At 37.3% G+C, this 72089-nt stretch overlaps 2 protein-coding genes and 1 long non-coding RNA gene across 5 annotated transcripts in view; 1 reads left to right on the top strand and 2 right to left on the bottom strand.

Moving 5' to 3' along the window:
* Positions 1-33651, top strand: part of LOC107556545 (ribonucleoprotein PTB-binding 2-like) — a 78254-nt gene extending 44603 nt beyond the window's left edge. Inside the window, exons 4-16 of one of the 2 annotated variants that reach the window (XM_016239689.1) lie at positions 8305-8496; positions 17242-17362; positions 17919-18001; positions 18562-18660; positions 19133-19244; positions 19660-19973; positions 22745-22856; positions 23139-23287; positions 29464-29565; positions 29989-30111; positions 31403-31606; positions 33092-33254; positions 33482-33651. In XM_016239689.1, coding sequence (XP_016095175.1) covers positions 8305-8496; positions 17242-17362; positions 17919-18001; positions 18562-18660; positions 19133-19244; positions 19660-19973; positions 22745-22856; positions 23139-23287; positions 29464-29565; positions 29989-30111; positions 31403-31606; positions 33092-33229 — 1749 coding nt within the window. In that variant the 3' untranslated portion in view covers positions 33230-33254; positions 33482-33651. Of the gene's footprint in view, positions 1-8304; positions 8497-17241; positions 17363-17918; positions 18002-18561; positions 18661-19132; positions 19245-19659; positions 19974-22744; positions 22857-23138; positions 23288-29463; positions 29566-29988; positions 30112-31402; positions 31607-33091 lie in introns of both variants that reach the window. The other variant, XM_016239688.1, reaches the window with a different exon arrangement.
* On the bottom strand, positions 18166-24701 carry LOC107556547 (uncharacterized). Its single transcript, XR_001605290.1, has 3 exons — positions 24606-24701; positions 18992-18997; positions 18166-18178 (listed from the first exon to the last, which is right to left on the bottom strand). It is a non-coding gene; the product is annotated as an uncharacterized lncRNA (long non-coding RNA).
* Positions 33652-37362: 3711 nt separating the features above from the next.
* LOC107556544 (tyrosine-protein kinase JAK1) lies at positions 37363-70256 on the bottom strand. 2 transcript variants are annotated; one of them, XM_016239687.1, is made up of 24 exons: positions 70193-70256; positions 62841-63046; positions 61255-61378; positions 58637-58790; positions 58148-58311; positions 57474-57822; positions 57176-57352; positions 56570-56727; positions 55456-55570; positions 54235-54433; positions 50321-50430; positions 49397-49546; positions 49004-49091; positions 47931-48058; positions 46336-46471; positions 45128-45279; positions 44869-45019; positions 43946-44034; positions 43648-43840; positions 43424-43548; positions 42132-42304; positions 41841-41958; positions 40410-40520; positions 37363-38822 (listed from the first exon to the last, which is right to left on the bottom strand). In XM_016239687.1, the coding sequence occupies exons 2-24, from the start codon at positions 63037-63039 to the stop codon at positions 38721-38723; spliced, it is 3465 nt and encodes a 1154-aa protein (XP_016095173.1). In that variant the 5' UTR covers positions 63040-63046; positions 70193-70256; the 3' UTR covers positions 37363-38720. The 2 variants fall into 2 exon arrangements, with proteins under 2 accessions (XP_016095173.1, XP_016095172.1); XM_016239686.1 differs by lacking the exon at positions 70193-70256 and adding an exon at positions 69988-70182.
* Between the last annotated feature and the right edge of the window lie 1833 nt (positions 70257-72089).

Genomic DNA, 72089 nt, shown 5'->3' with positions numbered 1-72089 from the left:
CCTGCCTACATTTTCTTATTTTCTTCCAAAAAATATAAAAAATCTTGTTACTTGATCTTATACCAAGTTATGTAAGGCTGAATTTTTTTCGTTCTTCACCACTGCCTTGACATTATTCTTTCGTTCATACTGCCTAGCGCCCCCTTTTTTTCTCCGAATCCCACTGGGGTCTTTCTATCGCTCTCAAAGGTCAGCCATTTATAAGAGGAAATAGACCATGTCCGAGCCAGAGGGAACACACCATGCAGACATCCATATACAATATTTGCTTTTGATGGAGTACTTTATGGTTTACTTTATATTGTTTGTGTGTGTTTAAATGAAGGTGGTTGCTGTATTGATTTCTCTGGCCTGAGGTCAGTAATGGCTGGCGGTTGAACGTCTCAGTGGGTGTAGTCTCAGCCTCAGTCATCACGCCCATGGACCACGGTTAGCAAAATGGGAAACTCTTCGGGAATTTTGAAGTCTTCATGTGATTGGTTGAATTCTACAGGGTTTCTGAGAGACATGTGAGTCGCGACTCCGAACCCTCTCATAGAAGAACAAAGCCGTTGTGTTTACAACTGTGACAATGATTTCATGATCTAATGATATTATTGAATGATGAATTTATTAATTGTATGCCGGTCTGCTATTGTAGGAACATTGACTTAACATTTTCACATCCCTAAACATGATGCTGAGCAAAACAAAGTGTGATTGGCTGCTTTACATGACTATCAGATGGCTTCATGAGTGGTTCTTGGCCAGTGAAAGTTGTGATGAAGGTCTGGCTGTGCGAGACTATAGTAGGTGTGACTGCACCCATATATATATAGACACCTGACCACTCTCTCCTTAAAGTTTTTGTACATACAAGGCCTAACGCAGGAAACTCATGGAGTAACATTATTGTGTTAGATTTGTGTCAAGTGCCCTGCAGGATATAGACTCATGACAGAATCAGTTTGGGCCAAGAGAGAGCAGTTTACCATTTGCGCAGCTCAGCAGGTTTACTGAAAACATTTTATGCTCCAATTTGTCATACAGAAGCCTGTCATCATATACATACAAACAAATCTACTTCCTGTTTGATTTTGCTAGTCTGTGTGTGTGTGTGGTGTTTTTGGCTGCGATAAGAGCCCTGGGTGGTGACAGTTCCCTTTTTTTCTTTGCCTCTAAATATCTATTTTTCATATTTCATCTCTTTTCAAGGTTTATTTTTATTTTTTTTTAAACAAGAGATGTAACAAGCTCATCTGGGGCTGTTTGTGTGTGTGTGTGTGTGTGTGTGTGTTTGGGTGCAAATTTGAGAGTCGAATAGGTGGGCGTTTTAAAAGCAGGAACATGAAACAGAGGAAGCCCATAAAAAAGAAAAATCACAAATATAATCTTTTTAATATGAGATTTTTCCAAAACTTTGTCTTAGACAGAAATGTGACTAAATGGAAAGCAAACGGAGACCTTTTCTTATGTTTCCTGCTCCTTAGATTTTTCTAAATTTCAAGTTTTTTTTTTTAATGCTGTTCTTTTTATTCATCTATTATTATCTACTACTTACTCTAATTTATCTGTTCATCAAAGAAACCCTGACAAAAATATTATGCAGAATAGCTGTTTTCAGCATTGATAATAAGAAGAAATGTTTCTTGAGTACAAAATCAGCATATTAAAATGATTTCTGAAGGAACATAACACTGAATACTGGATTAATGACTGCTGAAAATTTAGCTTTGCAACCACAGGAAATTATTTTATTTTTAAATGTATTAAAATACATTTCAGAAACATAAAAAAAAAAATCAACTTTTGAATGGTAGTGTATCTCGTCTGGAGCTCTCAGCAGTGTCACAAACTATGCTCAGATATTTCAAGACATTAATGTTTGCAATCAAAATTCAGAGGTTTCAGTACTCAAGAGATGTGCAATGTACCTGTTATTGACTGATATTAGGGATTTTTTTTATGTATTGCACTGGCCAATAATAGATACTTAATCATTGGTTTAAAGGTAGCACTAGATTACAGAAAAAAAAACTATTTAAGGGCACTATTTATTGAAGCATACTGTAAAGATTGAGTTCACATATTTCAGCCGATAACAGATGAGAAAGCAATCAAATTCTTTCAAGAACAAATTATCTGCATTAGTGCACATTAATTGAATAGCTCTGTTCTTGTATGGCAGTGATTGTCTCATTTGCTTCTTTTATTGTATTCTTCTAAATTGATTTGGGCATCAAAAACAATAAAATGGTGGAATGGAGCCACCTGCTACTCAAGCAATTACACACCCATTCAACTCTAGGTGCCGCTTTAATAAGTTAATTTACATTTTCACCATTAACTTTGTGAATAAGTTCGGTATCAAAAACACCCACAGGATTTGTTCTTTCATATTTGACTATTTTAATCATATTCACACATGTTTCATCATTGATGTTTTCTGCTCTCGGCTCTATTAATTTTAAGGAATTTTAGATAAAATATCTGAGTTGACATTTAAATGAAACATAACTGAAAACTGCTGAGCTATAGGAGAGCAGTAAAATGTTCCTCTGGGAAGGTAGATTCTGGGAATGGTGTGCATTCACCGTTGTGTTCGAACGGACACACACACACACACACAAATGTTTGACACTCTTCCAAATGACGAATGCTTTTCCTTCTCTATATTTAGACTTTTACATACGCTGTCCTGACTGCATTATAACTGGCACAGATAAGCCCGGGTTCCTCCGAGACATACCGCACCACTTATTACTGCCAAGGACGTACGCCAGTGTGTGTGTCAGTATGAAGGAAATATCCAGGCCACACTAGTACACATTACAGATTCATGGTTTCCTCCATTCTCACCAGCATGTCTGTATTCATGTCTGTGCATATGTACATGTATAAGGTCCCGCTTTGAATCTGACTGTGTGTTTCCCTTTTTGCATCTATCATCCTTTATGTAAGTCCTTTCTGTCTGTCCTCTAATCAGCCTGTCTTCATCTCACATTCTCTCAACATCCTGTCTCTTCTTCGGCGCTTCTTATTTTCTATCTTCTTCGCTGTCACTAGGACATTATCTGTTCATTCATTCACTCACTCTCCAGAGCTCTCTCTCAGTCTCTCTTTCCTCTATCTGTGTTCCCTCAGGAGTCTCATTTCCAACAGAGTAACTGCCAATAGCTGATCAGTTTCTTCCACCCCCTCACTTTATAGAGTCCCTCGATTCAACCTTCATCCTTTCTTTCTTCATCTATCTCTTTCTTTCTCTCAGGCTGTGTGGAGGCTGTGCATCAGTATTTACTGCACTGTTTTTCAGGAGAACTTGTGAATTGTATGTGATGAAAAAGAAACGGGCACAACGTATATAATATATTGACATTAAACAAGTTAAAACAATGTTCAATTAATTTCTACTTGCTAAATGCACAGATTGAAAAAAATGAACAAATCACTTTATTAGTGCTATTCTGATATAATGAATCAGTCAAAGTTGGTAAATCAGTCTGGATCAAGCAGAGGAGTCATTGTTCTGATTCTTTGACTGAACTGACCGAGAAAGAGACTGAGCTGCACAAAATATATAATATAACAAGTTTACACAATGTTTAATTGTCTTAAGTTTTATACATCACATGGAAGCTGAATAAATAAGCTTTCCATTGATGTATGGTTTGTTAGGATAGGACAATATTTGGCTGAGATACAACTATTTGAAAATCTGGAATCTGAGGGTGCAAAACAATCAAAATATTGAGAAAATCGCCTTTAAAGTTGTTCAAATGAAGTTCTTAGCAATGCATATTACTAATCAAAAATTAAGTTTTGATATATTTACGGTAGGAAATTTACTAAATATTTTCATAGAACATGATCTTTACTTAATATCCTAATGATTTTTGGCATAAAAGAAAAATCTATCATTTTGACCCATACAATGTATTTTTGGCTATTGCTTCAAATATACCCCAGCGACTACACAGATAAAATAACAGCACAAAACATAAGCAAATCTCTTAATTAGTGCAGTTTTTGTAATTAATCAGTCTTTGAATCACTTAAAATCAAGCAAAGGAGCCATCTTTCTGAATCATGGATTGAATTGATTGAAAAAGAGACTGCGCTCAGTGCGCTGTGACACAAAATGTATAATATATCGACATTAAACAAGTCAACATTGAGTACGTTTACATGGACAACAATGATCCGATTTGAACACGATTAAGACAATACTGTGGTTAAGAATCTACCACGTAAACAGATTTTTGATTACCTTAATCTGGCTGAAGTCATATTCGAAATAAACAGAAATCGAATTAAGACATGTGGAGTATTCCTATTTTACTTGTATTACTGAAGTGCAGTATAGACATGTAAACACCTTAATCAAATTATTTCCAGTGGTCAACCATTTGACGGCAAATAAAAGAGCTTCAACACTGCTATCGTCTGTAGGCACGTACAAATAATTAACTGCAATTGAAGCTTTCATAAAATTAAAAATGAAACACCCAAAACTGTACATGGCATCATCACGAAGACGAACTATATGTTTATACGTGGAATTACGGAGGGGACGTCGGATAGCGTCACGTGGGACGTAATGACGTGTGCCATTAATCGAACTATGTGAACTATTAATCGAATATTCTAAAAGCAACTCATTTAAACACCATAACCATAATATTATCTTATTTAGAATAAGGTAAATAATTAGATTACTGATGTCCATGTAAACGTAGTCAATGTTCTATTGATTTATCCTCGCACAGATTATTCAAATTATTAATGGCACAAAATGTGCACAAATCACATGATTAGTTTGATTCTTTGTAATGAATCAAAGTGAATCAAAGTGAATCAGTCTGAATTAAGCACAGGAGTCATCATTCTAAATCATGGACTTAAATGATAATGAAAGAGATTGAACAGCACAAAATATATACAGTGGTGGCCAGAACACCTGACAGATCTGAAAATATTGACCTTTTTTGCCTCCAAAACATGATTTCATTTCATAATGTTCTTGAAACATGCAGATGGTTGCTATGAGCACAACAAATATCAGATGAAGTGAGTCATACTGTTTTTATGCACTTGTAACTTAAATATTTAGTATGTCCACCTTTTGCAGCAATTACAGCAGCACATCTCTCTAGCATAGTGCCAATATATTTCCTGAGAACCTCAACACTAATGTGATCCCATACCTTCCGCAACTCAAGCCAAAGGCTTTCCTTCGAATGTACAGTTCAAAGTTCTGGCAATAGTTTGTTTTATGGGTATTATAATGGCCAATTCAACAAAAACAACTGAAACATCTTAAATATGCCAAGGGTTCTAACTTCGAACAATTTTGGCCACCACTGTAATAGATTGACATTAAACAAGTTATTTTTATTTGTTCTCGCTAATTCACAAATAAAATAAATGAACAGTATAAAACAACAAAACATTTGATTAGTGTGATTCTTTGTAATGAAGTTTGTAAATCAGTCTGAATTGAGCAGTCCTGACTGTTCTGAATCATGGACTAAATCGATTGAATTTGAGGTTAGTGTTTAGAACATGATCCAGACTATCTAAGAGGCATGGAACAAACGTAGCTTTAAGCCAAACATGATGAAGGAGTGGATAGAGGAGGCAGTTCTTTCCACTGATGAGTTCCTGGCAGTTGGTGGAGATGTTTTGATGCGGCGCCGCTGGACTCCCTTGAGGCCAGTTCAACAAAATGACGCACATAGATGAAAGTCAACACCTCACAACACATCTGGAGAGTGTGTGTGTTTGTGTTTACTCAAGCTCACCTTGTAAATGTTCTTGGTTCCCTGTGTGGTTCCTCATAAGGACTGTGAGATTCAAAAGCACTGCCTGGTAATTGTGCTGGGAATTAGAGAGTCTTTAGCATATTTGCAAGTAGGCTTGTGTGCATGTGTTAGTTTTTTGATGGTGAATCATTTTACCATTAAATACGCTTGTTTGCGAGTTGATTTAACATGTGTCTTGGGTATAGTGGTCCCAAATATTTTGTTACCTAATAACGTTCATACATCTCTAAGTGTGGCTTAAGTGACCGTGGTACTTTTTGGGGGGCAGTGCATTCATATTTCTTTATCAAAAGTTAAACAAAGCCAGATTTCTCTTCACCCCAACCAGAGTCATGGAAAGAACTATATACAAGGAATTGACTTGCCTGCTGGAACACACAACATTCTCCCACAGACAGGGTCTAGTTTTAGATCTGGACACTGCTGGATTAATGAAAGCATGAAATGACGTCATATCTGTTCCTGACATGAAGCTACTGTAGTAAGGCACAACGTTTCTCACTGACTCAGCAAAGATGAAATGCTGTGATATGCTGCTTGGTTTACACAGTTATGAAAACACTTAGTGTTTTTTGCATAGTAATTACTGTTTTTCCTTAACCTGTAAATGGCTACTCTTTATCAGTAGTTTCTATTAAAAAAACTATGATCTTTGTATGCCAAAAAGTAATAACTTAAGTAAACACAATCTATATTTATGTCTTACCTCACTAATAGATTATTTACAACAGTCATTTTTGCAATACCATTGTTAGTGTTATTGTTGTATACCATCTTTGTCTGACCTATACTTTGGTGTCCTGGACTGGTCAGACAGCTTAAGAATATAAAGAGTGTGGATGAGCTAAAATTGTATTTATATAACAAATATACAGTCAAACCAAAACAAATGTACAGACACCTTCAACATTTCTCACATTTTATTTGCTATGGTTTAGAAAATGGTAATAAAATATGACAATAACTCAGAGTTAAACTGTGTCAGGACAAATTCATCTTGATAATGTCAGATAACTTTGATAGAAAGGTATGTAATGAATTAGGTTAAATAACCATCAGCTGTCAGCTATTAAATTTAAGTACACAATGATATAATATCAATTTATTGGTTTAAAATGTTCGCATTAGCAATAAAAAAAAAACACTTTAGCAAAACATGATCAGGTCCAAGTGTCTGAATCATTTTTGTCCCAAATGTTTATCAATTTTACTGGTAGTCCACTGTATGAAGAATTTTTGGGTATAATATGTCACAGTTTACTTTATTTTGCTATCCTCACTTACATAAATTAACTATAGTGTCCTGCACCCACTAGTAAAAAGATATCTAAAATTTAGTGCTGTCAAACGATTAATCGCATCCAAAATAAATGTTTTTGTTTACATAATATATATGTGTGTGTGTTTTGTGCTTATTTGTTATGTATATATATATATATGTACACACACATATAGTATATATTTTGGGGAAAAAATTACATGCATATACATTTATATATTTATATTATTATATATTTTATTATATATAAATATATTTATTATATAAACAAAGTATTTTTCTTAAATATATACATGCATGTGTTTGTATTTATATATACGTAATAAATATACACAGTACACACTCATATATTATGTAAACAAAAACTTTTATTTTGGATGCGATTAATCGTTTGACAGCACTACTAAAATTATATCTGGTATCTCAATAATTTTTGGTTTGACACTATACAGTGGAGTCCAAAAGTCTGAAACCATACTAAAACCAGATTTAAACCTGTAAATAAACAGAATTTTTTAGGATTTTCAAAAATGTAAACAAAGAAACAATACAGAAAGAAACAAAATGCATAAGAAATAGTATGCAGAATTTCTAAATCACTAATCAAATAAGTAAATATGAAATCCTTTGTACAGATACTACTACTACTAGTAATAATAATAACAACGTCAACAGTTAGTATTGTTTTATTATTATTATTATAAAATAATGAGCATTAAATAAAAACAAACAAACAGATGAAAAAAATCCTCAGATGTCTGGTCTCAGATGTTTGGACCCTACAGTATCAATAAGCAGAAATCGTCATGTTTGCCACAAGGACAAATACTCAATAATTAAACCTCAGTTTCTGTCCTAATATCAAAGTAGTGCTTAATATGCATTGGGGGGTTTATTTCTCATGTCAGAATGTCACAATCATTAACCACATCCTTTAGCTGCAGGCAACTCACAAATCAACTCCAGAAGACACAGATCAGTGGGTTCCTTAAGGCTCTGCTCAACCCAGCGGAGCTCATATCTACAGATACATTTTGCTTCCATTATTTAGGATGCATCCAGTTGAGAATTTTAATGAAAATGAATGAAATTGTTAATTTTTTTGGTTTCATAAAATAATCATGCCTCACAAGAACTGAGAGAAAATTGGATTGTAATGATGTACCACAATCACACGCCTTTGGCATGATTTGTTGATCTCCAAACACTGTGTGTGTGTTGCAGCTGGCTCAGGATGAGGGAAGTCCAGTGCGGGGTTTCGCTGTGGTGGAGTACGAGACGGCGGAGCAGGCTGAAGCCATGCTGCTGGAGATGGACAGACAGCTGATCCAGGGTCAGGAGATACGTCTGTCTCTCTGTCCCCCAGGAACCTCTGGACGCAGCACTCTCGCTGCCCTCATCGCTGCTCAGGGAGTGGTGAGTGACGTGCACGCTCACAAGGGACCAGTGACATTCTCTTTATCGCCACATAGCAAGCAACAAGAGTGTTTCTCACATATTCATCCAGAAGCATTAACGCACACACGTGCATGTGTGAAACAGCAGTGGTGACAGTTTAATTACAGTATTCATACAAACCCTGCTGTTTCAGACATCTCCAGATCTCCGCTGCATTTCCGAGGCCTGAAATAAATTGCAGGGCTATTTTCATCATGCTGGACAGATCCACATAAACCAGCAGCCTGTCCTGAAGACACTGTCAGTGGTGTTGAGCATTAGATATTCTCCAAAACACAGGTTTTGCTTCAGGACTCAGATTGTCTTAGTTTGAGTATTTGGTTTCTAAACGTATCTTTAATTATTTGGTTTTATGCTCTTGGCGTACAATAATTCTCTATAATACACATTGTGGTCGACACAAACCATGTTTATTCTTGCTGCAGGTGAATCTGTTTTTAATGCAGTCTGGTTCACATTTTCGTGTAATCCTTCAGTAAGATAAAGTTAAGCGTATTATTTAGCTTGCTGTCCATCCATGATGGAGAGCTTATGATTAAGACTCAACTTGAGCTCTAAATTCCCTCATTGGACTTCTTATTAAAGGTTTGAAATATATTAATATCTTTTGTAACATAATATTTAATATATACTTTACCATTCAAATGTTTGGGTTCAGTAAGTTTTTTCAATGTGTTTGAAAGAAGTCTTTTATGCATATCAATGCAGCATTTATTTGATAAGATAAAAGTAAAATTGTGAAATATTGTGGAATATTATTACAATGCTGTTTTCTATTTGAATATATAATAAAATGTAATTTATTCCTTTGATGGCAAAATCCATTCTTCAGTCTTCAGCCTCACATGATTCTTCAGAAATCATTCTAATATGTTAGCAGTGTTGAAAACATTTTTTTTTTTTTTTTGTGGAAACCATGAGACTTTTTCAGGATGACTAGAAAGTTCAAAAGAATAGCATTTATTTGAAATATCATTTAATATCAACAGTCTTTACTATCACCTTATGCATCCCTGCTAAATAAAATTATTAATTGTATTATTAAAATGTTATTATTAAAACTATATACAACATAAAATATGGTAATACTCATTTTGGTTGGTTGCATTTTATTATTTGCATTTAGCATGATTTTTTATGCTGTTTATGTGACAAGCTTATTCACAGAACTCACAGTTAGGCACCACTCAATATACAGCCTAGCCTTCACACACACACACACACACAGTCATGTTCTTTCATATCTCAAATAGTGGTTCTCATTGATTGAAACATTTTTCTTTTCTTTAATTGTATTCATTTCTTTTCAAATTCGAGACTTAATTCTGTAGACAGATGCAGTATATTGTTGCCAGAGCAGGATGTTACATCTGAACATTAATTGATTTCATTGTTCAACATTAAGCTTTTTGCTTGTGGAGGACAATAAAATATCTGACTGCCAGTTCTTAAAGGTCTTTTAAAGGTGGAATATGTTTATAGACCCTATGAAATTGTTTCATGGACATTTTCATTCTTGTGTTGGCATTTGTCCTATTGAAACAGGAAAATGGAGCAGGACATATCAAAGAGCTTATCTCTTTTTTTTTTTAATTGCCATCAATTCAAATGTACATGCTTATTGGTAATTTTGTAAATTTTTAGGAGAACAAGAGCATACTGTATATATTAAGACCTCAAAGCTGACAGACCTGAACTGAAAGCCACAAAAGTGCAATTTTGATTTCATGGTGTCTTTAATGCAGTGCTGTATGTCTCCACTGCTCTTGCTCTCTCTCTCTCTCTCTCTCTCTCTCTCTCTCTCTCTCTCTCTCTCTCTCTCTTTCTTCCCCTTTTTCCAACAAAATGTATCAAGCCAAATAGAGCAAATGCAAGCTGACATTTCTCAGGAAGTCCACCCCTCCGAGCCACTCTGTCTGTATCTGAGACACGCCTACCCACTCATCCTCAGACTGTGAGGGCACAAGCTTTCCCCTCAGTCTGACAGGCCGTTGCGCTTGCGTATGAGTGTAGTCATGTAATTTTAGCACTGCTTGGGGACTAGCAGGTGTCTGCACTTGTCTTCTTCACTGGTTAGAACTCATATCAGCTCATACACATAACGGCCAGATATGTGCCTACTGGTTCATTTAATCAGTCATTTTCAATGCTGTGCCTCAGATCTGTTCATTGTCACATGAACGTGAATACAAATAGAGTTTGTTTAGGGTTCTAATCATAGTTAGGGAACTTAAAAAAAAATCACCCCAATAAAATTGGAAAATTAAGTTCAGTTGCTGCCTTATGATGTGTAAGTAAAATCAAAGTGGTGCCAAGGTTACAATTTGTAACCTTGTAATGTAAATGAAATAATGTAATGAATTTATTTAAAAAAGAAAATGAAGTGAAAACTGACAAGGAAAGAAGATCTAATAGTAATGAGTCAAATTGATTTAAACAAAGATGTTATGTTATTAGGAAAACATTTTTTTAAACATATGTAGATTCAATAAATGTTATTTTAGTTGTTTGTTCTTGTTTATTACTTTTTACATTAAAGTTACATTAAAGTCAGCTTTTTGTCATGTTTAAACATTGTTAAATTGCTTTTAAAATAATAAAAAATATAATTTAAAATAATTTATTATTCATTTATATACTATGATTATTAATATATTATTAATATAATTTATAATTAATTTATTATATTATATATTTACTATATAAATATTAGTTATAAATTATTATTAATTCATAAAATATCATTTAAAACCCTAACTACAATTAAATGTTAAAATAGATTATTTATTTGACATTTTTCATGTCCCATTTTTTTTTTAGAAATTGTAGTATACCTGTACTTTTATTTTTAGTACTTGCTAATATTAATGCCTGTATTTTTATTGCATTTGTACTTTTTAAAATATTGGGTAGCGAAACAAAAAAAAAAAATCATATTACTTACCGAATTTGTTTAGTAAATAGATATTTCCTAGTCATTTTCATTCTTAATGAAAATGTATTACAAGCTTCTGTTACTTTCACTGTTCATTTTATCATTGTGTCCTATTTTTCATTTAAATGCAGAACGTTTAGAGCTTTTCTAGTGCTGCGGTACAGTAGTCACTTGACATTTTCCTGTAATGATGCTGCAAACCACTTATTATACAGAACATTTCACGTAACATTTCATGTTTTTACCTATATTCATGATTTAGTGTTAATCCAAATGACACGTATCTGTATCAGTGCATCCCTAATTATTTTATATTACTTCATATTATGTACCTCTAAAATATACTATGCTTTGAATTAGCAAAGAATTAGTGCTTTATCTCTTGTTTCAGATATATATACAGTCAGTTATTTGACAAAACTCCCCTGCTTCATTTAGATTGCAATAAACCACCAGATGTTTCAGTTCTTGTAGATTCAATCAATTGTCTCATGTGTCACGGGGTGAAGAATCACACGACAAGAAATCTCAATCAATACCCCGGAGGGTGGATTTATTGGGGTGAGGGGTGCTCGTGAGTCCAGCCCTCTGGAGCTCCGAGAGCACCCTCCGTAACCGGTCCAGGTGGTCTTCCCATGCCTCGGAGGGGATCACGATGTCGTCCAGATAGGCCGCGGCGTAGGCTTGATGGGGCCGCAACAGGATGTCCATCATCCGCTGGAACGTGGCGAGTGCCCCGTGGAGGCCAAAAGGAAGGGTCCGGTACTGCCAGTGGCCACTAGGGGTAGAGAAAGCAGTCTTAGGTTTGGCATTCTCAGAGAGGGGTACCTGCCAGTAGCTGTTGGTGAGGTCCAACGTCAAGATATACCGGGCCCTCCCCAGCCGGTCCAACAGTTCATCCACCCGAGGCATGGGGTATCCGTCGAACTTGGATACCTCATTGAGGCGATGGAAGTGGTTGCAGAAACGGAGGGTGCCGTCCGGTTTCGGGACCATCACGATGGTACTGGCCCATGGGCTGCGTGATGGTTCTATCACCCCCAACTTCAGCATCTGTTGAATTTCCTCCTCAATAGCTCGCTGACGAGCCTCGAGGACGCGGTAGGGCCGTTACCTGACGACGACCCCTGGCGGCGTTCGGATGTCGTGCTGCAGGACGTTGGTCCGCCCGGGAAGAGAGGAGAGCACATCAGAGAACTGACCGACCAGGTGCTGGGCAGCGGAGAGGTGGGGGTTGACGTCAACAACCACGGGATCAGAGATGGCGAGGGCCGCGAGCTGGTCTCTAGTCCCCATCCACTTCTTCAGGAGGTTAATGTGGTAGAGCTGCTCGGCTCTCCTCCTTCCTGGCTGACGCACCCGGTACGTCACCAGCCCAATCTTCTCCAGCACCGTATAGGGACCCTGCCAGGTGGCCAGGAATTTGCAGGCCGCATTGGGGACTAGAACCATGACTCGGTCTCCGGACTGGAACTCCCGTGGCTGGGCTGCCCAGTTATAGGGGCGTTGTTGGGCCTGCTGCGCCTTTGTCAGGTGTTCCCGGACTAATGGCATGACCCGGTCGATCCTTTCCCTCATCTGTTTTACATGCTCGATGACAGAGCGATGGGTTGCCGGCTGCTGCTCCCAGGCTTCCTTCGCCACATCCAGGAGGCAGCGGGGTTGCCAGCCAAAAAGAAGCTCGAAGGGGGTGAAGCCAGTTGAGGCCTGCGGGACTTCACGGATCCCGAAAAGGACATAGGGGAGCATCAGGTCCCAGTCGCGTTTAGCCTCTGAGACCCCCCGTCTCAACATCTGCTTGAGTGTTTGATTGAAGCGTTCGACCAGTGGGTCGGTCTGGGGATGGTAGACTGTGGTCCTCAACTGCTTCACCCGCAGCAGCCGGCAGAGGTCAGCCATTAGCCGGGACATGAAAGGGGTACCCTGATCGGTCAGGATCTCCGCTGGGATGCCAACTCGGCTGGAGAGCAGGAAGAGTTCCTGGGCAATGGCTTTGGCTGTGACTTTTCGGAGGGGCACTGCCTCAGGGTACCGGGTGGCATAGTCGACGATCACCAGGATGTGTTCATGTCCACGGGCAGACTTAGGCAACGGCCCCACAAGGTCCATCCCGATGCGCTCGAAGGGCACCTCGATGATGGGCAGCGGTATCAGCGGACTGGGGGGAGGCATCCTGGGTGATGTCACTTGGCAGGTCGGGCAGGCTTGGCAGAACTGCTTCACTTCGGCCTCCAAGCCCGGCCAGTGGAAGCGGTCGCGGATCCGCTAGATGGTGTTCCTGGCTCCGAGATGCCCTGCCAAGGGATGGGAGTGAGCCAACTCCAGTACGGTCTCCGTTTTGCTGCGTGGCACCACCAACAACAATTTTTCCTCCCCCCTTCGCTGCGCGACACAGTACAGCAGGCCGTTTTGCACGATGAAGTGCGGGAGAGGGTGGGGACCAGGCTGAACCTCCTTGCCTTCGATGACCCGGACCTGGGTCCATCCATGCTTCAGCCGGTCATCCTCCCGCTGTTCCTTCCCAAATGAGCCCCCTCCCGTCACCTGTTGGAACACATCATAGAAGACGTTAGGATTTTGGGAGGGGGACTCACCTCCCCTCCCGCTATCCGAGGCCGGAAGCACGGGCCGCTGACGAGGTCCTGTCGTGGGCCTCCTTCTTCGGCGGCCCCCTCCTGGGCTGGCAGGCTGCGTAGCCGTGGCCAGCGGGCGGTCAAACCCTGGCCAGTCTCTCCCGATCAGCACGGGGACTGGAAGATCCTTCATGACCCCGACTTCCACCGGCCAGGTGCCGGGAACGGCCGAAATGGTCACCCTGTCGTGTGTCCCCGTGGACACAGGTTATGGGGAGGAAGGCTTTACACTCCGTTCGGGGGGCGAGAATATGCGACTGGACCAGAGTGACCGCACTGCCCGAGTCCAGGAGGGCCTGGAACGGCTTTCCATTCACTTTCACTTCCACCTTTGGCGCCTCCACCGGCAGGTCGCGGTGCACAATGCAGCCTGCCAGCCAGGTCCGTGTGGGGACTTCCGTTGGCATGGGCTCATCCCGCTGGGAGGGAGCTGCTGGCCTGCGTACTGGTCGCAGGGTGCCCTCCGGCGCGTGCCGCTCCTGGACCACCCTCCGGGGAAATGGCGGCACTCGCTCCCCAGCATCCCGGTGTTGGGCCGAATCCGCCAGCTCGACAGCCTCCACCAGCTCGGACGTGGTGGTTGGGTTCCTCATCCCAACGGCCTGTCGGTGAGATCGAGGAAGGGCTCGGAGAAGATGGTCTATCCAGGGAAGAGCAAAGTATGCACGCTGCGCTTCACCCATCAGCAGGGGAGCCAGCACCCGTGCCCAGTCATCCTGATGCCACCCTTCCAAGGTGGCCGTCGCTTCGAACATTTGTAAGAAGACTTCTACGTCATCGTGAGAGGTCAGCTTGGGTAGCAGCTTCGCAGCTTGCACTCGGAGGTCCGGCAGCGGAACGTGTTGAGTGGGCCGCGAGTTCCTGCTCAGTCTCTCCTTGACGGGTGGCGAGGTGCTCAACGATTTGTTGCTGGTGGATGCTAACCTCGGTGAGCCGCTGGAGGATTTCGTCCATGGTGGGGGAGGAGCGCTCGCCTGTGACAGAAACCGGAGACAAAAACAAGGAAAAAAGGTGAGGTGAAGAAGATTGCTTGTCGGTGATTCTTCACTGATTTGCCAGCATTCTCCACCAGTGTCACGGGGTGAAAAATCACACGACAAGAAATCTCAATCAATACCCCGGAGGGTGGATTTATTGGGGTGAGGGGTGCTCGTGAGAAAGGTCCAGGTAGAGGCTCCGGTGCCGTGAGTGCTCTCTTCCGTCTTCCCAGTGTAGAGGGTCCGTGCAGTGCTCCTGTGGGGCTGGTCGGTCACACGCTGCTTTCTGTGGGGAGAATGAGAGGGTGAGTTAGTGCTCAGTCTCATGGAGGAATCACCTAGATGGCAGGGCTTGCGTGGTTTATGTAGCCGCCGCCTGATGAGGTGCAGGTATGACCGATCAGCCTGTGATGATGATGGCCAGGTGCTCCTCGCTTGTTTCCAGGGCGACGCTGATGAAGCTTCGGGACGCTCGTCACACATGCTATAGAGTTTCTCAGCTGTAGTTTATGGCTCTTTGGAAGCACACATCAGGAGCAGAGCTCTCTGCTAATCCATCTCTGAAGCTCTGGGCAGGGGGCATGATGGGACACGGCCCTGCTTTTGTCATTCTCATGAATAGACAGGCTCTTCAGTCCCTCTCCCCAAATACTCCACCCATCTTCTGCTTAACTCAGGGCCATCACCACTACCTCCACGTTCTCCCGATTCTTAAATTAATACGTCTATGTCCCCTCATACCTGAATATGTGGTTACACCCTTGGCTTCACCCATTCCAGTATGAAAGCAGCACAATGTGTGAATGTGCACAAGTGGAGATGTCTGTGTGGGTGGGGGAGTAGTAGTCAGCAGATGGAGTTGGAGTGTGGCTGGGATGGATCCACACCTCTAGCAGTCATCAGAGATCTAATCAGGGGTTCCGCATGTCTGCAAGCATTTCTCCCTTGCCAACAAATACACACACTCACACATGCTCACTCACCGCTGGGACATAAACATCCCAGATAAACATTTGACAAGACATCAAGGAAGCTCTGCAAAAAAAAAGCTTAACCCTATAAAGCCTACTGTATCATATCCGATATGCAAATTTCTAAGGCCTCTAAATTATAATTTTTGCTTAAAAAACTCTTGTACACAATCTATTAGAAGATAATAGATTATCTTCTATTATAATCTATTACCCCCCCCCCCCCCCCTTGGATATTAAAACAAAACATTTAAATATCACCTTACTGAGACTATTATTGGCAGATCTTACTGATTTACATTATAAAAATAATTTAATATTTTTTAAAAACTTTTTGGCCATATGAATATTAGCAACTGCACCAAATTGCATATTTATGCTTAGTGCATTAGAATTTTCTGAATATTTTTATGTCAGGCTTTACAGGGTTAATCTGTTTTGTCTTGTTTTTAGAAGTTAATTTGATTTTATAGTTAAATTGTAAACATCCTAAACAATTATTTAGTAAACATCATTTACTTGATGTGCAATATATAGATATGGAAGATAGAAGTTTAATAACTTTTTTAACCAGATTAAACTTCTAAATGTTTTCATAAATCTAACTAACTTGCTGTAAGGTTTAAGCTTTGTGTAGAAAAGGTATTTGCCAATGGGGTAAGTCTTACTTTCTTCTATGGAGCATGAAAAAAGAAACAGTGAATATGGACTGAAGCTTTCAAGCTTCAAAGATGAGGCAAAAGCTACAGAAATGTATCATGAAAAATATATTATACTACATTCCAAGAGATATGGGATAGATGTAAAGATTTACCAAAGATATGAATGAAAACTTGAGTCTGTTAACAGGATATTACTTTGAATTGGTATATAATACAAAAAAGTTGTATGGAATGCTTTTTTATGATCGTTTTTTTTTTTTTTAGCTTGATCACACCAGTTGCCATTCACTTTCATTATATTGAAAAGCTTGCCTGGATAAAAAAAAAAAAAGATATTTCTTAATGTATGCAGTTTTGATTCCCAAGTAAATTATTTACATTTATATTTTATTTATGTTTAGAAAAAAAATACTGATTAAAAAACATTCTGTGTTCATTATAACATTTGTTTGGATATGGGTTTATTTTTGTATAATAAATGAATGAATTAATATTTTTATCTTTGTCGTGTGTGTGCTCCTTTAGATGTTGAGCAATAAGAAAGGTTTACTGCCTGAACCCAATCTGGCCCAGTTCCTCAACAGTATGACCAATCCTGCTGCTCTCCAGGTCCTTATGAGACCCTACCCTACCGCCAAACGAGGAGGTAACACTCTCTCTCTCTCTGTGCCTGTCTTAAATATCTCTTTACTCATTAGGCAAATAATTTGAATATTCATGAGTAACACGTTTAAGTACTTTTCCAGACAGAACCAAAAATGTGTCCCGCGAGGATTGTAGATTCTGAGATGAAATGTCTTTCATACTTCTGCATATGTGTGTGTGTGTTCACTGTGTAACGGTGATCACCAGCACTGTAGATTCTGAGCAGATTTTTCTCTTGATGAAAGCCTAATCATATATTAAAATGAACTTTTCATTGGGTGGGAGAATAAATGAGCTGAGGAAGAAGTGGAGGCCGGAGCTTAAAGAGAACACACAATTACAACACTAAATATAGCTCATGATTAAGTGTTAAACTTCTCTACCTATTCCGGAGCAACATGCCGTTAGTGCTGAAGCAGGAATTTTGGAATGATGAAAATCATGGGCCACCAATATCGACCACATCATTTCTGTTGTCCATCTTTCTTATTTTCCTTTTCACAATATTTACTTTTATGTTTGCCTCTCATTTTCTTTAACTAATGGTTTCCCTTCAGGAAAGTTTGGTCGACCTCACAATCTCCCCTTCTTGCGTCCACCATTGACTGCAGCGCTGCTACAGTTAGGAAAAGCGCAGCAGGTACTCATTTTCTCTTTCTGTCACTCACAAGCCTGACTTAAAGGGATAATTCAACCAAAAATTTTAATTCTGTAACCATTTACTCACCCTCAAGTTGTATACATTTCTGTGGGATGTTGAACACAAAAGAAGTTGACCAAACAGTTGACGGTAACCATTGATTTCCATAGTATGGAACTGTCAGACATCAACTGTTTGTTTGCCAACATTCTTCAAAATATCTTCTTTTGTGTTCAGCAGACGAAAGAAACTCATACAGGTTTGGAACAAGTACAGAATGAGTAAATGATGGCAGAATTTTCATTTTCGGGTGAATGGGTGAACTATCCCTTTAAGGGAGCTTAATTTCTAAAAGTTCACAAAGCCAAATGTGCTCATAGTTAAAGAAACACCCTTGAGAAATAAAGTAGATGCTGCATTCATTAATGGATAAAAAAGGTTATAGTACAGCAACAATGAACACTTTAGAAGGAAATATGTTTTAGAATAGGCTGCTGCCTCACAGATTAATAGAAAAGAATAATGAAGCATGTTTAACAATCTCTCTTTCTCTCATGCAGAGTGCCATCCTAGGAAATGGTCTTGTTCTTCAGAATCTTCTTCACATGCAGATGGCCCAACAACAGCTCTTACAGATCAAAGACAAGCAGATCACTAATGTGAGGGTTTGTGTGTGTGTGTTCACACATCTCAAACGTACCAATAACGAAGAAATACATTACCACATTTCACTTACCTGCATGATATTCAACAACAGCCTGAAATTGTGCTCATAGTTCTTTTTTGTGAAAACAAATTCTATTGTAAAAAATGAGACAACTGCAGCTTTTGTTCAGAAAGCATCATTTATTTTATATAGCAGTATTAAAACCATACATCTAACTAGCATTTTTAATGCAAATTTTTCGGTTCTGGTTAAAGAAGAATAATGCCATCCACAGGAAAATTTAAGTGAAAAGACAAAGGAATTCATGCAATAATAATGCGGACATAAATCTTCTTTTATGCATGTGTATGTATTTTTGTAGCTATAATCTCATCTGTGTGTACTTCATCTTTCACTCGCCACATGACCCTATTATAGTCTGTCTGCTCTCTTTTCTCCTTCATCACTCTTTCATTTCCCTTCAGGTCCCAGGAATTTTGGGCGACCCTTCCCGGCTGCTCCTGCAAAAAGTTCTGGGTCTTCGAACTCCGGCACCAGTTCCTCTGGGGAAGGGGTTGCTGGGAGATTCTCCCACAGGTGAGAGCTTCTGGTTGAGCGGTCAAGCTCGAAAACCTCAGGCCTGGTCCAGAGGTCGCATTCGCTACCGCAGGGAAAAACATTTGCAATGCAAATCCTCAAACTGTTTGAAAGCCCCATTATAAGCAGTTTGAGGCAGCCGCTTCAATCAGTATTTCTTCCTTTGTGCTTTTATACAGACGTGTGTCTGTTTGTGTGTGCAAAGTCTGGTATTGGCATTCATCAAAGCACTGAAGACCTTTGAAGAGTATGCCTTTGTGCAGGGTCATTTCTATTTGAATATCAGTGCCATGCAGGTGTTACAGTGAGGTAGAAATTGAAATACTAAACTATGGTTTTCCAGAGTATACAATATATGCATTGAGAATGGAAGCTTTTTTACTGCAGTAGTTTAACAATGTTCTCTGGTTCGTAGAGTTGGGCCAAGACTCTTCTCTGGTCACATCCCAGGGTGGAAACTCTGGGGCTGGAATGGTGTCACATGTACCTGGACGTTCACACGCAAGTTCCATTGCAGAGCAGAATGGAGTAACTGCGACATGCCTGGCTCCAGAGAAACAGCCTGCACCTCCAGGAACCACAGGAGGCTCTGTAAGCTCCCAAACACAACTGCAAAACTTCCTCCCTGGAATTAACGCACCAAGTCTGGGACCTTTGCTGGGGAGTACAACGCACAAAGCTCCAGCCAACCACCACAGTTCAAGCATGCAGAATCATTCTTCCATTACAGTAAGCCTGGTTTTCTTTTTTTTGTTTATCTGATTTCTTACCTCGAGGCAAAAATGAGGAAATCTGAGACATTTCAGAGCTTAAGTTTTAAAGGAATAATTCACTCAGACTTGATTTTGCCATCATTTACTCACATTTGTCGTTCTAAACCCTTTGACTTTCTCTCTTCTAAAGAACACAAAAGAAAAAACCTTGTTGAATGTTTATGCTGCTCTTTTCCATACAGTGACAACATAAAGTGATCAGGGGCTGTCAAGCTCAGGCCGACTCTTAAAGGGATAGTTCACCCAAAAATGAAAATTCTGTCATTAATTACTCACCTTCATGACGTTCCATTCCCGTAAGACCTTTGTTTGTCTTCGGTGCACAAATTACGATATTTTTGATGAAATCCGAGAGCTTTCTGACCCTGCATAGACAGCAACGCAACTGAAACATTTTATGGCCCAGAAAGGTAGTAAGGACATTGTTAAAATAGTCCATGTGACAGTGGTTCAACTGTAATTTTATGAAGCTGCGAGTCTAAAGAACACAAAAGAAAAAACCTTGATGAATGTTTATGCTGCTCTTTTCCATACAGTGACAACATAAAGTGATCAGGGGCTGTCAAGCTCAGGCCGACTCTTAAAGGGATAGTTAACCCAAAAATGAAAATTCTGTCATTAATTACTCACCTTCATGACGTTCCATTCCCGTAAGACCTTTGTTTGTCTTCGGAACACAAATTACGATATTTTTGATGAAATCCGAGAGCTTTCTGACCCTGCATAGACAGCAACGCAACTGAAACATTTTATGGCCCAGAAAGGTAGTAAGGACATTGTTAAAATAGTCCATGTGACAGTGGTTCAACTGTAATTTTATGAAGCTGCGAGAATACTTTTTGGCCTTGAATGTGGTAGTTGCGTAGGGTCAGTGAGCTCTCGGATTTCATTAGAAATATCTTAATTCATGACGTTCCATTCCCGTAAGACCTTCGTTCGTCTTGGGAACACAAATTAAGATATTTTTGATGAAATCCGAGCGCTTTCTGACCCTGCATAGACAGCAACGCAACTGAAACATTTTATGGCCCAGAAAGGTAGTAAGGACATTGTTAAAATAGTCCATGTGACAGTGGTTCAACTGTAATTTTATGAAGCTGCGAGAATACTTTTTGGCCTTGAATGTGGTAGTTGCGTAGGGTCAGTGAGCTCTCGGATTTCATTAGAAATATCTTAATTTGTGTTCCGAAGATGAACGAAGATCTTACGGGTTTGGAACGATGAGTATTTATAATTCATATTTATTTGTTTTAGTTAAATATGTTCATTACCATTTGGAGGTTTGAGGTTAGTATTTTTTAAATACTTTTATTCAGCAAGTGGCTTTAAATTAATTTATAATTAATTGAATTTATATTTCAAAATAAATGTTGTCTGTTTAAACTTCCTATTCACCAAATAATCCTTAAATCTCCTTTAATGTATCATGATTTCCACCAAATATTAAGCAGCAAAACTGTTGTTAACATTGATAATAATAAGAAATATTAACTGAACACTAAATCAGCACATTAGAATGATTTTTTGTAAGGATCATGTGACACCGTTAAACAGTCTTAATTCAAAAACAGTATTAAATTGTAATAATATTTCACAATATTACTATTTTTACTGTTTTTTATCGAATAAACACAGCATTGGTGAGTATAAGAGACTTTCAAAAACATTCTTATTGACCTCAAACGTTTTAAAATATTGTATTTTTTATGTTTTTATAATGTAAACATTCTGAAATATACATACTATACAATATATACTTATTATTGTTATATAAAAATAACAGCAAGTACAGTACTCCTGGAACTCCATTTCCACTGTTCTGTGGAGGTGTCTTTATTCAGACACAAGCACTCAGACGCCTAGTAGAGTTCAGTACAGACTCTGACAGAGTTCTGAGCCCTAATGACAGACCACTAGTGCTGCAGGCTCTGATTACTTACTGCATTACCCTACACAGGCTAATGGAGAGCTCTGCCTTCTGTGTGACTGTATTGGAGATGAATGCCAGACTTTGTGCCAGTACTTTTCCATGGAATCCTTGCTCTTGGATTGCTGTTTATTTGTGAAATATGTGAAAGAAAAACCAAAGATGCTTTAAAAGAATGTCTGTGGAGAAAGAAAAAGATGTTGTTGTTTAGAAGAATGTCTGAGCTGCTCTTTTCTAAACCATGAAAATGGACAGTGACAGAGGTACCGTATAGTTTCTAAAGACTTGGAATGTAGCACATGTAGCTATAATGTATTTTTTCCCATTTTTTAATGCTTGACAATGTGAAACACCATCTATTTTTGATGTTTGGAAAAGCACAAAGCAGCCTGAACAAATATTAATCTTTTTCTTCAGTTACTTTTTTTTTTTTCAAATAGTGCTTTTGCACTTGTTATTAAATGTATTCTAGAAATAAACGGAACTTGAACTTGAACTTGAAACTTATTTTGTGCTCAATGAAAGAAGTAAAGTCATATGGATTGGAAATGATATGAGGATCCCACCCACTCTACATTATTTCATGCTAAATGGTCAGCTTCTCTAAAAATACATCACAATGCATAAGTTAAATATATTGAAAAAGATGTTTCATGATATCTTTATAGCTGTATGTTAAAGATACCTTGAAATGTTGTCTATATATGAGTAACTCTGTGATTAGAGATTAGCAGCTGCAATGCTGTAGTATATTGTGTATCTCACTCTGTCTCTCTCACTTTCTTTATCTCTGTCTATAGAGTCAGTCCAGTTGTCAGACGTCACTGTTGGGAGACCCCCCTAAAGAAGTGAAGTTGCCTTCCAACCCATATCTAAACCTGGCTAGTGTGCTTCCTGGAGTGGTACTACAAGGTACGTGCACAATCAGAACAGCACACACGGAAGATGACTCACTTCTGCCAGACCTTGGAATGTATCTGTTCTCTGTCAGCTCTCTGTTTTCAACGATAATGTTTACAGTGTACGGCTGTCTTGTCTCTCCTAGCTCAAGGCCACAGCCAGACTGGCTACAGCCCACACCAGCAGAGAAGATAAAGAGTGTGTGTGTGTGTGTGTGTGTGAGAGAGAGAGATGTTCTAAATGAGTGTCCCTGAGCAGGCCCTGATTTACATCATGTATGTATTTCTCCTGCAGCACCCTGCAACAGTAAACCTCAGACTGTGCAGGCGCACACTGGGACGTACAGCGCAGTCCTGCCACCTGCCACCCACCCACCCAGTCAATATAGTGCAGAGACCACTCCTGCAGAATACACTCACCAATACACTCAGCAATACACACAGGTAACTACAACACCTGAAAAAAAATTATATGTATGTACTGTGTGTATATATATATATATATATATATGTATATATGTATGTACTGTATATATATATATATATATATATACACACACACACACACATATGATCGAAATTTTGGAATTCACTTTTAATTGTTTTTGAAAAGAATATTTTATGCTCACAAAGGCTGCATGTATTTGATCAATAATTCAATAAAAACATTAGTATTGTTAAATATTTTTATAATATAAAATAACTATTTTCTGTTTGAAATGTAATTTATTCCTGAGAAGGCAAAGCTGAATTTTTAGCAGTCATTACTCTAGTCTTCTGTGTCACATGATCCTTCAGAAATCATTCTAATATGCTGATGTGCTGCTTAATATTTTTTTTATTATTATCAATGTTGAAAACGGTTGTTCTGCCTAATGTATTTGTGGAAACTGTGATGTACTACCATTCAAAATTTGTAATGTAAGAAAAAAGTTAAGTTACAATTATACATTTATAATGTTACAAAAAAATGCTTTTCTTTGGAACTTTCTATTCATCACTGCATCTTGAAGAAAATGAATAATGCATAGATAGATAGATAGATAGATAGATAGATAGATAGATAGATAGATAGATAGATAGATAGATAGTGTTTGAACTGTGGTCTTGGGATCTTGTATATCAGATGAATTCAGATGAAAGTACTTGACTATTGTGGAATTTAGACACTGACAGTCACAGACATAGGAAGAAATCCCAGTGTTCACTGCAGCGATCAATCAGTCTCGCTCTTAGCCCACTCTCTCAAGTCTTTTCTCCCCCCATTATATCCCCCACAATTCCTCTCTCTAACACAAGCTTCCACTGAGCCCTAGACTTGACAGTGAAAGCCAGAGAGAGAGTGAGAGGCATGAGAAAGAAAACAATTCCGCCATATGCTCAGCTGCACAATAGAGATAGATGGGTCTATACGGAATAAAGAAAATGAATGCTCAAAACAGAAAAAAAAGAGTTCCATCAGAATGGAGCTGTAGTGTCCTATAAAGCATTCATGATTACAGAGCTTTATGATTGGCCCAAAGCAGACTTCTTACATTAATACATTCTGCCCTCACACCAGTAATCCTATTCCTTGTTCACCCATGGCATGATACAGGTAAATTTGTAAAATTGTAAAAGTTGCAACTTCTCACACCAGAAAATTGTCAGAACTGATTTACCTGTATTTTTGAAAAGGTCCTCTTCACGCATGATCTCTTATGCACCAGTTACCAGGAAAGACTGTATGTGGTGAATGAAAGTCGCTCAGCTGGCCTAAAACTAGGGATGTGTGGGTCTAGTCGACTAGTAGACTAAACGGTACAGCTCCTACTAGTCGACACTGAAAACAATAGTCGATTACACGACAGAAAAAGAAAAAAAATATATAATTGTCATTCAAATTACCATCATTTTATGTTACCATCAAATTACCATTGTTACATTTAAAACATTTTAAATAACAAGTTAAAATAAAACATTTGAAAAAATAATACATTATTTTTAAAAGTGTATCTGGGCGTAAACTACATTTTTACCTCAGACCTCGCATGAGTTTTCTTCGTGTCAGTTGTGGCGAGCTGAAAAGTGACCACGCGAAAGACGAGTATGGTGTGGGATTATTTTGAATTAGAAGGAAACGGAAAAGTTTTGTGTAAACTGTGTAATGTCAAATTGGCTTACAATAACTCTACTGGAGCGATGTGTAATCATATTCAATACAGGCACATAGGTGTTAGCTTAGAGACTAGCCAAAGCCAGCTTATGTCAATCACTTCATTCACTACAGCCTGCCACCGCTGCGATCCCGTCCGCGCCATCTATTCCTCTTATGAAGACCCACGAAAAGTGACCACGCGAAAGACGAGTAAGGTGTGGGATTATTTTGAATTAGAAGGAAACGGAAAAGTTTTGTGTAAACTGTGTAATGTCAAATTGGCTTACAATAACTCTACTGGAGCGATGTGTAATCATATTCAATACAGGCACATAGGTGTTAGCTTAGAGACTAGCCAAAGCCAGCTTATGTCAATCACTTCATTCACTACAGCCTGCCACCGCTGCGATCCCGTCCGCGCCATCTATTCCTCTTATGAAGACCCACTTCGGTGGTGGTGCGGGATGTCCAGATGCTTTCCTAAATTCTGTTGGCTTGCTTTTCGTTATCTCTGCGTGCCTGCGACTTCAGTTCCTGCAGAGCGCGTTTTTTCAAGTGCAGGAATTGTTAATCGCCTCAGGTCTTTCTTTTTGTTCATTTTGTTTTTAGATGATATAGCCTACATGATGAAGTATGTTTTTAAAAGCCGTTTTAATGCTATTCCTTGATAAAATTTCCTATTGTTTTTGACTTGTGTTTTAATATGTTGGCTAACGTTATATGAAGATGAAGAATTCTGTCAGGCTATTGATTGATTTTCCATTGTTCTGCATTTCCCCAGCTGATTTTGATAAATAAGCATTGGCTGACATTGAGTGTGTGCTCTTCGACCGCCTAAAATTAAATGATGATAACACGAGGCAAGTGTACGGCATAATTGTGACCTATTTTTAGCGGAATTCATTGAGAGATTTGACATTGTGATTCATAGATGAAGTATTTCAAATGTAGGCTATTATATACACGCACGCACAAAGTTTTTTTTTTTCCTTACCATCTTTTGGGGGTTTCTTGCTTTTAGACTAGTCAACTTCTGTTTAAACGACAGTCAAAACATCCCTACCTTAAACCCCCTGAAGTATGTGATTTAAATGCTATCTGGGCATAGAAGTTTTGAGCCAATCACCCGAGCCATAAATGACATGTGACTAATTACTCAGGAAGATGACATCATGTCAATGCTGATTAGCCAATAACACCACATGGCACACAGTCACAAGTCCTTTACTAGTGACTATCCTGAACTGTGAACGGCGGCAAAATAGGTGCCCGACAAAAGCCCTACCCAAGACTTCTCCACAATAATATCCTGCCACTTTGCACTGTGCTGTCAAAAAAACGTCAAATGAAATAGAAATGGGGAAAATATAGATTTCAGCAGACACAGAGGAGAGGAAAATGTGCTCCAGGAGGGGATGAGAGGGAAGGAGAAGGAGTTGCAGTCCACCCACAGTCTCTCAGATTCCTACCAGTGTCTTTAGGGTGATCCCCTACTCATTCCCTGGCAGAGAGTTTGGAGGGGAAGGAAATTTAGCAGGATTAAATGGCTTAAATGTGGGTCTCCCTCTCATTACTGCCGGCGTTCCTATGACAATACGAGAAGGAGTGGGTGAGAGCTGGAGGGAGAGAAGGGGGAGCGAGAGATGCAGAGGGGGAAGGCAGGAGGGAAGAGGAAGATTGGCTGCGAGTTGTCTGTCCCATCTGGTCGCACACTCCCACACACTCCACCAGCTTTAGTGAAATGAGACAGTGAGCTTTCACGCTGTAGGTGTCCAGAGAGAAAGAGAGCAGGGAATGGTGAAAGGAGTAATGGGAAGGAGATGAGAAGGAAGAGATGTATTAAAGGAATGGTAGAAGAGAAAACTAGCGAAACGTATTAGGCCACAAGGTTAGACAGATGGAGAGAAAAAAAGAGGAAACAGCTGGAGATCTAGCCTTGCAGGCACCTGGATGCAAAGAGGTACAATGTATTCAGTGTAGAGTCACATAACGAGACTATCGGCATTAAGTCTAGTTCACTTCGATGCTTATTCTGACCAAGGTCCACTCTCTTAGAGAGGAATAAGTTGTTTGATAAATATGTAAAGCAGGGGTAATCGACCTTGGTCCTGAAAGGCTACGTTCGGTTACAAACCTGCTCCTACACACCTGTCTGATAAGTACTCAGTAATACATGATAAGTAATACATCTTGATTAGCTGGTTTAGGTGTGTTTGATTAGGGTTGGAGCTAAACTTTGCAGGATGGTTGCCCTCTTGAAGCAAGTTTGCTACCATTTATATAAGGGACCTACAGAAGCCATGGGACAATCATATACAACCCTGTTATTTAGTTCTAGGAAATTTAGTTCTGTTTTTAGTTTCTCCAACAAATTTCTAAATGTTTTTTGAAAGATACAATGCCATTAACCATGAATCACCAAACCTTCTTGCTCAGAAAAACTAAAATTTCCATTAAAATGGTATTGGTGCTTGTGCTTATCCTGGTTTGAACTTCTGTCAGAAACAGCCTGTGTTTTATCTAATTGGTGCTGACATTAGGGGCTTTCGCACCAGAGGAAAGTTTTCATAATTCGTAGAACTATTGGCAAAAGTACCCGCTTTTGGCGTGTTTGCACCACAGGAACTAGGAACAGTTTTAGTTCTAGGAACTCTGTTTGGGGGCACTAAATTAGCTCCTACTTTAGAGTAGGGTCTAAAACAGTTCTATAGGAACTACCAGTGACATAAGTGTATGCTTATTGGCCAAACACATACGAAACAGCGGCTACCCAGCATTTTTAAAAAGCCACGTAAAAATATTTACTCCACAAACATGGAAAACAGCAATAACGGCATTTATCTGTTGTGTTCTTTTCTTAGCCTTAATGATATGTAACACTTCAATTTGTCCTAGGAGATTTAGTCACATTTTCATACTCTTTTCAATCTTGTAAATTGTGAGATTACATTACAACAAACAAAACCGCTCCGATCACGGCATCCTCCATTCATCGGTTGTTGATGTTTGTAAATGCCACGAATAAAGACGTCGCTTTTGGCCGCTTCAGAGTTCTTGCTGCCAGTGCGAATGCAACCAGGAAAACAGGCCAAGGGTGAAAATGGTTCTGTAGGAACCACCATGCTGGCAAGTTCCTAGAACTATGCAGTGCGAAAGCCCCTATTATCCTGCACCCTGGGCTTTGACATTAGTGGTTCCTGGTTTAAGACCAGCTTAATTTTAGTTGTTGAAGGAAAAGAAGTGTCTTTTCAATGGTGGAAATGCACAGAACAGTTCCAGATTGGACACAAGGGGTATTGGAGCCGCCTGGTACCTTGTACACATTTTTTGCCAGATGGACTTGTGAGTACCCTGACCCCTGAAAAATCCAATAAATCCAGAAAGCTGTTGCCATTTTGTGTACAATATGCAGCAAATTGTTAGTGAATGGACTGGGTATGCCATCTGAGGCTGGGACTAGAGTCAGTGAGATCAGTAAATGCCCAGACACACCAAACCAACATCAAAGAACTAGCAGCAACAAAAGCCGATTGTGCTGTCGCACCTGCGCCTGGGCCAGAAAGTTGCGCTTGAACACACAGCAAAGACTACAGCCAACGGCCAACTAGCATGTAGATTCTGTGCCTGTGTGAGAGGAAATAACTCTCTATACCAGCCATAGCAGTAACTGGTTTCCTTTTTGTTATTCAAAAAGGAAACCAGAAGAAATAGGACTGGGGATGTACAATGAGAAGAGTTCTGTGTGTGCCCTTTTGGCTTTCTTTCATCACTTTCGTTTTTCTTCTCATGCACTCGTTCGCTAAGCTGAACAGCTAATCAGAGTCATCTCTCTCACCGATGGGTTCCACCGCAGATTCGACGAGCTCCCAAAAAGCTGCTGACGGGGTCTGACTAGTACCATCACAAAAACTAATCCAACATACACTCAACGATGACCCGACATTGACCAACCGTCAACTTGGTGTCACAACTTGGTGTCAAGCCAGAGAAAAGAGTTGCAAGGAGAGTCACTTAAGCCCCCGATATACTGACGGAGGAGCCCCAGAGCACACCTCCTATTATTTAATTGCCACGGAACAATGGTAGTTCAAAGGTGTTTATCTGCCAGAGTGAACCTTTTCAGACTTGACGAGCTGTTTTGAACTCCCAAAACGAACTCCAAACGAACTTCATTTTGGCCTGATTTGTTTGAAATTATGTCACACCAATTTGTTCTTTGATTTCACTTGAAGTATTTCGGGGTCTTAAAGTCAAAGTCAAGATCTTCATTAGGGCTGGACGATATGGCCAAAATTTATATCATGATATATATCTTAATTTCGGTCGATACGATATAATTCCGATATCGATATGAACACTATTAAAAAAGCCTCATAAAAACGGCCAAGAACGGCCACAACAGATGTCTGTTCATATAGATCCCTGTTAAAGCTGTGTCTGACTGTATTTTATTCTGTTTCATTGGTTCTGTTCTGTGCGACAGGAGGCCATGCAGCAGTGGTACCAACACTACCAAGCACAGACCTACAGCAACACTAGCCAAGAGACTGCTGCAGTTACTGAATGCACAAAAGAGCAACCTCAGGTAAGTACACACATACACATACACACGCATGCACAATATGGTAATGTGACCATTGCACATTACCATATTATAACCCTAAAAAATAAATACTAAATAATGCCTAAAATTGAATTCCGAAACCTTGTGAGTTTGTGAGTTGATTAGAAGCCAATAATGAATTAAATCATAAAAAAATGTAATGTTTTGTGTACTTGCATGTCATGTGACCTGACATGAACCATGAACATTCAAATTTGTTGTTAAATTATTTAAATATTAACATTTAGGGGGTACTTAAAGTAAATATTTTAGGTCGAAGGTTTTTTTTTTGCTGACAAAAAAAGTGGGAATCACTTAGTTAGGGGATAGAAAATGTCATGAAAAGCAATAGAAGTCAATGGAAAGTCCCCACCATGATGACAAATGTGTTTGTGTGTGTCACAGGTGGTGGTCACCTCCTCATACGGAGACTACAGTTCCTACATGCATGCTGTCAGTCAGTACTATTCTCAGACGCAGATGAGCCAGACAGCTGCTCAAGTCTACCAGCACCGAGATGTCAGCAAGGTACTGTACAAACACACACACACACACACCCGAACACATCATGCTTAATCATGCTCACCTTACAGTGTACATTAACTATCTCTGTCCATCTCAAAACTCCACTCTGAAAGGGGATTATACTGTGCAGAAATACACATATACTGCAGCAGAAATGCTAAACAGTTAACATACTGCCCACTACCCAAACATCACACACTCTCTGGAGGTAGTGAATACTCCAGTCGTCATACTTCTGACAGATGTCAGAGAAGTCAAATGCCTGGACTTCCACTGTGTCTAAGTATCTCGTGGCTGACACAGCATCTCGCTCTGACAGATCACTCTGTGACTTACCGCCGATCGTTTGTACTGTCACAGACCAAAATAGATCAGAAATTAGACTTTGATTTCTCTGTGGGCATATATAGTATGCAAATTGTATGCATTTAGCAACACAAACATCTATACTGATTGCATGTTTTCTTTGCATACTACGTCATGCATATTAAACCAAAATGTGTGTAAAATAAAATTAAAATAAGGCTGTGCAGAAATTTTTTATAAAAAAGCTAAGCTTTTACTCATGGTATTTTATTAAACTGTAATCCACTACTATTTAAAAAATTTGGGGTCTGTAAGATTTTTTTTGATTTTTTTTAAAGATGTCTCATATGCATTTATTTGATAAAAATGCAATAAAAACAGCAATATTGTAAAAATATTATTACAAATTAAAAAGAGTTTTCTATTTGAAAATAATGTTTTGAAATGTAATTTATTCCTGTGATGCAAAGGTGTGAAACAATGAAAAACTATCATGAATTTCAGAACGCCTTTACTTTAAAAGGCAGCAGCACTTGAGCTGCATGAACTCCATTGTTACAATTTTGCTTATTTGATTAATGGCCAAGTGCTGAATCCTAATTACGTTTTCATTTTAACTCCATTTTTTTATAATATGCATATATAATACTGCTGGCTGATTTATGTCCTGACTTTATGGCCTGTATACACACGTGTTGCGATAGAAGTTAGCTCATGTTTGTGTGTTGGTGGTATTTGTGTGGGGTGTTTGAGCTTATGTAAATGTGATGGCAGGTGGTGTTACAGGTCAGACACACATTCCTCACTCAGTCTCATGACACTCTCAGGACATGAGATCCTGCTGAAAACACTCCATCACTCCTCAGCACAGCAGCTGGGCCAGTGTGTGTGAGAGAGAGGAGAGATCTGTAATCTGAATAGTGTGTGTTGCATGTGGAGAGATACAGTGTAAGTGTAAGTATAAATGTTTGATGGCGTCTCTCTATAGGAGGTGGAGGTGGTGAAGACCCCCTTGAGTGGGCCTCTGCACACCTCTCTGAACGGCACTGCTCAGACCCTGCTGCCCACCTACAGTGCCCTACCCATCATGCCTGGCTTCATCACACCGACACACACGCACACACACACGCCCAGTCCTGCCGCACACACACCTGCCGCAGCCACGGCCACCGACTGGAACAACTACTATTATGTGAGTGTGTCTTTCTATATAAAGTGTGTGTATTATTGTGTGTGAGAGAAAGAGAAGGGAAACAAACCACATTGCATGTGAAATATTAGACACCTGAAAGATAACGTGTGTTTAAATTCCAGGAAAGAAAGTTCAAATTTCATTTGAGAAGGTTTAGGCATGATCACATTAGTGAAATTTTGTGGGCAAGGAAAGTCCATTGTCCATTATCTATAGTGTAGCGATGCAGAAAACATGCACGATGCTTACTATGACGTCACTTCCAAACTAAGCAGCTTATAAATGCTGCAAACAAGTTTGTTCAAAACTTAACCAGAATCTGATGAGAAATCCACATGAACCACGAATATTTTGCCATACAAAGTATCACACCCTTCTTGTAGAGGCAAACATGGGTTTTCATATATAACACCCTCACAAAGTGCCAATAGTTATTTATCATTGCTAACCATAAAGCATAAAAGTTTTTAAATGATAAATAAAAACATTGATAACCTATGAGTGCAAAATATCTAGTAATGGCCTTAAATATTAAATATCTTTGCAACACCACCATTATTATTTTGTATTGTTGTGTTTGGTGCCAAAGACAATTGTTAGGCAAGTTTAGCAAGGCCAATAAAAGAGTACACAATTAAATATCAAGCACCATTTCAGTCAAAAATGGTGCAAACATGATATTTTACATTCATAAAGGCAAAATTTATATAGATTTTTTTATAAACCCGGTTGAAAAAAATCTCAGTAACAGTACTAATATAAATATATTAGAAAAATAGAACAATATATGGAATGATATTTAGAATGATAGGTAGGTCAACTGAATACATATGGTGTGTGTGTGTGTGTGTGTACCTGTTTTTCTATTCTGGTGGGGACTTAAACCTGAATACACACAGACTCATGGGGACTCATGTCACGGTGGGGACCTAAATTGAGGTCCCCACGGGTAAACAAGGTAATAAATCACACAGAATGAAGTTTTTTGATAATCTAAAAATGCACAAAGTTTCCTGTGAGGGGTAGGTTTAGGTGCAGGGTTGGTGTAGGGCAATAGAATATACGGTCTGTACAGTATAAAAACCATTACGCCTGTGGAGAGTCCCCTCAAGGATAGCAGACCAGACGTGTGTGTGTGTTTCTGCTCTGCTTGATGGTGAAGAAACCAGTAGGATTCTGGCACAAACTTTATTCTTCAGTTGGAAGTAGAAGAGTGACACATTGAGAGACAAAACAGCTCTAACTACGCTTCACTGATTCAACAATGGGCACTTTATCATAGTGCAAGAGTCAGAGAAAATTCCTCAGACGTGTGTGTGGGCTGAGGGAGACGGCGTCAGTCATTTACTGTATGGAACACAAAAAACCCATATGCCACTCAAACTCAAGCATACAGTGAACAATGAGTCACGTACATCATCACCATCAAACAGGTGAAATCACTGTAATCACTTCAGTTATAATCAACCTCTCTTTCTTTCCTAGAGTCAGGCTAGAGGGCAGAAGCGAGAATACCCCACACTGCCCACACAGGACGTGACATCAGAGGGGCTGTATGTAGGCCAGCACTCACAGGGTCTTGGGGGCCAGTATGCCGACTACTTCAAGAAGAAGAGGATCTAACTCGCACTCGCTCTCACTACTCGCTGTATGTTGCCGTTGTCATGTCCAGGCCTTAACTTTTAGTCGATAACTGAAATTTATGAAAAGATTATACATTTTATTGTGCATTCCTCTTCTGTGGATGTGGGTACTGTTGTTATTTCTGTCCGACGCCAGGCAGGACCTCTTAAGATTGCTCTGACTGTCCCAAATGATCTGTTAAGATAATTGATATTTCTCTTTTTCTTTTCTGCCCTTTTACCTCTCTCCTAGGCGGGACGTTCCATTCCACTCCAGAGGGGGCGGGGGGGATGGGGAGGGGGTTTCCGTGTCCGTGTTTTACTGTACAAACGGTTAAGGGCTGATAAAGGTTGAGCTACACTCAGAGAATAACAATTTTCAAAGATGTTTTTTTTTCCTGACAGGGTAGGGCATAGCCAATGTATATTGTATATTCTGCTAAATTTGTGTATTTTTTACAGTGTACAGACATTGAGAATATTATTAATATTACCGTCTTGCTTAATGTATCACTGTTTATCTTGACTATCGATTCGCTTTCCAAAGTGTACGGGAACCGCGTGTTTGAGGATTAATCTTTAACGTGTGTCTCTGTACATACTGCTGTATCTGTAGGAACGATCAGCCATTCTGAAAACTGCAGGAGCCTTAAAACACGGCGCTCAGAGAAGACATGGCTAAGGCAATAACCTCTACCTTCTCTGGAGAAATTACCACCACATACGCCAAGGTGACTTTTCCCCCAGGTGTCGGTGGGGTGACCTCCACACAACATTCAGCTACAATGCTGCCAGTGGTTACTTTTTAATAACAGTATGAGTAATAATAATACATTAGTATAGTAGTAGTAATAATCTGCTGGAAGGATGTCAAGGGTTAGGGTGGTTATGTATCAGATAAAACGGCTCTCATGCAAACACCCACATAGTAATAATCTAACATAATGCCTATATATGAATATTAGTGGTCTGTTATTCTGTGGTTTAATCTCCTTACTTTAAAGGAGAGAGTCTGTATTTTGGTGATTTTACGCTGCAAAAAAAAAAATCCTGTTTTCGTCTTTTTTTATTTTTGCTAAAATATACATTTAAAAAGATTAATATACACTAGAGGCAAAACGTGAGATATTAAAATAATCAATGTTGAAGATTAGTATTTTGTCATGGTGTGTGGCAGAATTTTAATTTTAATTTTTAATTTAGATACTTAAAACAAGTGACATAAATCTCCCAATGGGACAAATAAAGTCTTAAAGAGATAGTTCACCAAAATGTTTAATTCTGTTTTTATTTACTCATCCTCGTGTTGTTCCAAACCATTGGAACCCAACAGAAGGTGTGTGTGTGTGTGTGTGTGTATGTGTGTTTATGTGTGTATACAGTGGGTACGGAAAGTATTCAGACCCCCTTAAATTTTTCACTCTTTGTTATATTGCAGCCATTTGCTAAAATCATTTAAGTTATTTTTTTTCCTCATTAATGTACACACAGCACCCCATATTGACAGAAAAACACAGAATTGTTGACATTTTTGCAGATTTATTAAAAAAGAAAAACTGAAATATCACGTGGTCCTAAGTATTCAGACCCTTTGCTGTGACACTCATATATTTAACTCAGGTGCTGTCCATTTCTTCTGATCATCCTTGAGATGGTTCTACACCTTCATTTGAGTCCAGCTGTGTTTGATTATGCTGATTGGACTTGATTAGGAAAGCCACACACCTGTCTATATAAGACCTTACTGCTCACAGTGCATGTCAGAGCAAATGAGAATCATGAGGTCAAAGGAACTGCCTGAAGAGCTCAGAGCCAGAATTGTGCCAGGGCACAGATCTGGCCAAGGTTACAACAAAATTTCTGCTGCACTTAAGGTTCCCAAGAGCACAGTGGCCTCCATTCCTTAAATGGAAGACGTTTGGGATGACCAGAACCCTTCCTAGAGCTGGCCGTCTGGCCAAACTGAGCTATCGGGGGAGAAGAGCCTTGGTGAGAGAGGTAAAGAAGAACCCAAAGATCACTGTGGCTGAGCTCCAGAGATGCAGTCGGGAGATGGGAGAAAGTTGTAGAAAGTCAACCATCACTGCAGCCCTCCACCAGTCGGGGCTTTATGGCAGAGTGGCCCGACGGAAGCCTCTCCTCAGGGGGTCTGAATACTTTCGTACCCACTGTATTTATATACACACACACACACACCTTGATATACCATTACATTGTAGTATTTATTAATATTTTTAATTAACTTTTATTTTTATATTTACAGTTTTAATTTGAAGCTTTAGTAATTTTACTAAGCTTTTGTCATGTTTATTATTTTTATGTATATACATAGAATCGAAAAATGGAAATAAAGTAAAACTGAAAGATAAAGCTATATATATATATATATAGCTTTATTTTTCAGTTTATTTTTGCAATTCTAGTACTTCAAGTTTAAGTTTTTCCTCTAATACTTGTATTTGTATTTCAGCTTTATTTTAATGAAACCGTTACTAGTAAGTTTGAGTTACTGATAACAACACTGCTCTTTACAAAGTCAGTGAGGTCTAATTTTGTTTTGGACCCCATTGATTATTGTATATATATATATAAAAACTGTTAATTCTTTAAAATGTCATAATTAGGTTTGTAACAAAGGGATGAGTAAATGATTAAAAATGATTTTTCATTTTCAGATGAACTATCCCTTTTACTTTGCACTGAGCTTGTTTTAAGCATGTTTATATATTATTAGTGGTAAATAAGACATGTATGTAGTCATTAAGAATTAGATTTTTTGCAGTACACTGTGTTGGTTGCAGTCTGCCAGCAGATTGTCATAAAAGGAGCCATTGTTTGTCTTTGCTACCACATAGCACATATAGGCGTTTGCCTGGCGTGTTCATCCGTTTATGATTCTTTTTTTCTACTCTTTTGAAGTGATTGTCTCTTGGTTCTCTCTGAAAGCCATTCTCTCACCTCCACAACATATTTGAGGAGCAGCCTCTGTTGTTGTGTCCTATTTATGTTGCCTTTTTATTTTATGACAAGTATAAAGACAATCCCAAATTTACATTGTTACCTGAGGCTCTGCGTCCCACTTTCAGCACAAAATCACCATTTATAAACACAGAGGCCTTTTTTTTCCAGGAAACACTAGAAAAGGTTAATGTGGGAGTTTTTAGTTTTCCCGTTGTTCTGTGCTCAAGTTCAGTTCAAACTTGTGCTGGTTGTTTCTAGATAATCAGAAATGGGATTTGTTGCAAAATGACACTCTACAGGGATTATAAAGCACATGTACTTCTGGTCATCTTCCCACGAGTCTCCTCTCTCCTGTTCTCCAACCGTACCACTGCTCCAAATCAAGGTGACTCGCACTCTTTTACCTTGAAAAGAGAGGTTTGAGTTCCTAAATAAAGTAAATCATCTCTTTAAAAAAAAAAAAGTGTTCTTGTTTCTGTAGAAAGGTGAAGGATGGAAAACTGTGCCTATTTTGCATTTATGAACCTTGTATTTCTTACCATTTTTGCTGATGGTCGACAACAAACTGATGTTCCCCTTGTATTTCAAGTCAAGACTGTAATGTATCTTTCCAATTCTGCACTTTTACCCCTCTGAATGTCATGAACGTGTACGTGTGCGCTTGTATCTCAAAAGCTTTGCAATACTAAAGTGTCTCTTATTGATGTAGAAGGTACAGTCGCCTGTTCAAACACGCAGGGTTTTCAACACTATTGTGCTTTGGACGCATATCGCAGCCTGTTTTTGGTTCGAAAGGTCGTAGTTTCTTCTTTTTTTTCACCTTGAATTAAGATTTTGCAATATTTTATAATCCAAACTCTATTGATATTGCTTTACTGTGAATAAGCTATTTTTAGAAACAGTGGAATTTAAGCATGCGTATACTCCTGCAATACAAGAAAAACAACTTTTCCCCTTTTTTCAGTAGATGTTTTCAATGCTTTTGAGTATTTAACAGCAAAAAAATATTGTATTTATTTTATGTGAATTTATGTACATTTTACCCTGTTGGATACAATTTTGCTGTCATTCTTTTTGAGGAAAATAGGTTTGGGTTTAATTTTGAGTAGATTAAATTGTTTTGCATTCCACATTAAAGGACAGGAAAATTACGTCTCTCATTGCTTTTTTCCCCCTCTGACCATTCTCAACTCCATTGTGGCCACCGTGGAGGCGTAGATATGAACACAGCTATGTGCATTTCACAATTCCTTCAGTGCAAAACCACATGACACTTCCACCTGGGAGATGAATCATTTTCCCTTTTCAGGAACCATGTGTGAGGATTAACCATAATCAGATGGGAATTAGTGCGCCATTGAATATTTAGTCTTCTTTTAGCTATATGAATAACAGCTAAGGCTTTTAAGATGCTAAAACAGTTTCTACGTTCAAACCCTGATCCTTTTCTTCACGGTCAGTATCCATCTTGTAGACAATGACAACATATCTCCGATAGAAACGTGTTGCGTTTTTGTTAATCACTTTTTAATTCCATTTTGATTTAAAAAAAAAAGAACAGATAAAATACTAAGGTATTTTCCTGACACAGTTAATTCAGTTTATGAAAGTTAGCAAGTCTGGAATATAATTTGCACAACATAAAATCTGAATTTTTTGTTTATATATATATTTCATAAGCTTTGCTGCCCCCTAGTGCCCATTTTAGGCATTTCATTAAACCCATGTTCTCAGAATCATCCTCTTCAGTTTTCCGTGGCAAATGTGAAGCTCAGAGAGGAAGTACAGTTATGAGAATGTGGCAGCATAGTGCATCTTGACCGGCGCATGCTGTTTCAAAGTCCTCCGGTAATCCAGCACGTTTGGCATTTTCCAAGGAGGACAGCTGTCCGCTCCAAGTCAGACAAACTTACAGTCTTCGCATACTTTGCACGTCAATAGTCTCAAAAGAAGTGGCACAATCCACTCAATCAAAACTCCAAACCGTCGACCACACATGTAAATCTACATTCCGACACGCTTCTTCCTCGTCTTCCATAGAACAACGGGGTTCAAGTCTCTGTCTTTGCATATGCCTCACGATGGGCTGTATATCTATACAGCGCATGCTGTAATGCACCTTGGGAAATTATGGGTTATTCATACATGCATCATGGTGGCTGCTGAGGCACAGTATGAAGCTGAGAGTGTCACGAGTCAAAATTCACCTTTTTGCACCAATCTGCACTTGAACTTGAAGAGAAAAATGAGCTACTCGAGACTGGCAGTTACATATTTGCATATTCAGAGAGAGAGACCAGACAGCGTCTACTGTCTGCTTCAGTGGTTCTAGCGGTTTCTTTTTGGCTATTTCAAAAGGTCTGCAGTTTATCTATGAGGTCATAACGTGAGGGAAGGAGAGTATATTGAAAGAGTGCTACACTGCACAGTTATACTTTTTTTTTTTTTTTCTTGGGATGTGAGGGATTTTGTCTGTCTGGGACTTCCTCTTGCAAAAGAGGTGGAGTCTGCATCCCATCTTATTTCCATAGTTACAGATCGTCAATCATCTGCTGAAAGTCGGCAATCAGGCCTTTGAAGTCGATCCGTTTTTCAGGTGTCGCCTCCCAGCATTTCCTCATCAGACTGTACAACTGTCAAAACACGAAAGATTACAATCAGACACAAGCCCTGGAGCACAGCTCACACCTGCTGATTAATCATCTAACCCTGAACCATCATAAAAGAAACCTGTGATTCTGCAATTCATAAAGCAGGAAATATCCTATGGCAGGATTTACAACCAAGGCATGGCTAACAAGGGGTTTTGTAAAATTGCTAAATGTTAATAAAGCAGAAAATATGTATACCATTATTAATTCAACTACGTAAATAAAAAAAAATACAAATATTAATTTAAAGAATAAGTTTTAAAGTAAGCAATTTACATTTAAATAAAAAGATGCATACTTCACAAAAAAGTACACATATGTAAATAAATGAAATGTAAGAATTATGTTTGCTCAAAGATAAAAGACCTATTCCCACGTACGGCACACTGTCAGTTACCGGCCGAAAATGAAAAGTTTGACAGTTTGTAAAACAGTCTTGCATGTGTGGGTGCCAACTAGAATTCTCTATCATTACTTAAGATCTCAGAGGTTACTTTAAGTAAAATATTATTACACCAATATATATTGTATATAATGTAACATACACTACCGTTCAAACGTTTAAGGTCAGTATTTATTTTGTAATTTTTTTGCTTTGTTTTTGAGATTTGAGCTCAGCAAGTCTTTTTTTTAAATCTAAAAATACAGTAAAAACCGTAAAACTGTGAAACAATGCAATTAAAAATACCCGTTTTCTATGTTAACATATTTAAAAATGTTATTCCTGTGATGACTAAGTTTAATTTTCAGCAGTCTTAACTACAGTCTTCAGTGCCACATGATCCTCAGAAATCATTGTAATATGATTGGCTGCTTAAGAAACGTCTTATTATCAATGTTTCAAACAGTTGTGCTGCTTCATATTTTAGCGGAAACCATGATATTTTTTTTTCAGGATTTTTTTAAATAGAAAGTCGAAAACAATGGCATTTATTTGAAACAATTTTTTTAACATTTTAAATGTATTCACTATTACTTTTGATAAATGTAATTTCTGTCATGACAACTCTCGGAGGGATTGGCATGGTATTGTACATGACAATGTTAATGTATTTGGTCTTGGTCGGAATAGATCTGCTACGCTGCTGATGCTGCTGCGTCAGAGCAAGTACCGAGACTTGCTACTGCTAATACATCCACAACATGCTGCTGTGGGCATGTAAGAAATATTGCTGCTGCAAATATAACATACATGAAATAACCCCCATATTGCATACATGAATCACCTCGTAGCAGATCTATACAGGTGGAGCTGGGGAAGGTGGAGGGTTTCTGAAGCAAGCTGCAACTGCTACGACAAGCACTAGTCATATATTTGAATGTTAAGCAGCGAGCTCATTGGCTATCGATACAGGAGAGAACCAATCAGCTGTGCCATGTGATAATGATGTCATTAGGTCAGATTGAGTTAGACCTATCGGTCTGCGCCATCTAGAGTTTCATGCCAGAACTCTGTATATATCCTTGCTAAAAAGAAAAAAAATTTCCAGAGAAAAAAAAAAAAAAATCTCTTACCGACCTCAAACGGTAATATAAATACACACCAGTTTTAGTAAAGCTATGTATTACCCTGTCTGAGCAGCCGTCTGGTTTTGGAAGTCTCTTTCCCTCCTCCAGGACTTTGACCAATCGTGTAACAGTCATCTGGCCATGTGTTGGACCAATCATCTTAAGGAACACCTGTGGGGGTGGAGAAAAGTGGGGTCACTGGCCTGATTTACAATTAAGCGCTGAGGTATTAAACATTCATCCATGTCTCCTCTAGTAAACCACCTCTAATGCTTTCAGTGGGTGAGGAAGCATTACATTGTGCATCTGCATTGTGTTCAATGTGAAAATCGGACAAATCCCTCAATAACAGCGTTTCCTCCAAAAGCGGCACACAGAAAAAAGTGGGGATTGGTGTGCAGCCGTTGGCTAAGACATCTGCCACTGTGGGCACAGACTGGCACCATCTGCCATGTTCTCAGAGACACAGACTCATCAGCACCTAAACAAGGGCTTCTTCCAGCCTACAGAAATGAACATGGGCTTTCTAAGAAGTGCTTCGCAACAAATCTGTATTCCCCTCCTGCTGCTTATAACACTGAATTAGAAATGCAATCAAAAGTAAAATACTTACATAAGGAAATATTTACATAAAACATTTGCATAAAAATAATTACATTAGTCTGTTCTAAGTGCAGCTGTTATATTTTGTGGTATTACTGATATTTGTTGTATTATTTTAATCTTCCTATTACTTTAATACCTTATTTTCATTTAAATGTATTTGTTATTTTTATTCAATTTTTACTTCTTTTTATTGTTTTTTTTTTTTTTACCATTACCATTTTTTATTTTTGTTTATAGCACTTTGTGAAATGTGCTAAATAAACTTGCCTTGCCTACTGACAGGAAGCTCCGCTGTTATTATAATAAAACATTTTATTTTATACCAGGGTTACTATAGTTACTAAACTAAAACCATAAAAACATTTTCATTACTTAAAATGAAAATACATTTTAACCGAAATATCTCTGAAAGATACATTTGAACTGAAATACATTTCTTGTTTTGATTTATAACTTGATGTTCGAAAATAACTAAAACTAAAATAAAAATTAATAACTTCTCAGACACATTTAAAAACAACAACAACTAAAAAAATGACAAAAACCCACAGCAAAATTTGTAAAACCTTAACTAAAATTAACCTGAAAGCAGAAAATATAAAAATACTATAATAGTATATTTTATGATAGTATCTCGATGATATTAAAATATCACTGTTTGTTTGGTACCCAATCAAGAAAATCAAGATACTAAATTAAGAAACAAACTAATTCCGGATTCCAGACTACTGTGCAAATGCTTTTTTTGACAGAATGTGTAGGGGACTTATGATGGCCATCATGTGATGTCCCATTTATCAGTTCAGGTTTCAAATGGGTGTTCATATGTATGCAATGGCTTAAGGCTTTTGGGACAGGGCTAAAAACATCGGACTGGCCACTTACCGACATAGGGCTGCATGAGGTATCACAGTATGTGAGCAGCTCATACATGGTCACTCCAAAAGACCAGACGTCAGACGCCCTGTAGAATTTGCAGTGGATCAGGCACTCTGGAGCATACCTGGGAAAATGAAGAAAAGAATCATTACAAAGTGGATTTCCCAAAGGGAATTTAACAATTACACGCAATAATGGATACATGACATCACCAACGCATATGGTTCATATTAGATTAAATGGAGATCTAGGTTAATGTATTTGGTCACTGCAAGGCCTCTAATGAGTGATTCTTACCAGAACACTGGACTGTCCAGATCATCTTTCACAGTGTAATAACCCTCATTATCCTTAATGCTTTTGGTCAGGCCGAAGTCTCCGATCTTGACCGTGTTTTCATTCTCCACCAGAACATTCCGGGCTGCCAGGTCTCTGTGGATGTAGTTGCGAGAGCCCAGGTAGTCCATGCCCTGGAGTTAAGAGGTCAGAAAACGGCAAGGGTGAGCATAATGTTACAGCGCGGGTCTGTATTTCAAACAGAACATATGGGCTCAGGAATCACAAAGGATCACACTGTAAGCAGCTGTTGTTATTGTTGGTCTATTGAGTACTAGGCCATGAGGACATGTTGACAAAATGGATACAATATTTATGAACGAATATATCACCGAGTATCGTCCATTTGCATTATGAGAAAATATATTATATATGAGGTTAATTTTTTTCATGAGAAAATAATACTTTCATTTAGCTAGGACACATAAAATTAAATTTACATTAAACTTTACTTTAAAGGACATTGTTAAAAATATATATATCTATTTTAAATAAATGCTGCTCTTCTGAACTTCCTAGAATTCTGGAAATAAAATATATCAAGGTTTGCACAAAAATATTATGCAGCTGTTTTCAACATTAAAAAATAATGTTTCTTGAGCATAAAATCTGCATATTAGAATGGTCATGTGACACTGAAAACTGCTGAAAATTCAGCTTTGACATCACAGGAATTTACTACATATTAAAATATACTACATTAAAATAATTTTAATTTGTAATAAGATTTCACAATAATACCTTTTTACTGTATTTTTGATCAAATAAATGCAGCCTAAGAGAATTCTTTAAAAACTCTTACCAAACCCAATAACTCATAATTTGATTGCAATTGAAACCGCAGCAAATTACACAATCTACCTCTATTATTTTTAATTATACTACAGTGTATTTCCATATCACACTATCACTTACTATGTCAATGCATTAATGCAAATTTAATTAATTTTATCAGATGGCATGTATTTTGCATTAAAGTGAATGTTTTACTATATCTGATGAGTTTTATTTTAATATAAGTGCAGTCTTTTTTCATCGGATGTGCCATTTTCTTGTATTAAAGCACATGAATGAATAGAGCACTTTTTTATTTTGCTTCTTGTTTGTTTGTGATTATTTCTGGGGGTTTTTTCATTACATCTTTGTTTCAGTGTGTCCGTGTGTGTTTTAGGGGTAAATACCAAAAATAGTCACTATTTTGGATAATTATTGAAGCATCATAAACCACATAAACCATTCAAACCTCATGTTACCTGGCAGATCTGTACAGCATAGCTGAGCAGGGTTTTAAGGTCTATGTGAGCTTTGTTTCTGGGGAGGTATTCCTTCAGACTGCCTGCCGGCAAAAACTCCATGATGAGCTTAATGGATCTCCCACCTTAAAACCAAAACAAGATTTACTCAACCAAATCGTGCATTTGGCACCAAAAGCCATTACAGTGTTATATTATTTATGATGTTCAGATTTCTGGTTTACCTTCTTCATGGCAGATGCCCTTATATTTGACAATGTTCTCGTGGTAAAGTTCTCTCAGGATGTGAATCTCACGCCACAGGTTACTGCTCTGCTCTTCTCGGTTCTCCGGCTTTAGAGATTTCACGGCCACCAGCTCTCCGGTCCGATCTCCCCGCGGATCATACCTGCACAACTCCACCTTTCCAAAATGACCCTGAAAACACAAGGATGTACTTCAGTCCAACCAGCAGATGGTCAACGAAATAAGCAGTTTGTTCTTGATGAGTTTAAGGACACAATTCACACACAGAATTGATACCTCTCCAAGATCTCTAATCTTTTTGAGGAACCTCTTCTCAAACACTGTAGGGTCCACCTCTAGCATGGGAACAGGTTGAATGGAAGGATCTGGAGAGAAAATATTAAAGAGGACATTAAATAGAAAACGGAGTAATCTACAACAGTACATAGAGAACAGTCAATCCTAACAGAGGTCTTCAACATATAGATATCTTAAAGGTACAGTAGCAAAAACTCTACTGCAAAACTCTAAAGTAGAGTAGAAATAGTCATAGAAGCCCAACTACAACTGATCTACATTGCCGTTCAAAGGTTTGGGGTCTGTAATGATGTTTATAATATTTTTGAAAGAAATCTCTTATGCTCAGCGATGCTGCATTTACTTAATCATAAATATGGTATAACAATAGTAGTGTGAACTATTATTATAATTTAAAAGAACTGTTTTCTATTTCAATACTGCATATTTTCAAATGTCATTTTGTCCTGTGATGAAGTTGAATTTTCAGCAGCCATTACTCCAGTCTACAGTGTTATATTTTTTCAGAACTCTTTAAAGAATAGAAAGTTCAAAAGAACTTGAAATTATTTTTTTTTGTAACATTATAATGTCTTTTTGTAACATTATAATCTGTTTATGACTTCACTGTCAATTTTGCTAAGTTTAATGTGTCTTTACTAAATAAAAGCATTATTTCTTTAAAAATAACATACTGACCCCACTCTTTTTTCAACGATAGTGTAGGTGAAAGAAACCTTAAACATTGAAAATGGACTTTAGGGGTAAAACATGTTTTTAGTACTTTTAGCAAGATGAATGTAGCACTTGGTACTAACCACAAGAGGTCAGTATGGAGAATAAATGTATTATTTTGGTAAAGTTTTAATAACTAATCTAGTGTTTATCTCTTTCATCTGTTTGATCCGATTTCTTTTCCTTACTCTGTTTCTCCACCATGTCAATGTCTCTGACGATGGCCCTGAAGAAGAGTCTCTGGTGAGGGTCGTAGGTCATACAGTGGGTCATGAGTTTGGCCAGCTCCTCACAGTCAGGTGTGGCCAGCTGACACTGCGCTGCGTAAAACCTCTCCTTCTGCTCAGAGAGATGACAAACAAGAAAAAGGCATAATTTATCAGCACAGAAGAGATCATGCTTACACATACACGTGTCTAACAGTGTACGTGTAATGTATGCGGTTACCTCTGTGAGCTTTTTGTCTTTGAGAGGTATCTCTCCGTTGTAACAGATCTCCCACAGAGTTGTCCCAAAGCCCCACTTATCCGCTGCTATGCTCAGATTAGTCGTGTCCTGTACACACTCAGGAGCAATCCAAGGAATCCTGTCCACACACTCTGTAGACACGCACAAAGCATAATGTCAGGCAAGAACATTTTAGACTAGATTTTTTTTCAATCAAGTGACTAAAACACTCAAACCACCAAGCTGGATTTTATTTGGTAAATCCTCATTTTAGGTGCTTTCCACAACCATTTCCTTATTCAAACACACACTGTAGTTTCAACAGTCATCTTTGCAAGCTATTAAGTCTTTTAAAAAGGCATTTAATCTAACACGTGATCTCTCTGCTCAACTCAATGCCTCTCTGTGCCCCTTTCATTCCCCTCTCTTGAGCATGCACACCACCACCCCAAAAAAACACACAACCAGTCTTTCCTGTAACAGTCCCTGGCACACAGCAAACAAAGAGCTTTTCTGGTTTCTAAAAGTGCTTCAGGGATCTGAGCTGGATCTCAGCCAACAAAATTCCTATCAGTTATCTTTTCCGAGCAGTCCATTTTCACAGTCCAATAGAGCTCAAGTATTAGATCCACCACACTGACTCTTATCCTGGATAGACACTCAATAATATTTGACATTTTACCCATATAACTCTTTCCATATACAATACTATTATAAATGCATATATGGTACAAAATCTCTCAACCTCATGTGGGCAGTAATATAAATATTTAAATTATTATTAGATCATTTATTTAAAATGATGTATTAATATTTATAAATTATTTATTTATTGTATCAAACGCCATGTTAAAATAAACTATAAAAAAATTACAATAACTATAAAATCTTTCTGATTAATATCTAATCTTCTAGATTTGACATACAGCATTAATAAGATGAACTTGATGCCTATATGAAGGCTGATAATATGCTAACAATCTGAAAAGGTGGTCATGGCTATAAGCAGGCTGATTACATATTAATAAGCTGGTCATAATGCTTATATAAATACAATGCATTAATATTATAATGCTCGCATAAGAGGTGTTATTTAAAGGTTATGAAGGCATTTATCAATTCCTTGATAATGTGTTAACATGCTGTTAAGGTAAAACTATAATAATACCTGTGTGAATGTTTATAGTGTGTTATAATGAATCTCTCACCTTCTCTGCTAAGGACAGTAATGGGTATGCCAGGGTCACTCAGCTTGATGAAGGGTCCTCCCTCTCCATCCAGACCATCTCGAGCCACCAGAATGTTCTTACTGCACACATATCCATGAACCAGCTTCTTGTCCTCCTACAGGATACAAACAGCGGTCACATTATTCACATTTTACAATAACTTTTATTGATATGTTACACTATGTTGCTTAACAGATCAAATTTGATACATTTACAAGTTCAAATATGAATAAATGTGAAAATATTAATACACAAACTATTACACAAAATACAGAAGAACGTAATATTGTGAAATATTATTACAATTTAAAACACTTCTAGTTATCTATTTTAAATGTAAATGTAATTTAGTCCAGTTATGGCAACGCTGAATTTTTCAGCAGCAATTACTCCCGTCTTTAATGCTGATTTGGTGCTCGAGAAAACATGGCATTTTTTTTAAGGATTCTTTGATGAATAGAATTTTCAAAAGAACAGCATTTGTTTAAAATAGAAATATTTTTGTAAAATGATCAAATGTCATTACTTTTTTATCTAAATTGATCAAATGTGATAGTAATTACTTTCAAAATACTTTTGTGAGTTCACTTGAACTATATAAAACTAATTTAACATGTTTATTAGACAGTTTATCAATAAAAATTTGAACAGATTTATAATATTAATTATTCATTTTCAGTCAATATCTATGGAAGCCCATTTCTGCCAGTGAATAAAAAAAGGTTATTGCAAATTTTTATCTCACAATTCTGACTTTTTTCACAAAATTGTGAGATATAAACTCGAAATTGCGAGTTATAAACTCACAATTCTGATTTTTTTTCTCATAATTGCGTGATACAAACTCACAATTCAGACTTTTTTTCTCATAATTGCGAGTTTATATCTTTTTATTAATATTTATACATTAAGAATTACAAACATTTTTGTATTACATGTTTTCTGAAATGGTATACTTAAATATGCAAATGAGGTGTTATCTAATTAAATATGCACTAATTTGCATAAACACTGGATGAAGCCAGGTTCAAAATTCTTGTTTCATTTTGTTGACATATTAAAGGTTTTTACAGAGGGGGTTTTAGATATCTCTTTTTATAACTCTATAAATCAGAAAATACTGACAACAGCCAGAACATTTTTTTTTTTTTTAGCATTTTTTTAGGAATAATGTATCAAATGTATAAATTATATATGAAAAACTGCTCTGTAAAAACCTTCAGAATATAGATAGGAATAAAACTAAAGTTTGGGGTATCTGAGTGTTACTGAAGTGGAGATTTTTGGCTCAGTACAGGAGAAAAATCTCATTTTGAGAAAACAGCCTTTGAAGATATGTATTGTAATTGAAATCTACAGACACAAATAGATAAAGTGCTATAATAGAAACACTTCAAAGTGTATTTTGCATGTTTTCTTTCCACTAGTCTGAAAAATACTTTGTATAAAGCCAAAAAGCCCAAAATCTCAAAACTGACAGGTGCATTAAAATTTTTTGTTTTTGCCTGTAGTGTCTCGCATTAAGATTGATAAGGCAAGGTTTTGTGCATTTGTTTTTGTATTTGTTTCTTTACCAGATAGCTGAGGGCACTAGCCAACTGTTTGGCAACCTGGAACTTCCAAGTGGTGCTGAGAGGTATGCTCTGTCTGCGCATGAACAGATCCAGAGGACCATACTGAACAAATTCCTCCACCATGATATCTACAGACAGAGAGAGGGAAGAGAGAGGCACATGGGTTTTTTATGCAAATGAGCACCGTTATCAAATTCTCTTTCTCTCTGACACACAAACACGGTTCCTGCTCGCATATGCAAATTCTTCTTTGCAGACACACCCATCGCGTGCACATAGGCAGTTATCCTCAGAGTATTTAGGTTTGTTGCTCAGTGTGCTAACCTGCAGACTTTGCTTAACAATCGAATGGAGCTTTGTGTTTGTTTGCAGCTTCCTCCTCACAAAAATAGCATTTATGAAACATTTACATGCCACAGTTAGACTCAGTTCTATGTTAATATTTTCTCATTTAACACTACGTTCCTACCAAAGCAATGATTTAGTTTTTGACTTCTCTGTGATTTTCTAGCAACAAGGAAATGTTTTAACTGTGTTTTCTCTTGGAAATATAACACTGCCAGTGTGCCAGATCTACACGCTCAGGCGGAGAAGGACAGTGTCTATGTTCTCATTGTAAATAAATAAATTACTTTTGCACCAGTGCCTAGGATTGCAGTCAGAAAAAAGACTGACCTATTTTTCATACTTGTCATACAAAACCACAACAGAACAGAATAAAAGAAAACCAAAAGTTCTAGTTCTAAGACCGTGTCTTTAAGATTTGTGTCCTCTGTCTGGAAACAGATGTCAATTACTTAACGCTTTTGTCCAGATTTACAGTGTGTTCGAAACCATGTGAAAGTCTGGTAGTGATGTCCAGTTTTTTTTTTTACTATTTCTAAGTCGGCAAATGTATGATGCCTCTCACACACACACTACAACACAACAGACATTAAAATCTGTTCAGATTTTTAAAGTCATGTCGTGTATTTTTTAAAAGACTGTCAATATCACTAGATGAAGCAATAAATGTGGCAGGTTGAAGGCCAAACTAGCTACACACTAAAGGCAAGTAAGACTGGGGTACTTACTCTCCTGATGGCGAACACACACTCCGTATAGCAGGGCGATGTGTTTATGAGAGATCTGGCGCATCATGCTAGCTGTCTCAAAGAAAGCCTGAGAGGAGACCGAGAAAGACATACTTTTGACAATTTAAAAAATAACCACACTAATGAAACAATACTGGGAGTAGAGATAATGTGGAAAATTCCATTAAAATCCCCTCGTGGTTCATTACAGTTGAAAATGACCATAATTAGGTTTCCATTTATTCATTAAGCATGGGCTTTCACCCAAAGCAACTTATAAATGATGAAGACTGTCAGGAGATGGTAACGTTACAACAGCTGAAATCAATAATCTTGTTTGCTAAACTTCATTTAAAAATGAGCAAGCCATGTAATTCCACATGTGTGTCTTACCAGAGAGATATCTCGATGTCCAGAGCCCAACACTTTCAAGACCACTTTCATCTCCTGTGAGTATCCTCCCATGTCCTCATCATCCTCACTCTTCAGCTTTAGAACACCAGCATAGATGTTGGTCCTCGTACCCTTACCCAAATGCTCACCCTGAATAAAAACCACAATGTCATGTAAAGGCAAGGTTAACACATGAGTAAGCAGGTAGTCATTTAACAAACTTTTATTCATAGCATACACTTTTTAGTCAATTTCAGAGACAAACCCCTCACAGTAACCTATAGTGAAACATCTTGCTCATAGTTTACATAGTAAACTGCATTTTGGATTGTAAGAACCTGATCCTTGCTGATGTAATGATGCGAGTGATTCAAATGAAAATAGCGACTACAAAGAAAACATCTGTTACTACATACACTATTGTTCAAATGTTTGGGGTTGGAAAGATTTTGGAAAAAAGTATCTTATGCTCACCAAGGCTGCATTTATTTGAGCAAAAATACAGTACAAACAGTTCTATTATCCTTCAGAAAGTATTGTAATATGCGGATTTGGTGCTCAAGAACCATTTCTTATTATGTTGAAAAGTTGAAACTTAACTTTTCATCAATTTTATTAATTCTTGAGAAAAGTATTAATTTCTTTAAATCTTACAGACTCCAGATTATTATAAACTGTAGGGTACAATAACTTGCATCATGTCATATGTCTATATACTTTAATAAAAGTATAATAAAAAATATAAATAGTTCCATGGCCAGTACATTTTCACTCACCAATTATGAAACACCCTTTTACGAATGTGACGACAGTAGATTTTTTACCATTTCTGTATTTAATTTTATTTCTTAAAAGCATGCCATGCAAAAAGTCGACAGTATGTTTGGTTCAAAATACTGAACACCTAATCCATGAAAATATCACCTGTACAATCTCCTCCTTAAGGATGCGGTGGAAACTCAGCTGGCTGACTTGATGTTGTCTCTGTGGGGCGGGCTCTCGGTCTCTGGTCATCACTAATAGGTTGGAAATTTCTGAAGGACAGAAGAAAATCATTTGTGATTTGTGGGCACCATATAAAAAGTTGAGCCTCTGTTTTGATTGTCCAGGGATGTTTATTTTCAATACATCTTAATACACATGTTGGCGTGCAGACACGGTATAACAACCCCCACCTAAACAGAGAATGGGGAAGAGGAAGCTGTGCAGTGACAGTGCGCGGTTCAACAAAACATCTCACTTGCAACATCAAAACAATAAGCATGTGTGAGTCCACATGTGCATGTATATTAAATGTAATATGTGTTTATGTAAATGTGTGTGTGTGTGTGTGTTGTGATGTTCATTTTGCAGCATCAGCTCGTCTTTTGTCTACTCGCTGACATCATCTGGATACAGAACTACAGAGCTCTGTTTTTATGAGTGCAAGTAGGGTAAAGAGATCAAGAGATGTGAACAACGGAAACCCACATTTACTATATTTCCTGCCTGTCACTGATGCCTCAGCATGTACTCTTAGAGAAGCAGATGTAAACAAGCCCTGATGCAGTCTCTAATGTGCGATAACAGGGCGTTTTTCACAATCAAAACATTCCTGATATTTGGGTTCACATTAGTATAGAGCTGTTGCATAACTGCAAATACTGATGGAGCACTCAAAGAATGAGGATATTTAGTACCTCAGGATTCATATGTACCACTATACCAAAAAATCTCAATAAACTCCAATATTTTTTCATATATATAATATTTCCAAAAACATTTTAATACCTGAACTTTTTCTGTGAACATTTTTGAGTAATGACAAACAAAATCACTAAACCGATTCGCTGAATCACAAATTAAAGACAAATATTTACATGAATTGACCTGAAATTGGAAGAAGTGGCGAAAAGTTACATTTGGACCCTGGTTTCTCTGCATTACACAGACATCTGTCACAGTTTTTTTTGGAGTTTTTAGATTTCTTGGATGTAGCCATTTGATAATAAAGGCTTTTTAATTCACAAGAGTTCCATGGTCATTCTGAAGTATTCTTTGATGGACTGTGATAAACCCTAGACCATAGAGCACCTTGACCTTACAGCACCAGTACCCCGAGACGCACTCTCTACTATTGGACTTTATCTGTCACACTCCCTTAGGAACACTTAACTCGGTCAGGCTGGGGATCCAACCGATGGGTAACTGGATAAAGGATCTGATCCTGGCTCGGTTGGCTGAAAGTTGAGACTGCACAACTATTAGCTGCCAGATGCACAGCTGCCCGAGGTCATATGAGGATATGACTGCATGCATGTGGCATGGTGATATTTGACTTCTCTATAGAGCATTGTGACACTAACAAAGCACTACAAAAAAGATAATTCCTCTTTCAGCTTGAACCACTTAAAGATTCTTGTAGGGATGTTCATGCTTCTGAGACTTAGAAACATTTGGGTTTAGTGAGAAGATGACGCAAAAAAAAAAAAAAAGCATATTCAAGAAGAGAAATGAATTCCATTAAGTATACAGTTTGGAAAATGTTCCAGTTGGAATTCTTAGCAGTCTGGTTTGCACAATTCAAAATGCCACTCATTCCAAACAGTAAAACTTTTATTGTGCTTGAACTAAGGGTGTGCGATACACAATGTCGTCTGTGATAATATCGTAACTGTTGTTTTAACGATGTGCAATTTGACATTATCGAATATATCGCAAAATCCAAACAAAACACACCTACAGAGTGCATGCATACATTACGTGATGAAGGTTAAACTAGTGCGCGTTTAGAGTGCATTATTTCACTGCATGATTCAGTCTGTAAAAATGCATTTAAAATGATTACAAAAATGAACCGAAACTCTGCATACTAGGCTACTTGTTGTACAGTTTTTCTTTCGTTTTCGATTTATATTTTAAGTAAAAATATATTTCTCATATAATATCAAAAAACCTGTACATGGTAGTCCTTAAGATACCAGTACAATAACTCACTCTCAGCAAAATATCGTCTAATTATCGTTATCGATAAAATGGACATGACGGAGAGGGTTTATACAATATTTATACACATCAGCTCGCAGGAATCATCATTTGATTTTTGAGCTTACAAATACACTCAGAACGCAAGCAACACTCACAAACCTACCAATATCTCTGACTTATATCTGAATACATTAAAAACTGATGAGTCATAAATAATTGTTTATTTATGTTACGGAAATTAACACCCGAGTAACCAACTGCCTTTAACTGAAAATTGAGTGTTTACTATTGTCCTTTTGCATTATTGACACACTATTTTCCTAGTTGATACTGTAAAGCTGCTTTGACACAATCTGCATTGTTAAAAGCGCTATATAAATAAAGGTGACTTGACTTGACATATTTGTGTACTTATTCGTGGAAATGTATGATCATGGGAAATTCTAATTTTGCCTCTACAATGCATTTGCTAAGTTCATCATTACTCCCGATCTAAATCCTGTATTTAAGAAAGATAGAAAAGGATCACTTAATAACAATTTTACAAAGTTACTTTAATTAATTTCCTATGATATAATGTACCATTCTAGCTATATATGCTAATTAAAACGCATACAATAAGAGATTGTTCAGACAAAAATGGGAATTCTATTGTCTTGTGTCGTTTCAGAACTGTATTTCTATTTGTGAATCAAGAAAAGAAAACTCTAAAGAATATTCAAGCTCCAAAAAGTCAAAGACTGTCAAAAAGATAACTTCATTAAGGCATGTCTTTTCCTGTTACAGCATCATACCAAGTCTTTAAAGCTTATGATAATCTAGTTTACTTAGACAGAGAACTGTCAAAGTTTTTTTAATCACTCTTTCTAGTCGGTTTACACTATCAGCACTTATTTACGGAGATGTATTTTTTATATTTAATTTGCCAAATTTTTTACCTGTATATTTACTGAAAACTCAACTGAACTGTCATGTTGAAAATTTATGTTAACACAAAATTGTGGTTGGTGGTATTGGCTGGTATTTCAACAGATGCAAGAGGTACCAATTATGGGTGAAAATAAAAGGCTAGTAAATATGTCATCTGCAGATTTCAATAGCGTATTTCACACACCACACCAAAATTTTCACATCCTCATAACTCAACAATTTAACAAATCCCCTTCAAGAAAACACTGAGATCCATTCATCGGGCACCAGTTCACATTGAACACTGGAAAATCCTGACAATTCAGCTAGCAGCTTCTAGTAAACTTGGCAAAGCAATGACTTCTGATTTCAGTTTCAGCATAAGACAGCACTATTCACATAGGACAATGTGTTAGGACTGCAATCTATCAATGGCTCCACAGAGAGAATTTTAGGGGCTTTTTCTAGTGGAAACCCCAGCCTATCTGAATAGGTTGTGCATTAAATTTACTTTCAATCAAATGAAAACACAGGACACAGTTCCAGTTTGGCTTCACCTCAGACTACAAATAATATGAAAGCAGGAATCTCTAAAAAATTTTGTCAGTAAAACAATCAAATTAATTTAAACATCAGATTTTATCAGCATTTGCGATGGACGGATAGACGAACAGGCGAATCAATGTTTAAGGGGTTTGGGATGGATGGACTGATAGACAGATCAATATACGACATATTTGGGATGGATGGTTGGCCGGGTAGATGGACCAATGTAGGAGGTGTTCAATTGGGATTGATGGCCAGACTGAATGGACAGACAGAAAGATGTACGAGATGATTTGGATGGATAAATGAATGTTTGACTGAGATGGAATATATGGATGGATTATCTGCATCTCTCAATGATACTGCATAGATGGTCCTCTATCACATGACAGATTGAGCAGAACGAGTGCTGGTACCTCTGGGTTGTGGTGGGCAGCAGCGACGCAGCTGGAAGCGCAGGTTCTCTGTGCGCAGGTTCTGGCCCTGTAGGTGCTCCAAAAGCTCCTTCAGAGTAGGCCTGAATGTATCTGTCCCATACAGTCTGTAACCTTGCGGACTAGTTTCAATTTGGAAGTTCTTATACTGGGGAACAGGCCTGGATTCACATAGGTCCATCTGAAAGAGAGAGAAGAAATAGATGAGAGACAGACAAAAGGGGAAAAAACACGATTAAGCACAAAAGAAATAGCCAAGAGGAATGGTGCATGAGACGAATAGTGAAGGGAGAGAACAGGATTTGTTAAACAAATGTTGGGCGGCTGTAAACCGATCTCCCTTAAGATAAGGTAAGTTTGCTTTTGGTTGGCAGTGAGGTGTTGGGTTTCTGAAGGCGACTTGATACATTGCACATAATGCTGATAACATTAAACTTACAGAAAACCTAGCATGACACTATGTGTGCATTTACTTACTTGTTTCTTTGTTAATCCTGCATATATATTTAACAAACTCATATACTTTCTGTTGATCAGTACAGTTCAGCTCAGTTAAATTAACTCAATTCTATTTGTATAGCATGCTGAACAAGGGAGTTGTCACGAAAAGCAAGTCTCTGATCCAGCATGTGTAACAGCCCCAATGCTGTTTGTGGACCTGCTCCAGCTAATTATACAGTGTAATACAGTTCTCACATTAAATAATAACTGTCAAGAAAATCTGAAAATGGATGCATTGTCTTGGTCTGATGATCTGGTCCAAAAAAAAAAATTGTCCTCAAAGTTGCAAACACTAAAGCAAGATCCCAATTGTTATTCATGGCCAACTTCTGAAAAGCGTTTTCACACTCATTTGTGGTGTTGCAATATTTGACAGAGAATAAGTGTTATATTTATTTATTTATTTGTGTCATGGTCAGAGAGAGTGTACAACAAGAACTAGATCTTCTTGATTTTGTGCAGAGAAAACCACAAGAAAATCTGGGCAATTCAATACTTGTCCTGTCCAATAAGGACAAACGGGACAAAGGGTTTCAGTTCCCAGCTTACTGATTTCACAAAAATGTTTATCCTGACTGTAGACTTTTGTGTTTGGTGTATGTACAGGTGCATCTCAATAAATTAGAATGTCGTGGAAAAGTTCATTTATTTCAGTAATTCAACTCAAATTGTGAAACTCGTGTATTAAATAAATGTGTGTACCTCAATGCAGACAACAGTCATGATGATGCAGTTATAGTCTGTGCAGCTCCAGCGCAAGACGTAGGTTCCTTCTTCATTTCCCTCCTGACGAAGTTTATGAATAGCATACTCTGTGCTGTAGAGACAACAGAAAGATCTAGTCGCAAAATTACTTTCCTGAAGACAGCTGTTATAATCCAAACTAATACTAAATAACTACAGAATGAAAAGCCAAACATTATTTTACCATGATTACAAGGTGCGTAGACATAACACAAAGTGCTATCGAATTTAATTTCCACCAAATCCAACTCATGAACTGTAGCACCTACAGTATATTAACCACCATTTTCACTAAATAAACCCAACCAAATGCATCTTGACTTCATTGTCGAGCAGTATAACATTTCTTATTGCCACAGAATTCTTCTTGTTTTTGATCCATTATTCATACTTGTGTCATGTCTATGCTACTTGATACACAAGCACATTCTTGAAAGTCTTATACTTGTAAAAATGGGCATCTTGACAAATAGCAATGATACTAAACTGGTAACACTTTACAGAGTCACATTACAATGGTCATAGAAATATACATGTACTTATATTTAATTACTATAGTGATATTAACAATGTGTGACTATTGTTAGACTGGGTCTTGTGACACCGCAGCATTTACACAACCATTCAAAAGTTTGAGGTCAAGATATTTTAATGTTACTAAAATAAGTCTCTTCTGCTCACCAAGGCTCCATTGATTTGATCAAAAATAGAGTAAAAACAGTGATAGTGTGAAATATGATTACAATTTATTTTCCATTTGAATATATGTTAAGATTAACAGTTGTGTTGCTTAATATTTTGTGAAAACAGTGATACATTTTTAGGACTATTTGCTGAACAGAGAGTTCAAAAGAAGAGCAATTACTGAAAGACTTTTCTTTGTGACAATGTAAAAGTCACTACTGATCAATTTAATGCATCCTTGCATCAAGAATTAATTTCTTTCCAAAAACAAAACTCATTGACCCTGAACTTTTGAACTGTAAAGTATATAATGAAAATACTTCCTCAAACTATCTGTGTGATCCTTGATTTGGACATCTATAACCAAAGTATGCTAATATAGTCATACCAGATAGGTCCATGACAGCCGTTTTCTAAATTCTGGACCACTGATGAGAGTGCGACTTCAGTGCACAGGTAATGATGAGCATCTACAGTCAATCTGAAGTAACCGTCAACCAGTGCAGCAAAGGACAAAGCTGCATCACGATAAAACAGGTCCAACTCCTGTGGAGCAAAGAAGAGGAATACCTTTATAGGATAAGAACTATAACATACCTGTCACTACTATCTACTTCATCCAATGAAATGCATTTTTATACACATGAATTCTTAAGTCATGCCTGTTGATTTATGGATCATATCAGTATGAATCATAACCTTTACTGAGCAATGGACGTTTTACACCATATTCTGACCAGGTGCAGATTTCTTGTCCTAACTTGCCATAATAAATAACATATTTTGCTGATAACTAAACACAGCTATATTGTAAAACCCTGCCCATCATTCAATCTTCTTGGTCCACAAATCAGACTTCAAATTCCACTACATTAAATATCAAATATTCTCCGATTGGTTATGACTGTATCATATTCAGCATGAATGCTTGTGCTGGAATCAAAATGTACCTGGTTAGGACACAGTGCAGCAGAAACTGAAATGACAAAATTACCATGGTTTTATTGTCTTGTCTGTAAATTGTGACACAAGACTCCTTAATGACGATGTGGGTGATTTCGTAAAAGTCAGAGAAAAGTGTCCATGCGCTGTCTTTCCTTTTGTCATTCTTTTGCTTGTTGTCAGCCTTGTTCTTTTTAGATTTGGTTTTGTCTTTCACTATCAGAAGATTCTATTCAAAAAGGATTCAAAACATAATTGAAACAATCCATGACATAAAATCCAGAATTGCTGATAAATTTGTAATATATTACAAATCTGCAAGCTCACAAAACCTAAAGCGCTAAACTCACTGGTACAGGCTTTCTCCTCCAGGAGATCCCAGTGGTTCCGGACACTTGCACTTCATAGCCCAGTCCGTCATCCCCCAAAGGATGTGTGTGGGCCGGAGATCCCTCACTCTCAGATGATACTTTCAGGCTCTTGGGCTCAATAATCTCCCGACCCAGGCCCTGGGTCAGTGTTTCAAGAGTGGAGAGATACTTGACCTTCAGGTCATAGAGGGTTATGTTGCTGTCCTGGATGGTCTTGCTATTGAACTCGTTGAGGAAATTTCTGAAAACGTTGTTGATGCGTATGCGTGTGAGAAAGTTACGCTGCTTAATGATCCGGTTCAGACTGTCCGGAATGAATCGCTTGTAGCTACAAAGATAGAGAAGAAGGCTGAATGAAATCACTTGCTTTAAGGCAGAAAATCAATATGATGCTTCCTTTTTAGTACTCATCAACACATACAGCAATTCCAGTATTTATTACACTTCTCTCTGGGATACTTGAATCTGATTGGTCAATGACAGCATTAAAATACTAACATACTTGACCTCAGAATGCTCTAACTGACCAATCAGAATAAAGTACTCCAAAGAGATGTGTGATAAAAGAGGTTAATAGTTGGAAGTGCCATTTAAGTATTATCAGTGTTGATCATTTTGCAGATGTGTTATATAAAGAAGATTCTATGGGTCACCTTGTCTCAGCTCCAGCTCCTGATAAAGGCAGATTATTGCTCTTAGCATGATGGGTAATGGCCAAAACAGCCATTCCCAAGCACTCGTTCTCTATCTCATGAAGCTCTCCCTCATTCTGGGGAGTGCGCACTGGAGCAAGTCCCCTCTGAAAGTCATACTGGCCCTAAAACATAACAAAAAAAGAGTGCAGTATGTGCCATGCAAAAACGTTAACATGATCTCTCTCACACACACACACACGTTATTAGACAAGTGTACATAACAGCCCCAGAGATGTTTGAATAAATAGCAGCAAAAAACACATTTAAATACATATCAGACTTCAAAGAAAACAACCAACATGATAACAACAGATACCACACAAGAGAGTATTTGAATAATCATCAAACCACAAAGCTCCTGCAGTGAAAAACAGGCAATATTACTATTGTTTGAAGTTTCATAGTGACATGAACAACCATGTAAGTGATACCTCGGGTGTTACTCACCTGTGCAAACAGGTAGTCAAGAGATGCAGCATCCAGTAGAGGTGTCCCCTCAGGGCCCTTCTGAGAGACTAAAACCCCTTTCTGCTTGCAAAGTGAGTGTCTCCAAACTGGAGATTCTGCCTCACTAGTGCCATGCCAGTTTGTGAAATAAAACCTGTGTAAACAAATAAAATCAGTTGTTAAAGGATTCTTCATCTACACATACTTTTATGTCCCAGTTATTTTTTTTTATAAATCTAAACACATTTGAACTTTTTCTATTTTCACATCTGTCACATTGAACATCTTTGGTAAGCATTTATTTTTGCTACTGTTCAAATGCCTTTTAAGTTTAAATTTTACTTTAATTATTAATAAATAATAAATTACAACCAAAGTTTTAACAAAAGTTAGTGTACACATTTACCAAGGAAGCAACAGTATCAGTGAAGATCATACAATATACTAAATGTTGTGTGAAGAAAACCATGATAAATAAAGGTAAATATCGGTGAACAGAATAACTCTGTCAAATTATGCAAAACAATTACACATTATAGAGCAATATAGTATTACTGTAGTAGTTTAAGAAATATCCCTGTATGACTGACAAAAGAGAAATTAAGTACAAATAGGCAAATATGCACAAGTGTGTGTGTGTGTGTGTCATGATTATGAATGTGGTCAGAAAATCATGATGACAGTAGCTGATAGCGTACAAAAACATACAGAACATTACATAAAAGGATCACAACAAAGTCTTACATTATGTAAATATACTAACATATGGTAAATAAGGTACACAGGCTACATGCATTACTAAATCATGTGTCAACAATCAACAGAGAAAAGAACAACTGCACCACTACCATTGCCACGCAAGCGAGAGCTCATTGTAAACAGGAAGCAACATGAGTGAGAAAAGTGTGCTGTATGCCACAGAGGAAGAGAGGGTGCACAAAGGTTGACCATAACCTGTTTGTGTGCACAACAGGTAAGCTTCACACAGGGAGACAGCGATTCTTTACCCACCACTCGCTTTGTATACAGTAATTGACTCTTATCTTAGTTTCACTGGTGAAAAGGGGAAATTGAGGAGATCCTATGTTTTACTTTGCAAGATTTACATTTTATTGAACAATGGAAAGTCTTTCAGAATAAGAGCAGCTTGAAACCATGTCAAGGGATTTGTTTCTTTATGTATTTATTTTTATTATTGTTTTGTCCTAAAAGGGGATTGTAACATATTTGTAACAGGTGTGCAACAGGGCTCTATACTGTCCATATGCATTTCAATCAAACTAAACTGTATTGGCTGATATTAAAGGTGCAGTAAGTGATTTTAAAAAACGCTGCTGAAAAGTGGATTGGACCGAGCACCAAAACACACTTGTAGCCAATCAGCAGTAAGGGGCGTATACACTCATGATGGACTCATCAGGAGAATGACTATATAAAAAGTGAGACATGGTAGAGAAAATACAAAAGAGAAAAGGGTCAGGGGAATGTGACTTTAAAACGAAAGGTTACGATCAGGCTAGGATCGTACAAAAAAAAGGACCTGCGCAAAAAAAAAAAAATGCCAGAAGCTTTCCAGAGCGTTGCATTATTTCTTCTCTATACATGAGTAATGTAGGTTTTGTGTTTTTCACAGAACTAAGATATGCTGTCCTTTGCTTGAATATACTTGTGTGTCATCTTTGCTTGTTTGTTTCAGTTGCATTATTATTTTCCTTCATTCAGCTATGATAAAGAGACATTGATTTCCACGCCTAATAAAGTCTGGAACGTCTAAACCTTTCCACTGTCCGGAGCCACTGTTAAACATTGGCTCCCAAAGGGTGTATGAAAAGTGAGAGAACATACTCCTAATATAATGTTTTCTCTTTTGGTTCCCCTTTTAGTGATTAATTGTTCCATGTGCTGCATAGAGTGTACGTGAATGTGGGGGTGGAGGCATCAATGTGTGTGATCCTTTTGGTTAGGGACGTGTTTATGTTGGTAATTTCAAATATCAACAGTGTTTGCCAGAAATCACTTACTGCAGCTTTAACAGAACACTGACATCAAAAAATAAATTGCACTAAACCAATCAATAAATGTCCAGGTTATTTTTCACTTTAAAAAGACAAAATATATATATTTTTTAAATTGCATTCAATTATATCTTATTATTACTATTATTAATATTATAAGACATAACTATATATTAATACTTTTTCTTATTACATTAATGAGAATTTAGTAAATAATGCCACACAATGCCAAAAATCTTAACAGGTCAGCTTGTAGACAAAAAACTTGCTACAGAATTAGAATGATGCGAGCCATAGGTTATCCCTGGAATTTCTAATGGAGTTTTTGAACAGCAGTTTTGAATTTTTAATGTAATGTTAGATGTGCTTTAAAAATGTAATGCAACAAAGATGCTACATAACAAACTACAATTGGTTGCAAATTTTTAACACACACCACTAGTTGCAACATTTTTAAAGCATACTATTATTTCAAAATTCATGTTCCATGTTTTTTGCATGTTAAAAAAAAGTGTTCAAATTTGATTGATTTTTTTATTTGTAAACCCAAAAATCGTACATTTTGGGTGGTTTTGCCAGCAGCATTCAGTTGTGCCTACTCACCTCATACGGTAATGAAGTTTGATGCTGGTCTCCTCCGTGACCTTGAACACATGATTGGGAGCATACCAAAGATCCTGGCTCTCTTCATACAATGCAAACAAGTTGTGACACAAAGGTGAGATGTCTGGGGAAAAACATATTCACAATTAGAGCCTGATTCAAACAGTTATTTTTATACCTGCCATTCTTATAGTTCTCACCAGCAAATAACCTCATCAGATGATGCCTAAGAGGAAATACTCATAGCTTTAGAAATACTCATAGTTAACCAAGCTAAATAATGTGACAAGCTTTTACTGGAACATGAAACAAAAGTGGGTCAAAGGTTTGCACATCTCCTATGCAAAAGGAAAAAGATACAGTACATTTGGTTTTAGTTTGAACCTGATGTACTACATTTACAGATAACAAAGCTTGAGCAATTTTGTTTGAATGAGTTATTTTTATGTTTTCATTTTAATTTCTGTTTAATTTTAGTGTGTTTGTTTTACTTTTATTAGCATTTTTATGTCTACAAAGTTTTTATATTTTATTTGAGATATTTAACATAATATACCAAGCAAGGAGTATGAATAAAACAACAACAAAATGAGAATGAAACAAATTAAAGAACAAAAATAGTAAGGCTAACATATAAAGGTTTTCATTTATTTTTATTTCAGTATTAGCTATTCAAGATATACATTTGTTCCCTGGGAGTTGAACCCAAAATCATGGCATGGTTAGTGCGAATTAGAAATATTCTATAAGCTGGACTAGTAAAAAAAAAAAAGGAGTACTGAAAACATAACCTTTGAAGTAAAACCAGTGGCTAACTACAGAGTGTGAAAAAAAAAAACTGTGTGAAACAAACACCATCGTAGTTCCTCTCCAGCAGCTGCCTTCTTGTCTAATATAAACTTCCCTTTCCTCTCTCACTGTCCAAGCCAGCTTTTGTCCTTGGCCGTAACTTTGAGGAAATTATGGATGTGACATTTAAACCCAGCAGCCATTTTGTGGCTGAATATTGATCAAGAGCCGAATAGTCAGATGTAGTGTTCCATTGGGAGATGGAAAGGGGCGGACAGGGCAATCAGTCACAGTGCTTCTCATACTAAAGTCCATGTCTTGTCATAATCTACCCATGTCACATGATGATACCAACAGTAAAAACCCTTTAAGTTCCTCTTTTGTATTCTGTGAAATGCAGACAGTACAAAAGCCCCATTCCTCAATCGCACAATCAAAATATGAAACCGAATGCATGAAAAAAAATGTCCCTTTTTATGCACGTATTGATTTTGAGCTGTAAAAACCCTATTTTTTTAGTGCAATGTTCTTTCTACAGCCCACTTTATTCTGATGGGAAAAGAACAAAAATAGTACACTGATAAATGTGCACATGAAATCACAGATGCTCTGTGTATGCAATACCCGTAACTCATACTTTGCTTTGACAACTATTCCAATCCAAATAGTTATGATGAAAGGATGCATCACTGCTAAGAAAACATACCATCATGACCACAGTGACTCTATGTCCTCAGAGATGCATTAGAGGGTGCAATACTTTAGCACTCTAAATAGGTGGCTGTCCAAACACTTACGGCATCTCTTGGCAGCCTCCACGCACAGGTCTTCCGCAGTGTGGCAGTCTTTGAAGTACTCGAGTTGTTTTGTCTCAGGCAGGTAGAAGTGGATTTCCAGTCCTTTCATTACAGTCGGAACGGTCATCTCTGCCTTCCTCTGTTTTTTCATCTTCCCACACAGTTGCCTGCCCAGCTCCATGACTGCTAGTTCTGGCATCCAGACACTGCAGGATAAACAGAGGTAACACAGAGATTCATTGATGAACTGTGGGTCCCTGCTTTGATGAGCAATGGTTTACTGCTTGTGAAATAACATACCATTTCCAAAAGGTTACATTTATAACATCATACATGAATGAACCATACATTTTCACATTGATTTTTGAGCAATAGGTTGGTCAATATAGGGTTGTCATAATAGCAATAATTTTAGTGTCAATACCAAAACAATTTCATGATTTTCAGTACTACAACAAAAACTATTATGCTCATGAACACACTCCTTTATTCAAAAATAACAATAATGTAAAATAGGAATAAATTGAAGTAACTGAACCTGAAGGATTGTGATGCTTTAATTTATTGGCATTTTTAATAACTTTAAAGCTATTTTATTTAATAGAGAAGTATTTTCCAGTATTTTTAAGCAAAAATAGATATAGATGTATTTTCAAATAAACAATCAATTACACTACAGGCCATTAAGATTTTAAAATGTTTTTGAAAGAAGTTACTTATGTTCACCAAGGCTGAATTTTCAGCAGCCATTACTCCAGTCCTCAGTGTCACATGATTCTTTAGGAATCATTCTAATATGCTGAATTTTTTCTTAACAAACATTTCTTATTATTATTAATGTTGAAACGCAGTGATACTTTCTTTTCAGAATTATTTGATGAATAGAAGGGTCAAAATAACAGGATTTATTTTGTAACCTTATAAATGTCTTACCTGTAAACCATAACTGACTGCGTTTACATTAACAGCTCACTAAGATAAGCATTTTGACCAAGATGCCAATTTTGCCATTCATGTAGCTTGAATATGCATGTGATCAATTGAAAGCAGCCATCTGTCAGTCAGTCATTACTCTGTACTACTGGATACTTTAGAAAGGCAGCATCATTATAATTGCAACGGACAAAACTGGACTGGAGGGTGTTGAACTCAAATCTTGGGACTAAGAGCTGGCCACAGATGAAGGCAATGGCAGTAGTCAACAGATGAGCACACACACACACACACACACACAAGTGAGTAACAGCAGTATATCAACACAGGTAAGTATGAGGAAAAAGAGACAAACATGGGAAGAGAGAAAACTGCATTTTGCTCTTTTTGAGCTCATTGTAATCAAACAATCAGATAGGCCTATATTTTTTTATTAATGCTTTTCAGAGTTGTTAAATAAAGTGTCTTTTTTAATCTGATCCCAGTGCTAATGAAATCTAGGCAACATTTTAATATCCCAAATATGTGGTGTTATAACATAACGATTTGAATATTCTTTGAATATACTGTCCACCAAAACAAAACCAAGCTACAGTCCTGCGAATCCTTTAGCGAATTCAAGAAGCTGAACAAACTGAGACAATTGGTTTGGTTTTATGAAATATTAGTATAATGAGATCACAAATTCAATCAACATTTATCACCTCACAGCCTGAGCAGAGAGTACTTTTAATGATAGGGTAAATTTTGCATCAGATTACTTTGAGCATTACAGGAATAAATAATTATTTTGTGTGTGTGTGTTATATAACAACTGAATTCATTTAGTGTTGGCATAATGGGTTAAATTGATGTTTGTTAAAAAAAAATCTAACAATGGACCCTTTTCACAAGATTGTGATGACGTGCTTAATGGTCATCAGCATCGTAAATCCTCAAAAGTTTTTATATTTTTATATACATGTACATTTATAACACTATACTTTCATATCACATTTGCATCAAAATACCAAAAAAACTAGTTAACACTAATGTGAGGGTGTTTCTAATGCAGCATCTATGGGATGGATGGTAAATTTGACATTGTTGAGAGAACAATGTCAAATTTACCATCCCTCCCATAGACGCTGCATTAGAAACACCCCATCCCATTAGCGTCCCATTAGGACTGCTGTTATCAGTCTCTCTTAATTTTTTTCCTTTTTTTGAAAGTCATGAAAACACTATTGTGGGGTTTTTCTTTCGCTATTTGAGCAAATGGGAATGCAAAAAATATATTTGTGGTACTCTCCCATTCACTGCTCTTCAAGTTAACCCAACTATGACGACTTTCACTGCTGAGAAACCCGGAAATGTGAAAAAGGTCCATGCTAAAAAAATGAATTGCACCAAAACATTTCAATTGAATTTATGAGAAATATAAATGTATCAACCATCATTTAGTCCCAAATCAGTTAGCCCCTAGTATTGAGTGATTTGCAATTTGTTTTTAATACATAAATAAACCATTTTGCTTATTTAATTTTACTACTAATAATTACTTAATAATAAAACCTAACACATCAGAGCTATTATGTGACACTGTCACATAAGAGTAACGAAATGTAATGATTAGCCTAACAGGCTGGGTTACAAACTATTAAATTTAATCAAATTAAATTATTTCAATACTTTCCAATAGGGTTGTACAATAAATCGAAATGAAATCGCGATTAGGCAGAAGCTGCTATTGTCATGCGTATCTTTCAGTGAAGCACGGTTCTGTGATCAGCAGTAAATCCGAAGGCCAGAGGGCGCTCTCATGCTGAAAATCCTAATACCCCCGCAGAAGAAACCCAGGAAATCCCTACAGCGGTTGCTGAATAAACAGAAGATTTAACTGCTGTCATTAATTCAACGTGACTAATAAACACACGACTACGGCAATATATGGTTTATCTGCATTCGCCTTATTATAATTTTCACTATAATAAAGTATATCTATAATGCAATGCTAATCGACAAAGCCTTTATCTCTGCTTAGAATACTATGAAATATGTCGCATGCCTTATTCTGTGTAAGAAGCCACATCATCTCACAGAATGTGGTATTTTCACGTGCTTTCAGATGAAGCAGCCTTTACTACACAGAGCCATAGTTCACTGAGAAGCTACGCAAACAGCTGTTATTATAGCGAACGATTTCTTTGATTTCATAATCGTACGATTATATAGTCCGCAATTTTTTTGCATAGCTTGTCAGTGAACTACGGCTCTATGTAGTGAATGCTGCTCCATCTGAAAGCAGGTGATGAAGATTTACTACTAATCACAGAACCGGCTTTACTGACAAGATGCGCATGACAATCGCATTTGATTAATCGTGCAGCCCTACTTTCCAAATAAAAACTGTGAAATAATGCAAACCATAATTTTAAAAATGAATAGGAAATAAAACAGATATAAATATTTAGTTTTAGTTTCAGCTTATATAAATATTTAGTTAATTTTAGAAAGGTCAAGTACCTCCTTCAGACCCTTATTTGTACCAAGGTTTTGCATTTCAATAAGCATCCATCAGTCAGTATCAGTGATTGATGTTCTTCTCTCTGCAGTCTGCACTCATGCCTTTAAAGCAGAACTTTGTTTTGGCTGATATCTCTACTTATAACAGAACCATTACCGACCCCCTCCACCAGTCCGTAAAATGGCCAAACTTAGCAAGCTTTCCAGATGTTTGTTAATAGCTTTCCATTTAGTTCCTTTTCCTTTCTAATGTTTTGACTTGCATTTTATGAGAAGTTCTGCTTTTCAGATGGCTGTGAATCATGCCAGTTTGCTTTCTCATTTCTAAGATGCCGTCCTAATTCATCTTGGGAACTTGGGAGAAGGGATAAAGTTTAAGTTTGCTAATCTCCTGCATGCTGTCTCCACCTGCTTCGGTACGATTCACAATGCCATTCTTCTGTTTACTTGACAGTGGCCTCACTTCCTGAGGTGTTGACGTGTTGCTCTCTGATAAAGCCATGGTTAACACTGTTCCTCCACTGCTTTAGACCCTGCGCCTGTTCTGCTGGTAGACCGCTTGAGTATACGCGTCAAATGTGTGTAGGTGCGGGAACCTGCTGTAACTGTTTTATCCTGTTTGCAGGCGCTTAATACCACAATGAAAACCTTTTTCAAATGAACCCAAAACAGAGGTAAGTTTAGATTTCATGGACAGCTTCCTTCATCATGGAGATCCTTCTATATCAATAGTTAAAAGTTATAGGTTAATTGTATACTAGTCTTTAATTATCATATTTTACCTGATCCTGTAATAATCTGCAATGTCTTTTCATTTATGCAATCAAATTTACACTGCATTTGGGTTATTTTTCGGTATGATAACTGCAGAGCAGAAAGACGAGCAAATCATTCCTCTACAAGTTATAAACAGTTTACCTTTTCTTAAATTTTCCAAATATGTCATCCATTATATCAGGTATGATTTAATAAATCACATCTATATATAAACATCATTTCCACAACTGTAGACAATCACATTTCTGATATCATTCTTCTTATAAAGAAATCATTACCTTTAAACAACAAGAACCTTATTTGACCATTAACTGATGATAAAACATTAAGACCTATGTTACTTATTTAATTTCTCTTCAACAGTATACATTTTTTTCGGTATTTTACTTTCAAATAAAAACATTTCATTCTGCAGCTTGCTATAACAAGAGCTATATATCTTTCTGTTATGTTTTTACACATATGGAGGAATAATGTGACTTGACTGTCATATTCTTTACCGAAAACTGCCTCTGGCAACTTAAATACCTTTCGTGGCATATTTCAAAACATTTAGTAGTTGCTCTTGTGATGAAGGCCTCATTTAGTCTACAGTAGCATGACCCGTTTCAGAACACCATACTGTCCAACATGTACTAATCTAAAGGGAAACTCCATTTGCAATGTTCAGCAATGGCCACACAAAAAGAACACGGTAAGATCTCGCCATTTCTCTTTACCCTCAGTTCAATATGACTAAACTCACTTCACTTCACAAGCTGCTTTCACTTTTTTTCCGGCAGTTCTGTACAGACACCAGTCACATCCTAAAGAGGCTCTTGTAAAGACTATTTTACCAACATCAGGATAAGAGCTTCAGCGTGACCAATACTCTACTTAAAATAAATGTATTTTGACAAAGTTTTATCGATTAATTAATATGACGCTGACATAGAATCTTAAGGGATGACATTATAAAATTATAAGTCAGTATAGTGCTGCCATTTAAATGGGCTTCCCTACCAATGCAGGCTCTATGGGAATGAAACGTCTCAATTTTGACAATTTTGGCAAATAATCAAAATTGACAAAAATCTTTGAGGTGGGGAACATAACTTTGTTTCGAAACTCCATTTGCAATGTTCAGCAATGGCCACACAAAAAGAACACGGTAAGATCTCGCCATTTCTCTTTACCCTCAGTTCAATATGACTAAACCCACTTCACTTCACAATCTGCTTTCACTTTTTTTTCCGGCAGTTCTGTACAGACACCAGTCACATCCTAAAGAGGCTCTTGTAAAGACTATTTTACCAACATCAGGATAAGAGCTTCAGCGTGACCAATACTCTACTTAAAATAAATGTATTTTGACAAAGTTTTATCGATTAATTAATATGACGCTGACATAGAATCTTAAGGGATGACATTATAAAATTATAAGTCAGTATAGTGCTGCCATTTAAATGGGCTTCCCTACCAATGCAGGCTCTATGGGAATGAAACGTCTCAATGTTGACAATTTTGGCAAATAATCAAAATTGACAAAAATCTTTGAGGTGGGGAACATAACTTTGTTTCTTTCTTTTTGAAAACGATTGGTTAGTACTGTTATTTAAAAGGGATTCCCCACTAAAACCTCTATAGGAACTGAATATCTCTCACAGAGTCACTTTTGTCCATATTGGATCAGTCTACCAGTATCAAATTGTCCAGATGACGTAATCAAACAGTACTCAACTAAAAGCATTGTATTGTTGTCGTCCCAATTTTGCTTTGGAACGTTTACTTGATGAATAAAAAAAAAAACTAATGGGAATTTCACATGTTTCTCTTTGAAGAAAATGTGAAAGTCAAGGCAACTACAATTCAATAGCGGAATTAACCACTGGATTTCCTATAAAAAAAGATTTTTTTACGAGTAGCCATCACTCAGTTCCATGATCATTTTAAACAGTTTAATCAATTAGACAGAATGTGATCTGACTGAATTGGTGCTGACACCCATCATACTCAACAGAGTACATTAATTCAACAGTAGATATAGACTGATAATTGGTTTGAACAATTTTTTTTTTGTTTCAAAAATTCTCACTTCATTAAACAGCTTTAAATCACCATCCAAGTTATCATTTTCAAAACACTGCCCAAAAATAAAATAAAAACACGAAAACAGCTTTGCATAAATGCAATCTCACTTATACTTTTATTAATAAAAAAATTATATGCATTATTCGTTTGTACTTCTAGTATATGATATGTATATTTATTGTTGTGAAATTTAGGAATAAGCAATCTTCTGCATAGCAGTTATGGGCATAAAAATAATCAGCATCGGTCGATCTCTGCAAAGCGCATCAAATATAATGCAAACACTTTCGTTCAGCAAATATACAGTTTGTGATAACGGTGTACAAGCGTTTAAATTTCTATCGACAAAACTGCAGTCACAGAAGCAACACGTTTAACCATTTAACTACTGTATAGTCAGAGAATGACAAAGACATCAAAAAGAATAATGTCAATATTTAGCAAGTTAGGAACAATAACACACACACACACACAAAAACAAAGCTAAGGTTTAACTAGGAGCTAGTGTGTTTTAAAAAAGTAACTTTTCATTATTTTACAGCCAGCTAGCAGCCTCGTCTAAAACATCCATTATCCTTTATTATCAGTCAGACAAAGATTAAAATGAACAGTTTGCAGTTAACGGCATTTACATCTACAATTTAAGTCCAATGATGACTGATTCTGCACTATTGACTTTGAGAGTTACTTCTTGACTGAGTTAATTCTTTAACACTTTAATCGACATAATAAACTGACAACAAAGCGTCTAACAACTTGATATTTACTAACACCGCACATGAAAAGAACAGAACAGACAGACAGACACCCAAACCCCCAAACATATAGCCAGGATGTAAAGAGTTACGGCCCTCGTCCTTACCTCGCCAGGCAAAGCTACTTCCGTTTAATTTCGATCATTACAGACGTTTGAACACTTCCTCTTGGTATTTTGTTGCTGTAAAGCTCGTTATTTAACTCCAAAATGTTCTCCGTTAATATAAGGTTTATCCCACGAGACTTATTTTCAAAGCAAACTTCACTTCACAGTGGTACAAACCGCGGTTAAGACTTCTTGATCAACTAACCTTTCCTGTCAAGCGTCGACCACATTCCCGAAAATAGGGTAACGACGAGCTTATGTCACATGCCTCCTATTGGCCCATCCGGCTGTCAAATCAAATGCGATACCAATGGCATTAACCCTTAGGCGGAGAGTAAGCTAGTGGATGTTTACAAGTGTATGGCTACAGCACAGCATTACCACTGTATATATAGACTACTTACTATTATGCATGCGATTAAACTCTCGCTTTGAATGTTAATCCTTTGTGTATTGCTGTGATGTAAACATAAATCCATAAATTGCCCAAAATATCAAATTTATACATAGCCTATAATTTTTCACAAATGATTCAAACGTTATGAAAATTATTATAAAATACATCTTCATGCGCTGACTTTACTTTAGTTAAATATTGCAGTAGCATTAAAAATATGGATGAAAATGATGTCCATTGAATGATGATTCAATCCAACCATTAATAACAGATTCTTGTATTAAATAATTACCGCTAACTAACCATTATTAGGCTATGCTTCTCATTCAGAAGTAATGCTAAGACATTACTGCCGTTATATATTATCTAGTCTATATATAGGCTAAACAGTAAAACAGTAAAAATATGTTTTACAGATTCATAAATCATAAATTTATTCGTAAATAATTTAGACTACAGAAATACATATTATTAATGAACTAGGATTACATTTCATTACTGTTGTTTTTTTTGTCCATAAAGTCCTAAACCTAATTCATGAAGCAGCTGTGTCCGTTTTACAGGTAGCCTACAGTCTCTATGTTTTAAAATAGATATCAGCAAAACGCAAAGCCCTCTCTGGAAGGTCTTTAAGACCAAGAGGGTTAAGCCTGCCATGAGGGAGGGATTTCCCGTCCTCACCATCTGAGTTGCCAGAAACTGTGGGCTGCAGTTTCACAAGAGGGCTGCAGAGCACACTGCTAGAATGTGGCAGATAAGTTCAACAGAGGTTCGGTAGATATATGAAACAATATTAGACTGTGTGTATTGTATTGGAGTTTGATAGGTTTTAAGAGTAAAATAAGTACAAATGCTACTATTAAATAAAATGTTGTCTATACAAACATTTCCATATGATGTCAGACATGTCATGATTATTTGCAACATTACACATTTATGTCAAATATGCGTTGAAATATGTTGATAATGATACTTAAATAAACATTGGGGGGGAAAGGTCCAGTTGGAAACTATCTTTGGATGAGTCATATGCTATAATTGGTCCGTGATGAGTCCATAAGCAGACATCTAAAAGCTATAATGCGTTTTTCGTCTGAAGAAAGACAGAAATTCAGCAGAGGCCGAGAACAAACAAATATTTAGATAAGAGGATTTCCCAAATACATGTAAACATCAAATTGAAAACGACCCAGCTCTTCAGATGAGAAAAAAAAATTTTTAAACATAGTTGTATTATTGCATTTTCATGTATCACAACATTACCACTTACTCATCTTGCTGTATGATTCTAAAAATGTTCAGATGACTGAGTTAAAAGGGGTGGTGTAACATGGGGCAAGTGATGGAGGATAATGCCTGGGTCTAATTTACTAACAGCATGGGTACATTTCTGTAATTATATATATTATATATAGCAATTTTCAGTATAACCTTCTAGAACAGAGAAATTAAATGTCTTCCTCTGCAGAAACCATTTTAAATGACATCTTGAGCTTTTCAGAGATTCCAAATGTTTTGGGGTTTGCCAAAGTCTTTCCCTTCATGGCTTTTAAATGTATGACATCACAAATCAGCCCAATTTTATAGACACAGAAAAAGTAGGTATCTTTTTGAAACTTTTATTTGATTGGTTTTCAGTGTTTAATGTAAGTAAACATCTTTTTTTTTTTGTAGTATAAGCTGCCCTAAAACAAATGTTAATGTA

This window comes from Sinocyclocheilus grahami, unplaced genomic scaffold (assembly GCF_001515645.1).
Source record: "Sinocyclocheilus grahami isolate Dianchi unplaced genomic scaffold, SAMN03320097.WGS_v1.1 scaffold572.1, whole genome shotgun sequence".
NCBI lineage: Eukaryota > Metazoa > Chordata > Actinopteri > Cypriniformes > Cyprinidae > Sinocyclocheilus > Sinocyclocheilus grahami.
This window is presented reverse-complemented; position numbering and strand designations above follow the sequence as displayed.

Excerpts from the sequence above, each read along its gene's own strand:
- LOC107556544 (XM_016239687.1), bottom strand. The coding sequence starts at position 63,039 with ATGCCAGAACTAGCAGTCATGGAGCTGGGCAGGCAACTGTGTGGGAAG. Across the intron at positions 58,791-61,254 it reads AAACTTCATTACCGTATGAG|GTTTTATTTCACAAACTGGC; the intron begins GTGAGTAGGCAC and ends TTGTTTACACAG. Across the intron at positions 45,280-46,335 it reads TACTGTCCTTAGCAGAGAAG|AGTGTGTGGACAGGATTCCT; the intron begins GTGAGAGATTCA and ends GCGTGTCTACAG.